This window comes from Pseudopipra pipra, chromosome Z, assembly GCF_036250125.1.
Source record: "Pseudopipra pipra isolate bDixPip1 chromosome Z, bDixPip1.hap1, whole genome shotgun sequence".
NCBI classification, from domain to species: Eukaryota; Metazoa; Chordata; class Aves; order Passeriformes; family Pipridae; genus Pseudopipra; species Pseudopipra pipra.
The window spans coordinates 66,949,552-67,021,286 of record NC_087581.1 but is presented as its reverse complement, the minus strand read 5'-3'; the positions used below and the strand labels follow the sequence as shown (position 1 = coordinate 67,021,286).

General features: G+C 42.7%; 2 protein-coding genes and 1 long non-coding RNA gene across 11 annotated transcripts in view; 1 reads left to right on the top strand and 2 right to left on the bottom strand.

Annotated features, from left to right (window-relative positions):
* Positions 1–33,880: 33,880 nt before the first annotated feature.
* Positions 33,881–66,850, top strand: GNE (glucosamine (UDP-N-acetyl)-2-epimerase/N-acetylmannosamine kinase). Of its 4 annotated transcripts, none has more exons than XM_064641174.1 (12): positions 33,881–34,022; positions 48,065–48,273; positions 51,167–51,618; positions 52,644–52,796; positions 53,101–53,313; positions 53,986–54,073; positions 57,291–57,501; positions 59,560–59,689; positions 61,512–61,733; positions 62,703–62,885; positions 63,471–63,587; positions 64,320–66,850. In XM_064641174.1, exons 1-12 carry the CDS (start codon positions 33,972–33,974, stop codon positions 64,553–64,555), a joined length of 2,265 nt encoding a protein of 754 aa, XP_064497244.1. In that variant the 5' UTR covers positions 33,881–33,971; the 3' UTR covers positions 64,556–66,850. The 4 variants fall into 4 exon arrangements, with proteins under 4 accessions (XP_064497244.1, XP_064497248.1, XP_064497247.1 ...); XM_064641178.1 differs by lacking the exon at positions 33,881–34,022 and adding an exon at positions 43,107–43,150; XM_064641177.1 differs by lacking the exon at positions 33,881–34,022 and adding an exon at positions 43,348–45,773.
* On the bottom strand, positions 51,499–52,645 carry LOC135406763 (uncharacterized). The gene is made up of 2 exons (XR_010426464.1): positions 52,514–52,645; positions 51,499–51,881 (listed from the first exon to the last, which is right to left on the bottom strand). It is a non-coding gene; the product is annotated as an uncharacterized LOC135406763 (long non-coding RNA).
* A 4,258-nt stretch (positions 66,851–71,108) lies between the features above and the next one.
* The window catches only part of CLTA (clathrin light chain A), a 14,381-nt gene continuing 13,754 nt past the window's right edge, over positions 71,109–71,735 (bottom strand). For all 6 annotated transcript variants that reach the window (XM_064641183.1, XM_064641179.1, XM_064641180.1 and 3 more), the window contains one exon: positions 71,109–71,552. In XM_064641183.1, the coding sequence (XP_064497253.1) occupies positions 71,381–71,552 (172 nt within the window). In that variant the 3' untranslated portion in view covers positions 71,109–71,380. The remainder of the gene's footprint in view (positions 71,553–71,735) is intronic.

The following is a 71,735-nucleotide window of genomic DNA, read 5'->3' as shown; positions in this document are numbered from 1 at the left end:
TGCATTTCACACTGGGATGGCTGTCTGATGAAACCTTAGTATCTGTCAGCTCTTCCTGTGTGTACACACACACACAGGCTGAGTGCTTTCACAGCATTCCAGTCTAGGCAATAATGCTCTGACACAGCCTCATCTTGTGGCACTACACAGCTTGATTTGCAGGGCCAGCATCAAGCCAGATAATCCCAGGCTTCCCTCCGCAGTGCTTGCCTTACCACTGCAACCTCCAGTATGGAACTCAGGGGCAGAGAATGCAGTTGTGCCATCTGATGACCCTGTGCCCTGTCTCTTATCTTCCCATGCTCATAGTCCTCTTCACAACATCCTCTGTCTTCATTTCTCAAGGTTTCTACCGTCACACCAAATCTGTTTTCTCTACACCACACCATTATGTTAGTGATAAAACCATACAAAGCTAAGCAAAAGTAAGAAAAATACCACCTGCTAAATTAGAAAAATCCCCGTTCAAGCTGAATTAGGTGAAACAAGCTGCAGGCACATCTCTTTAAATTCAGATAAAGTAAGCCCGGCAGAAACTTACTACAAAAGGCTGGTAGCAATGGCAGTACCAGATTGCAGGGCTACACACTAACAGAGTACAACATAATACCCCAATACACCTCTTTATCAGAAGGTCATCTGGCCCAGGGTGTCATCTCATATTATGGCCAGAGGTAGATATCTGCAGGACAGTTCAAAAACAGGGGAAGTAAGGAGCAATCCTTCCTCAGAACATTCTTTCAGTCGCTTAAAATGTGTGTGTTCAGGCTTCCAGACAAGTTTAATAAAATCTACACGTTCTAAGGCTACTGACATGAACATTAAGCTTCCCCTTTCAAGAAGATAGCTAAGGATGGATCTGAAATTTGTTGCTTACAATCCTTTCAGAGGTAGAAAATAAGGGAAGGTGTGTGTCACTTCCCTGTGTCAAGAAGGTCATCAATAGGGGACCTACTTGGAGCTCTTCTATCTTTTTGGGGGTTTTTAAGTATAAATATATATATATATATATATACCTAGGCAGTGTCAGGAGCTGCACATAGGCTTTTTGATGGATTTATCCCATGTGCAGTTTAAGGACAGAGTGCTCCCAACAGGGAACAACAGCTCAGCAGAGAAGACAAGCAGAAATAGCCAAGATCTATATTTTACTGCTAATCTGCAGGCAGGATAACCAAAGTCTCCAACAAAGACCTGAGTTTCATGCAGGTGCATTACACAGACTCACCACAGCATCTGAATTTGACTTAAGGTTCAGGCCCTATCTTTCACACACATTCTGCTCTTTGTTTCATTAAACCATCCCTCTGCCTCTGTCACCAATTGCTATTTGCATTTTTCTACTGAATACATAAAGCATAGGCTTTAGAACCCAAGTTGCTGAAGTCCCAGTCTCCTCTTGGCATTTTTAGACAAAGTACATTCAATGTTCCAAAATTTGCTTTCAGAAGGAATCTCTCTGTGGGACTGAAATCACAAATGACCTCAATGTCTTTTGGTTAGTATCTTTGTTCTCAGGCAGCAAATGGTGTCCTGTGAGGGACACAACTTTTAATTCTTACACAAGCAGCTTGATACAGTCCATGAATGAGGTGGTTTATATCTAAAGGAGTTTCACATATCAACCCAAGTATCAAAAATCACAACTATAGCAGGATGTTAATGCCCTTGATACAAAAATACAATAAGGTGTGGTGGTTGTCATGGTGACTTTCCATCACACTGGGCACTTGCAGCAACTTGAGAATAATGATTCAGAAGTTGAAATGCAAGGTGCTGTTTCTGAGCGAGATATTTTTAAAAATCACTTTTTCTTTGTGTTAAATAAATTCCTTTTTTTCAGTTTGTCTCTTTTGATTTACCATTGCAGCTTAAAAATAATAGACTGAATGTACTTGAATTCCCCTTTTGTAAAGAAGAAAATCCCCTCTTTATACTTTCTGCCAACAGATCTCATCTTCCCAAGTCTATGAGTTTTCAGGAAGTTTACTCGCCAAAAGACTTCAAGTATCTCTAATATTTTTTGGGCACAACATAAAAATTTAATGCATAGTTCACTTGAAGTATATTAAAGCATAACAAATAACAGCCCCTTTTGAAAGAACTTTCAAGATTTTTGAAGTTGGAAAAGTGAGAGGGGCCCTGAGGACAAACTATTGAAGAGAATTATTCAGAGAAAAGATGGGATTCATGTACAGTGGCATTAGGAATCAATAATAACAGTGTCAACCGTACTAGAAGGGTGACCTTTACACTCATGCGCTCATGTTGGTGATGATGCATATCCTTGAAAAATTCACAAAGCGAATTTTTTCTAAACAATTTTTTTCTAAACAGTTTCACTGTAGATGTATGTCCTTCAGTGCTACCAGAACTTTCCAACGTGTGATTTTGTTTCCTGACTGGCCACTGAAGGACGACAAGAGCTAGTGTTGCAGACAAGAAGAGGCCCCTGCAAAATGCAAGTCTGCACAGCCAGGGACACAACAGCTGCACGTTTCTCTGACATTTGCCAGCATGAGTTAGGACATGATCTATCCACATAAGCAGACTACTGCTTTTGCCTTGTACTGTGTCAGGGTGCAGCTACCAAGAACACAGATACAGCATAGAAGTCTCTCAACAAATAGAGGAGTTAGGGTCACTATTTACAAGCTGTTGAGGAATGCATCTAGTGCAGGTAGCCAGTGTGCAGCTGCAGTGCTGGCATTGGTTGAGCCAGATTGAGCTCTGGGTGGGAGCCTGAGGCAAGAGGTCAGGAACTGGTGTCGACCCTTTGCATAAAAACAGGCACAGAGACCTGTGGCCCAGCCAGGTGACCAGACACTGAGAGACAGAGCAGGAGCCAAGGACTGCAGGAAGACCTCAGACTTTCGTGCACAGACTGTGAGGGTATAAAAGCCCAGGGTTTCCTCTGTTCAGGATCCCTCTTCAGAGGCACCAGCTTGCGCTGTTATTCTGATGCTGCACCACGATTATGGTATTTTGAGAATCCAGACGTCTGAGACTCTGCTGTGGGAAACCTGGGGTCAATCCAGTAAGGAAACTTGGTCTGACTGTGAGGGTGGGGTGTGTAGGGAGTCGAGTAGGGCACCCATGGGCTCACTGGAGCCGCCCACTGTGAACAGACCTCGGTCCCGGCTCACGTTGTGCAAGTGTGACTGCCAGAGTGGCTTCTGAACAGTCAGACAGGAAAGTTTCCTCAACAAAGTCAGTGGTAAGTTGATGCTCTGTGTCCCAAGAGTTCTGCATAAACAGGTAACTCTCCTGTGCTCTGATGTGATGAGTGGGAAAATGAGAGCCTCCCCTTGTTGTGCTGTTTCACCCAGTGCTGGATGACCAGTGCAGAAACGAAAGTTGAGCTGAGTCCTTCGCAGAGTTGTTATTCTGATCCTGAAGACATCTTCAATATCCATGTCCTTTCCTGGCAGAGATGAACTCAGGGATATACAACAGGTTGTCAGCATGTGTGGGAGCAGCTGTTTCCCAAAATATCCCCAAATTGAAACATTCACGCTTGAGTTGCTTTGGCACTTGACTTGTCAAGATGCAAGCAATCATCCAGGGAGATTTTCCAGGCTCCTCTTAGGAAAGTAGAATAAACATATCCCATTGCAAAGTGGAAGCTAAAGGAATCACCCTCCCATAAACAAATATCTCCCACCAGCAACAGAGTCTGATGGAAGGAAATGAGGTCACCCTACAGTTTCCATATTGGAATACCATTCTGAGCTCTGTCTCAAAGCACTGACCATTTCACCAATAGCTAAGTCACAATTTAGTGCGAGGATTACACTTTCTTGAGAAGTGATTTGACAGGTCCAGCACTTTGCTCTGGCTACTGTCTGGAGAAGTAAGAGGCTGTGGGGACACAAGCCTGCCAGGAAAGTCTCAATCAGAGATCACAGGGCCACCACTGCAGAAAACAGGTTCCAATTCAGTAGGAAATAAGCAGTGACCAGTATTACAGAATCACAGAATCATCAAGGTTGGAAGAAACCTTCAAGATCATCTGTCCAACCATCAACTTAGCACCATCATAATCACCCCAAACCATATCCCCAAGTGCCATATCCAGATGCCTCTTGAACACTTGCAGAGACAGTGACACCATCCCCTCCCTGGGCAATCTATTCCAATACCTAACCACTCTTTCAATGAAAAAAAATTCTTGTATCTAATCTGAACCTCCTTTGGTGCAACTTAAGACCATTTCCTCTTGTCCTTTCACTTCAGACAGAGCAGTAAAGGCCAACACCCCCCTGGTTACAACCTCCTTTCAGATAGTTGTAGACAGCAATAAGGTCCCCCCTCAGCCTCTTTTTCTCGAGGCCAAATAACCCCAGCTCCCTCAGCCACACCTCTTGAGTTGGTTTCTAGACCCTTCACCATCTTTGTTGTCCTTCTTTGGACACACTCCAGCATGCCCAATGTTCTTCTTGCAGTGATGGGTCCAGGCCTGGACACAGAACTCAAGGTGAGGCCTCACCAGTGCCAAGTACAGGGGGACAATCACTTCCCTGGTCCTGCTGATACCATTGATTTCCTTGGCCACCTGGGCACACAGCTGGCTCATCTTCCCCAGCCTGCAGCACTGCACAGGGTTATTGCAACCCAAGTGCAGTACCCAGCAGTCCACCTTGTTGAATCTCATACCATTGGCCTCAGCCCATCAATCCAGCCTGTTCAGATGCCTCTACAGAGCCTTCCCATCCTGCTGCAGATCCACACTCCTGCCCAGTCTGGTGTCATCTGCGAATTCACTAAGAGTGCACTCAATTCTCTCATACAGGTCATTCTTAAAGATGTTAAACAGAACTGGCCCCAGTTCTGAGCACTAGTGAACAGACACCAACTGGATTTAGTTCCATTCTCCACCACTTTCTGGGCCCAGCCATCTGGACAGTTTTTTGCCTAGACAAGAGTACACCCATCAAAGCTATGAGCAGCCAGTTTCTCCAGGAGAATGCTGTGGGAGATGGTGTCAAATGCTTTGCTGAAGTCTAGATAGACTGTGTCTACAGCCTTTCTTTATTAAGTAGGTCACTTTGTCATAGAAAGAAATGGGGTTGGTCAAGCAGGACCTTCCTTTTGTAAATCCATGTTGACTGGGCCCAATCCTCTGTTTTTCCTGCACATGCCAAGTGATGATACTCAGGATGATCTGCTCCATAACCTTCCCCAGTATCAGAGAATCATAGAATGCCTAGGTTTGAAAGGGACTTTAGATGATATCAGGTTGCTCAAAGCATTATCCAACCTGGCCTTGAACACTCCCAGGGTTGGGGCATTCACAGCTTCTCTGGGAAACCTGTGCCAGTGCCTCCCTATTCCCATAGTAAAGAATTTCTTCCTAATATTTAATCTGAATCTGCTGTCTTTCACTTTGAAGCCATTCTGCTTTGTCCTGTCACTACAGGCTCTTATAAATAGTCTCTCTCCATCTTTCATCTTTAAGGCACTGGAAGGCCACAGTTGGGTCACCCCAAAGCCTTCTCTTTTCCAGGCTGAACAGTCCCAGTTCTCTCAGCCTTTGCTCATGAGAGAGGTGGTCTATCCCTCTAATCAACCTGGTGGCCCTCCTCTGGACGCACACATGTTAATGTCCTTCCTGTGCTGAGGAACCCAGAGCTGGACCCCAGAGTGTTGCAGGTGGGGTCTCACCAGAGCAGAGCAGAGGAGCAGAACCACCTCCCTTGACCTGCTGGCCACGTTGCTTTTGATGCAGCCCAGGATACAGCTGGCTTTCTGCAAGCACAGCCAAGTCCAGCCTCTCACCCCGCAGCACCCCCGGATCCTTCTCAGCAGGGCTGCTCTCAGTCTGTTCATCCCCAGCCTGTGCTGATACCGGGGGTTGCCCTGACCAAAGTGCAGCACCTTGAACTTGGTCTTGTTAAACCTCGTGAGGTTCCCATGGGCCCACTTCTCAAACTTGTCCAGGTCCCTCTGCACAGCATCTCATCCTTCAGGTGTGTCAACTGCACCACTCAGCTTGGTGTTATCTGTGAACTGCTGAGAATGCACTTGATCTCTTCATCTGATGAGTCACTGTTGAAGATATTAAATAACACTAATCCCAGTACGGACCTCTGAGGGACACTACTTGTCATTGATGTCCACTGAGACTCTCAGCTGTTGAGCACGACCCTCTGGATGTGACCATCCAACCACTTTCTTATCCATCAAACAGTCCACTCAGCAAATCCATCTCTCTTCAATTTAGAGAGAAGGATATTGTGGGGGAATGTGTCAAAGACTTTACAGAAGTCCAGCCAAACAACATTTGTAGCTCTTCCCTTGTCCACTGATGCAGTCACTCCATTATAGAAGGCCACCAGGTTGGCCAGGCAGGACTTGCCCAAAGCACTTCCCTGTCCTCCCTGTGCCTCAGCACAGCTTCTAGGAGGATCTGTTCCATGATCTTCTCAGGCATAGAGGTGAGGCTGACAGGCCAGCGGTTCCCAAGGTCCTCCTTGATACACTTTTTAAAGATGTTTACAATGCTTCCCTTTTTCCGCTCACCTGATGCTTCCCCTGACCAGCACTGGGTCAGGCCTGGTTCCCTTGATCATCCTTCTGACACTTCTTGTCAGCAGATTCCAGTTCTACAAACCTGTAACCTGAGGGCACACCTCTGCAGGTGTACTTTTCAAGGCTACAGAAACAAGAGACACAAGCGGACTTCTCCAGTTATCAAAATCAATCCAGCTACCATAGGAAAACATACCACTGAATACTTTTTAATTCTACAGAAAAGAAATGAGTCTTATATTGTCTTTCACCATTTTCTCAGCCATGATCACAGTATCTAAGAACTGGCAAGTTCTTAGAGCGTGCTGTACCCACTCCAGCAGTTCCTTGTCTCCCTTGTTCTGAGGAGCTAACTGTCACAAGATATTCCAGAGAGAACAAAGCTTGGCTCAAGGTCTTCATCACAGTCAAAATACGATCAGAGGCTGGGATTAAATCTAATTATGAGACCACGTATCAAAATCAGGATTTCAAAAGAAACTGCCCATTTTCTTCTTCCTTCTATCATCACCAAAACCAGGTCCTTTGTTGTACCAGCAAAAAACATGCTTTCAAACACATGGAGAACTAGAATTTGGAGGGTCACCTGAATTAGTATCTTTGACAATCTCTTCAGCTTAGAGTCCCAGTCTGTACTAGCTTAATGTGTTTATGAAATTACAGCCTAAATCTCATGCATTTGTATCTCTAATACAAGAAAAGTCTGTACAAGAAAGACAGGGGGAAAAGGCAAAATTGAAGTCTTTATAATAGGTAGATTTAAAAAAATCACTTCAACAAATTTAAGTGCCAGTTTCATACAAGTCCTGGCTCAAGGCTGTGTGATGAAGCAAACATGAGAACAAGGCCATCACAAAGGCAAGGAACATCCTTTAAACAAGGACTTTGATCTGCAGCAAGGTTCCTGATCTGCTGTGTTTAGCTTATTTAAATTCTACCTTTACATGGAAAGTGAAAAAAAATTATCATACAACAAAGGTTTTGATAAGTCCCTTCTTGGTTTACCTTGGACCTCTTCAGTCATGTAAACTATGTGCAGCAGTTCCAGGCACGCACCCTATGTTGTCCAAATGAGTTGGCCTTAGGTCATAGGTGAGTTATTAAATCACTTTTCAGTGCACTGCTTTTTAGTTTTATCACATAGTCTATACTAAAAGAAAGAGTTCTTTTCCTTCTCAAAGTCCCTTTTGACCTTGTCAATTTTCATCAAACAATTTAATTCAGCTGCAGCATCTTGCTCCTGAGTATCCCTTGCTTTCTGGGGATTTTCTCTTTAATGCAGGTAGTTTGACTGAAATAGTTGGTTTTTGCTTTCCTGTAGGTTTAAAACATCGATGACTGGTGGTTTCATTGCACTGCATTTAGCCAGGCAGAATGTGTAAGGAGAAAAAAGTATCTTTAATTAGATCACGTAATACTGCAGGAAAGAACAGTGAAGTTTTTGGAACAAGTCCTTCTTCATATTAAGACGGTCATTTCAAGAGACAGAGAAAATGACAGAGACAGGAATAGGAGAAGGGGCAGAGGGGTGCGGGGAAGGGGCGTGAGGGGGGTGAGAGAAGAATGAGAGGGGAAAGATGGGGGACCAAAGAGTCTGAGAGAGGCTGACAGAGGAAGACAGAAACATGGGTTAGGAAGAGCGAAGAGAGAAAGACAAAACAAGACAGGCTGTGGGTGGGAGAGAAAGGCAGCAGACAGAGAGATCCACAGTGACAGAAAGTGAGACAGAAAATTAATACGCCACAGCGAATATTTTGGTGTTTCCTTTTTATCAAGTGATACCATCTCTACAGTTTGCCCACATTTCATCATAAATGCCTGAGACTTTTTTATTCTAAATGTTTCTCTATATTTCAGCATTCTTCCAGAACACATTTAGTGTAAACCTATTAAACTTCAACCTCTTTTTCCATAAATACTCCTGACCAACCTTCAAATTCCATTATGGAGTTTACTTTTAGATGTAGAGATCTATATTTAGTTCCCTTCCCTTTCAGAAATCAAGCATGCATATCATCTAAATTCTCACAAACTATTCATTATTTAAGTCAGCTGGGAAAGAAACTCAAATATTCCTATAGGGCCTTCAGGACTGTGAATATCTACAGTGAATAAAGATCACCTACCCACCTATGTGCCAAAATAATGAGGTTTTCATTATCACTTCACAGACAACTCATGAACTAGAGCAGGGGGAAATGAATTTACCCTGTTATATAGATTTTACACTGTAAATCATAATTTACTCATATCTGGAAGATGCAGCTCTGGCAGGGAGAAACAACAGGCAGATATTAAAGAGCTTTAGAAGGAATATCAGCTCCCTCTATGGAGCACAGCAAATAATTCAAAATAAAAATTGTAGTTGATACAATAAAGTTGATAATTTTTTTTTCTGTTTGCAAATTGCTTTCAACAGTTTATAGTCCCTGTGCATCAGCTTCTGTCCGTTCTCTCTTGTCCCATTGCTTGGCACCACTAAGAAGAGCCTGGCTCTTGACACCCTCCCTGCAGATACTTGTATCCCTCTCAGTCTGTTCTTCTCGAGGCTGAACAGGCCCAATTCCCTCAACCCTTCCTCATAAAAGAGATGCTCCAGTTCCTTCATCATCCTCATAGACTTGTGGTGCCCCCACTCCAGTAGTTCCTTGTCTCTCTTGTGCTGAGGAGCTCAGAACTGGACACAGCACTTCAGATGTGGCCTCACCAGGGCTGAATAGAGAGGTAGGATCATCTCCCTCGACCTGCTGGCAATGCTTTTCCCAATGCAGCCCAGAACCCCATTGGTCTTCTTTGTGACAAGGGCACACTGCTGGTTCATGAACAGCTTGTTGTCCACCAGGACATTCGCTGTACCTAAGACCTGTCTGATGACTCTGTGGCTCTATGGTCCAAACACAGTTCTACAAATACCACTTTCCTTATGACTCAAGTGAAAACATGAACAAAGGAGCAAGTTTGTCTGTTGTTTCTCTACACTAGTAAGTGAAAAACTATTTGCTGCTGCTTGTAATACAAAACCAGAAAAAATTGTCATCCCAGGCCTAAAGAGCTCAACATTTAAGCCTGAGGCAGGAAACCGCCTGGGAGGCAGCAACAAAATATTTTTAGATAGTCAGTTTCAACAACTGTGGTCTAGTACACCACTAGCTTCATCAGTGTTAAATGTATTCATTTCAGCTTCTTCCCAAAGATGGAGAAAGCTCCTCTGTGAGGATGACTACAAGGAATCCTCACAGGATTCCTGAGGAAGAAGATACAAGTGTCATATGATCATGCAAGGATGTAATTAGAAAGGTCAAAGACCATCTGGAGTTGAATCTGATGAAGGATGTGAAGGGCAACAAGAAGATATTATATAAGTACATAAATGAAAGACAAAGAAAAGCAGGCTAGCCACTAAATGAAGCAGAGACCACAGTGCCAAAGGAAAAGGCCAAGATAACCAATGCCTCTCTTGCCTCAGCCTTTCCTGGGAAATCGAACATTCAGGAGTCCTAGACTTCTGAGACCAGAGAGAAAATTTAAGCAGAGAAGTCCTAACTCTTGGTGGGAAAGGGTTGGGATAGGAAACTCTTAGACAAACAGGACAAGCAGAAATTGGTGGGACCTGACAGCTTGCACTCACAAGTGCTGAGGGAAGCTAGAAGATATCATTGGGAAATCACTCTTGATTGTCTTTGGAAAGCAGCTGGGAGAGGTTCTGAGGATTGGAAAACAACAAATGTCAGCCTGTCTTCAAGAAGGGCAAGAAGGATGAGTAAGAGAAGCACAGGTCAGATCAGTTGTCCTCAGTCCCTGAAAGGTAATGTAACAACTAATACTGGAAACCATCTCTAGACACATGAAGGACAAGAAGATGATCAGCAGTAGTCAGCATGGATTAACAAAGTGAAAGTCATGTTTAACTAATTTGATACCCTTCTCCAACAGGTTGAACAACTTGCTAGATGACAGGAGCACAGTGAATATTTTTTACTTTTACTTATGTTGATTTTTTGACACTGTCTTCCATAACATCTCAAAAAAAAACTAAAAAAGAAATCAGGTTATGTAAGTGGGTACTGAGGTAGATTAAAATCTGACCAAACAGCTGACCTAGACCATTGGGGACAGTGGGACAAAGTCCATCTGGATGCTCATCATGAGTCACGTACCCTTGGGGGGGTACAATTCCTGGGGCAAATACTGTTTAATATCTTCATTAATGCTGTAGACAATTAGGTAGACTGCACCTGCATGAAGTTTGCAGAACACACAAAAGTGTCAGAAGTAGTTGCTACACCAGATGGCTATGCTGCCATACAGAAGGGCATCAACAGACTGAAGAAATGGGACAGCAAGAATCTCACGAAGTTCAACAGAGGGAAATGTGTAGTTCTGCATCTGATGTAGAGTAACCCCGGGGACCTGAGCACGTGGGGGGAGCTGGTTCTTCCCCCTTACTCAGCACTAGTGATGCCATTCATCGAGTACTGTATCCTGTTCTGGGCTACACAGTACAAGAGAGACACAGGCACACTGGAAAGAACCCAATAAAGGGTCACTGAGGTGATTAAGGGACTGGGTTATCTGCCATGTGACAAAAGGCTGAGCAAGCTGGGACTATTCAGTCCGGAGAAGAGACAGTTTGGGGATCTTATCAGCGTAAATAAATACCTTGTGAGGGGACTAGAGAAGATAGAATCAAGCTCTTTCCAGTGATGCTGGCAGGACAAAAGGCAATGGACACAAATTAAAACACATGACATTCTACCTGTACCCAAGAGCACACTTTTTTGCTGTGAGGGTGCTCAACAAATGGGAAAGGTTGTCCAGGGAAGTTTGGAAATTCAACCCCTGAGAGTCAAAATCTGACTGTACACAATCCTGGGCAACCTGCATCAACTGACCCTGCTTAGGCAGAGAGGTTGGAGTGGATGATCTCAGGTGGTATCCACCAGCCTCAACACTTCTGTGGACAGCTGTAGTCTAGGGAAGTTGCACAGAATCTGCCAGCTTTGGCTGTAATTTTGCAGAAAGGTGTTCTCCTGCTCGCATGTATCTCACAATTTTCTCAAAGTGCAAGGGAAAAGGAGTAAAATCTACTGATGATCAGACCATCTGTGGTTAAATACTTACTGGCTACTGCAAGGATAAGCTGGCCTGTGTACAGCACAGTCTAACTCCTGTCCTGCTCCAGGTTTGCCAAGATGTTCTGGGCAGCATGTGCTAATTACAAATGTGATGGTTACAAATCAACATCATTTCAATCTTCTGCTACTTGTCAGGGATTATAAACTGGGTACAGCTTATCTAGGGGAGTCATTTCCCTGTTCCTAAGATCTGATCTTTCATCTCCCAGAGATGTTTTATTCCTATGTAGTGTAACAAACACAGCTGGCGCTTGATTCCACAGTTCTCGGGTGACCAAAGAAATCTGTTGCTCGCGGTTTGTCCTCGACAGCTGACAGGGGTGAAAAGGAGCTGAAGGAGTCTGTCTGCGAAGCTTGTAAGTGTCATGCTGCCGCACCCTGTATTTAACGTACCTGCAAATGCACCAAGGGCAGGAAAGGAGAGGATGAAAGTGGAACTCACTAAATCAGTGATTTTATTTAATGGCCACCGGGTGTCACTGCTACTCCGCCAGAGATGATCGCCTGCACAGTAACAAGGGCCGTCAATTCCAGTCCGGTAATTCAATTGCCCTCCTGTTGTCATCGGCAAAGAGAACAAGGAACAGGTAATTGAGGGACTTCTGCACTTGCTCAAAGCAGATATCTTTTTTTAAAAGGACTGTGAGAGCTTGATGAGGGGTGATGGTGAGTTGGAAAGGAATAAAACCTTGCAAAGAAGGAGAGCTCCTTGTAAAGTAAGAATGGGCTAGGGAGACTCCCAGAGAGCACTGGAGTTCAAGGTGGGGTAAATGGTAACCTTACCTTAGAGAATGGGGGTTTCAAGCAGATAAGCAGTGGAAAGATGGACGGTCTGGAGAGACACACAGTTTAGGAAACTGTAGCCTCGCTGTTAGCATTGTGCAGTGTGGTGTATGTGCTTGCATTTCCCAGGACAGCAAAGGCTGTGCAAGCTCTGAGATGTACAGACTGCAGCCATGCTATTGCTCAGGTTGGCCTCTTCAGCACAGGGAAACAGCCTGGGTCTCCTCAAGACGAGCTTTGGCCACTGGACCAGCCTTTCTAAGCCATGGAGCAAACGGTCCAATTTGCTGCTAGAGTTCTGTCATTTCAAGTGACTGTTGCTGAAGGCCACAAGATGCTTCTGGCATCGTCAATTAGACATTCCTTGCCCATGACCTACCACCTTCTTTCAATACATCCTTCTTCAACTGCAAAACATCCCCTCCTTATGTCAAACATGATAGCAGGGATGCCCAGAACCCTGCTGTGTTTTTGGCAGTGAATGGGTTGCAACAGTCTGGAGATGCCCATCACTCAGATGAGAGTGCCACTCTGACAAATCAAGCGTACCACAGCAGATCTCAACATGGCATTCAGTTAGAGTGAGAGGATAGAATTTGCCTGGGTGGTGAATGAAGTCCAGGCTGAATGCTGTTTCTGGATTCTGTTATGTGAGAAGTTCAAAGTGGCTGACCACTGGCATGTATGGTGGAAGATCTTTTCCTGACAACAGTTTAGCTTCACAGCTCTAAAATGTTTTTTGGAGGCCAAAGGCTATGGGGCATCAGAGGTGAGAACTCTACTTAGTAACAGACCATAAAGAGGCAGAATAATACAAAATGTAAAACTGAAATTCTTGATGGAACACAGAGCCTGTCACTCAGTAGGAGCCAGCATAGCTTCAGTTTCACTAGTTTTGATCAGCTCAGCCTTTCACTCCAGGCTCTCTTGAGTTTTATTTACCTACAGCCTCTGGCAGTATATGTTTGTCTTCTCTAACTGAAATAGTTTGCTAAGACCTAAAGCCTTGACAAACACGTCCATTAGGAAAAGAAGGGACATGGAAAGGAAGGTAACTTCATTTTATTTCCATTTCCAAAGGAGACACAAAAAATACCTATCCTAGACCACAACAGGAGGTAAGAAATGGGAGTGTCAACCAAAATCACTCACCTCAGCCAGCACTTAAACCATAATATTTCATCTTCTTGCTTCACTATCCCCACCCTCACCTCCATTCCAAGCCAGGAGTCTGTGCACAGCTCTGCCTTTCCCAGAAATTGCTGCCTGGGCTGTGGGTCAAAATGTTCTCCTGTCCGTGTTGGATGCCACTTTTATTCCAGTTTTCTGACTGCATCAGTGAGTGTGCAGCTGTCAGACAAGGGTGGTGACCAGAACTGTCTTGAAGCCCAGTCTAGCCATTACGTGGTTTGTTAAAAGCCATCCTCCAAGTGATGTCCAGGCCAGGGGGCCCTCCAGGATGATTGGTGGATGAAGGTCTACTGTCCAGACTCTATCTTTACTCCACCTCTTCTACAACAGTTGGCAAACCAAGGAGAGGAAAGGGTTCTTACCAGCCTGAGCTGTCTGGCTTCTGTACCCACTTCATCTTGGTGCACTGTCTTGTTGCATTTCTCCAGCTTTGGTATAAGCTGAACCCTCCTGCTCCTCTTGGATGCAGAAATTAGTATTTCTTGCTTGTTCCTTCTGGCTGCAAGCCAAATGAGCCATCCCCAGGCTCAGTATGCCAAGGGAGGGTTCAAGCTGGCAGAAACAAAAGTGACTCGTACTCTCCTTGGCTATTTTAAGTGCCTGACACCTCTCCCAGTGTCTTGTTTGCTGCTCTGTCCCATCCAGGAGTCCCCTCCCTACGACTTAAGAGTTCCCTCCAGACTTTTCCCCTGGCTCCCCACCCTGGCTCTGTAATCCCTGTGTTGTTCATTGCACTCAGAGACAGCTAACACTTGAAGGGAACAGAACCACCCTTCCCAAGCGCAGAACTAAGGCACACAGAACCGCCACAGGACGGCCTGTCCTTTCTCTTCTCTCTGGACAGGCCATATTTGTGATGGGAAATTCTGAGCACACGTGGCTCCTCTGTTTTTCCACTTAAGGAGGATTTCACTATGCCACAAAAGCGACTGTCACTTTACCTCCAATAGTAGTCCTGCCTTTCCAGCCTAGGGCACAAAACTTTCTGTTTCCTGTCCTTTTAGTACTCCATCAGGTGTCTGCTGAAATCACACAGAGCAGACAAGACCCTGTTCTAGACAGTGCTGAGAGGTGTAAGTGCTACAGGGAATGCTTATTTCCTGAAGGCGAACATCGTGCTATTCTATGGGCTTCATCCTCCCCTTGACTTTGTGGACACAGGAGATGTGTGCCTTGGCCAGGCTGCAAGCAGACGGGACCAGCCACCCATCTGGTGCACAGGGTCCAGAAGCAGAAAACATTGCTGTACTGTGGAGCTGCAGAAATAAGAGGAGGTGGGTTGTGAAAGCCTTGTATTCCTTGCATTTGCCAGACATGGGAGTTTCTAAGCAGAAATCTGGTCCCGTGGGCTTGGCAGCAAGGGAGATGAATCAGAAAAGCAAAGTTCAGTCCTGAACTCAGCTCCTGCAAAACTGGCTAAGTTCCCTCCACTTTCTGCTATGGAAAATGTTACAGAAAGGCCTTTCAGTGCAAGTAGAGAGACTAGTCTGTGAGACTGTGGGACACATACTCATATCCTGCCTGGTCCTCTAAAGCAACATTCATCTGTCTGCAACTGGTATCAAAAATACTGTGAATTTTTAAGAAAATCTCAGGTCCAATTTGGAGAACTACTCTGCTTTCTTTAAAAAATAAAAAGACAGGATTTCTCACAGTTGGCAATGGAGAGTAAGTTTCTGAGGGATCAGAATTAGGTGGGATGAATGTCTTTTTTGAGCTCCCCTCATCGTCTTTTGAAAGGCTGGAGGTGGGAGGAAATTTATGTTGCCAGCTAGGCAGGAAGTCAGTTTTCCCAAAACAAATAAAAATTTTCAACTTCATCAAAAACAAACAATGTCTTGACTCATAGCAACAAACTGAAAAGGGCAAAAGCAAATTTGCAATTAGTCAAACTGTCTCATTTTCCTAGAATTACTCTTTAAAATTATTTTGAATTCAATTTATGCACATTTAAACAATCTTCCTAAAGAAAAGAGCAAAGAAATCTCCGAAAATGCTCTCTCATCCTCTAGTTTACAGCACATAGGTTTGCTGACTGCATTTCCCTCTAGGTCTAGCATTTCTCAGGTCAAAACCACAGCGAACTGATGAATTCCCACAACTTTCGGGGTCATTTGCACTGAACACAGCTGTTTGTATCCTTCACCTGTCCCCATCAGGAGGGATTTGTTTATGACCCCATGATGGTAACCTGGCAAAAAACGAGCACCACTCCCTCTAAACCACACCCCACCATCAGAAAACTAGAGCAGCAAGCGTTCAGGAGCTTATGCAATTTCCCCATACTTGCCAAACTGAAGTAGGCTAGATCTTCCCTCAACACCACACGCCCATTGCCCTGTGTCCATAGAGAATTTGTATTGCCACATGGGAAGTAATGGCCATCCCTGGTGGTACCTGCCAGGTTAACAAAGACTGACACTGGATTCAGAAACTCTCACAGTAAGAAACCATTTCGTGGGAAACATCACTGCTCTTTTCTCTCCCTTTGTGTTGGGACATTCAGATGTCATGCAGGTTTCCACTAGTCTACTTCCTTATGGTTCTTGTCTTATTTTGATTAGGTTAGGAGGGGGTTGATGGTATCAATAATGCCCAATATTTACACTAGGCTATCACAGACCAGTTGAGCCAGTTTAATTACAGTGACAGCACACTGCATGTGATACTGCCACATCCTCTGCACACACCTCATGCTTTTATCTTTGTTAAGGCATGCCAGCATTACTTAAAGCATTTTCTGCAATATTGAGTACAATTGCATGCTTTTTCTAGCCTTAAAAAACCCACCCCAATTTCACACACATTTCTCACACAAACCTGTCATAGCAGAGTAGTCTGCTGACTGAGTAGGAGAAATGAAGTGCAAGAACAGATGAAGACAGATGTGCCAATCTAGATAAAGGGCTCCAAGGAGGACCCAGGAAACTACAGGCCAGGACCTAAGTGCCTGGCAAGGTTATGGAGCAGATCGTCCTAAGTGCAATAGCTACAGGATGGAAAAGGGATCAGACCCAGCCAGCACGGGTTTAGGAGGGGCACGTCCTGTCTGACCAACCTGATCTCCTTTTATGATCAGGTGATTCCCCTGGTGGATGAGGGGAAGGCTGTGGATGTGTCCATCTGGACTTCAGCAAAGCCTTTAATACGTCTCCCACAGCACACTCCTGGAAAAGCTGCAGCCCATGGCTTGGACAGGGGCACTCTGTGCTGGGTTAGGAACTGGCTGGAGGGCCGGGCCCAGAGAGTGGTGGGGAACGGGGCTGCATCCAGTTGGGATCCAGTCACTAGTGGTGTCCCCCAGGGATCAGTGTCATGCCCAGTTCTGTTTAATATCTTTACTGATGATTTAGATGAAGGGATTGAGTGTACCAATAGCATATTTGCAGATGACACCAAGTTGAGGAGGGAGTGTTGATCAGCTGGAAGGCAGGAGGGCTCTGCAGAGGGACCTGGACAGGCTGGAGAGTTGGGCTGATTCCAATGGGATGAGGTTCAACAAGGCCAAGTGCCGGGTCCTGCACTTTGGCCACAACAACCCCCTGCAGTGCTACAGACTGGGACAGAGTGGCTGGAGAGCAGCCAGGCAGAGAGGGACCTGGGGGTTCTAATCAACAGGAAGCAGAAATGAGCCAGCAGTGTGCCCAGGTGGCCAAGAAGGCCAATGGCATCATGGCCTGGATCAGGAACAGTGTGGCCAACAGGTCCAGGGAAGTGATTCTTCCCCTGTACTCAGTGCTGGTGAGGCCACCCCTGGAGTGCTGTGTCCAGTTCTGGGCCCCTCAGTTCAGGAAGGACATTGAGGGGCTGGAGCAGGTCCAGAGAAGAGCAACAAGGCTGGTGAAGGGACTGGAGCACAAGTCCTGTGAGGAGAGGCTGAGGGAGCTGGGGTTGTTTAGCCTGGAGACGAGGAGGCTCAGGGGAGACCTCTTCACTCTCTATAACTCCCTGACAGGAGGTTGTAGCCAGGTGGGGATTGGTCTCTTCTCCCAGGCAACTATCAGTAGGACAAGAGGGCATGGTCTTAAGCAGTGCCTGGGGAGGTTTAGATTGGATATTAGGAAGAAATATTTTACGGAGAGAATAATCAGACTTTGGAATGGGCTGCCCAGGGAGGTGGTGGATTCACTGTTCCTGGAGTTTTTTAGGATGAGATTGGATGTGGCACTTAGTGCCATGGTCTGATAACCACAGCGGTGTTGGATCAAGGGTTGGACTGGATGAACTCAGAGGCCTTTTCCAACCCAGATGATTCTATGATTCTATGATTAAGAAGGAATGAAGTATCACTGAAAATAAGACAAAGAAAAATAAAACCATTACCTATCTTTAACAACATTTTCTTTTTAAAATGTCAGTATTTCACAGCAAAACCCAGTTCACAACAGAAATGTTTAGCCTGCCAATGTATTGAAAGAATCCCACTACTCCACTTAAAAAGACGAATGGGATAAAATCCAGTGAAAATTTAGATGTCTAGCTCTTTAGGACCCCTTGAAAGACTAGAGGCAGCACCTACTACATAGGCTGAAACTGTCAAGTGGCAAGATAATTGTCCATCAAAAGGTGAAATAAGCCTTGTCTGATTATATCTCAGGTCCATCTGGATAAAAGCTGGTGTCCTGCCTACAAAGGCTAGCTTTCCTCTGTCCCTACTACAGATAACCAAACATTACCCCTTGCAACTTCTGCCTTGATTAGACATTTGAGAAATATGGTGCGGAAAAAAAAAAAATTAGAGAAAAATAAACACTTTTTGGACCACAGAGGACCAGCTTATTTTGCATATCAAGAAATTATTTATTCATGAGAAGCTGTGGGCTATCTGCAGCAATTCCCTGCTGTTCACCAAAGAACACTAACAGCAGGTTATTAATAGGTCCCCTTGCACAGCAGGAGGTCTGCTGATCTTGCTGTGGTGTTACCTCTGCTGAGTTTAACTTAACCTTCAACCTTTGGATTTCTATAGTCACTTGAAGAAGCCTGCAAGCTCCAGCTTCAACACATAGGCGCCAAACATAAGAAAAAGCTCTTCTGGAGTAAAGTGATAAACCAGCCTTCCTGGACTCATAGCTGTCAGGATCATCCTAGAAAGATGACCCCAGAGTCACTTGAGAAATACTACCCGGGTTCTACCAGCATGGCAGACCCATCATGTTTGCAGCATCTTCATCACTGCTTTCAGTACAACAAGATAAGCAATGACAGCCTCATGTTTTACTTGCGTAGTTGGTTGGAAATTTCGTGCTGTGTGCTATTGCACAATACTGTGAATGGATTTTGACAACAAAGGAAATAATGCTGTGGACACAGCACAGAAAGCAGGGAAGAAAGAAACATCAAGCCTTGCTTGAGTGCTTCTCTCTTTATCTAAAGGACTTAGCCTTTCAGGGCTTAAAGCTTAATTCTGCATTAAGCATTTCTTGTAACAGTTGTTGCAAACTTGCCATTGTTCTACTTCTAGGTGCTGTATGATGAAATGTTCCACTGGACCTTCATTTCTAGGGAGGCAGATGGATTTTCAGGGTACACTGCTATAGTGAGTCAGACGTACAATGGTAAGAAAACTATAGGAAATGCTTTACATTTCATATTTCCTATTCACATATTCATCTCAATTTGACACAGAAAACCTATTTTAGGAATGCAATTTATTTTTTTAGTTTCTATGAATTCTAAGCACTCTTATACAACCCTGATCCACTTAGTATTATTTCTTCAACTGGATCTAGTCAAATAAACCAGATTCACGTGGAAGGTCACAGCTTTTAGGGTCTATTTTTATTTATATTTGGGTTTCTTCAAGTAAAGGTTCTTAAAACTATGACAACTTAGTGGATTACTTTAACTCCCTTAAACTTTTATTTCCCAGAGGGTATTACTCTGATGGAAATGTTCTATCAGGTTCTACTCAGTGGTCTAACAGCAGAAAAAAAAAATCCACAAGCAAAAGTATCTCTCTTCCTGCCTAGTCAACACACAGTAACATTCACCTGGTAACCTAAGCCACCAAACACACAGATTGGATTCAGCAACACAACTGATTTCTTAAGGTGTATGTGATTATAGTGGCTTCAGACACAATCTTAACACAAAATCATGGGGAAGCACAGTTCAGCAGAGACGGTGACAAGTGAAGTTTAGAAATCCAAGACATGCTTCTGGTGTGATCACTAAATTTTTCAGCAAAGGGTTTAATCTCTCTATGGCTTTATGTCTTTCCTGCTATTCTTCTCTCTTTTTATTAACTCTCTTCTGAAGTGAAGCATTTTCAGAAGGGTTGGTTATGCATATTTATAGCACGTAGTAGAATACTGACAGACTTCTGTTACAGGCTTTCATAAAAATATACTGCAGCACTGGAGATGTTCATAAAATCTCCTGTATGGTTTGCTGGACTTGGCTGCAAATTTCTCACATGCACATTAGGGAACACTTTGGAGGGAGTCCCACTTATCTTACCAGGAAAAGCCCCTTCTAACTGATACATGAATGAGGTTGTCAGTGAAGAATGCAGGAGGAATGGCGGGTAGAATTAAAAGGTCAGAGAGTCTAGTCCTTCCTCTCTAACCCCCCCCCAGCTTCTGCCTACCATCCCTACTATGTCTGCAACAACATAGTACCTGGGGGATGATAACAGTGGAATTACAGGAATGAGAGTCAACTAAGAGGAATATTGGAGGAGTGTTAGAGGAAAAGTTGGCACTATTCTCCAGTTCCCCTACAGACTAACCCTTCCACTGTCTCACTTGGTGGCTTAGTCTCCAGAACATCAAATCATACCAGATAACTGCATAGGCTTGGTTTGGTTAATCACACATAGTTCTTTGCATTGTTCAGAGGGAGCTTTTTATATTGCATCACCCTCTCTGAATTTACTAGAAGAGACTAGAATATGGTTCAACAAACCATATATGCCATGTTAGGCAGGATTTTAGCAGCTGTTCCCAGAAGGAGCTTTTGAATGTTTTCTTAAGCCCCAACTGAGAAGTGGAATGGAACAAAAATAGCCAACTGACTTTTTTCATTTTCTGAGAAGGGAAAAAAATTGTTTGCTCAAATGTAAATCTATATGGGCTGCAAGAAAGAAATGTTTTGTTTTTCTCCCAAAACATCATATACTTACAGTTAAAAAAAAATAAAATTCCATTTTCAATCTGTAGCAAGGATTCATTGTTTTAGTACAGCTGAATCTTCAATAAACAAAAAATGAGAGACATGTTGTGCTTTTGACCGAAACTTTTTGTCCCTGAGGAAAATTCTTAAGGGCACTGGGTGGTCAGCAAGTCAAAAATTTTTATTTGGTTTGTGAGATTTCAGTCAACATAAAATGAAAACATTTTACAGCTTGGCTGGTATGTCAAAATAAAAATCTCTGCTAATTTGCGAGGATGAGAAGTCATTTCACTATGAGACACTCAGTTACTAGTGAATCCCATGTCAACTATGGTTGGTCATACACAAGTCTGCAAGCAAGCTAAAAATAAAGTACTTGCTCTGGAATCTGGACTCCAATCTGCTAATTCAGAGCAATATTAAGGGGGCCTCAAAGGAGCTGTTGTGACTACAGTGAGGATCTAAGTGTGAACTGAAGACAGTTCAAATAAAAAAATCTCATCAAATGGCAAACCAGCCATATAGGAATAGATGCAATAGACGAAAAGGGAAAATATATGCCCTGATGCTTTAATGATGTAGCCTCAGCCAGCTCTGAACACCCCACCAAGATGGGACCCAGCCAACATGGCAAAAAAGCAACATCCACCATTTCTGACTTTAGCAAGCACATGCCAACCTGGGTGTTCCCCATGCCCAGCCAGCCAGCTGCTGCCTGTGGCCCTTATCTCTGCTCTGCTTGGCATGAGACAGGAGCTGTCACACTCCTGCCCTCCTAAGCCCAGCACAGGTGCAGGACGTGAGAGGGGACTGCTGCTTTTCAGCTGGCAGCTGAGGTTCTGTTGTCTGCCTAACATAGGCCTGACACCACCTCACCTCTCGGAACAGACAGGACACGGGTGACAAAGAGCCAGGTTCAGAGCCAGAAACCACATTTAAACTTTTAAACAAATATTTACCCAGATATAATGACCTTTAAAGACCAGTTAAGGCTGGCTTGCACAGAATATTTGCATGCATGACTGCCATCGGCTTGAGAAACACCTTTTAGTTGCCTTGTCTAAGAGAGAGAGTGTTCTCGGAACTACTGCAACTGTGTTTATTTTTAACTCGCACAGTTCAATAATCAGCTACTCAGAGCTGGTGGGTAGGAGAGCAACAGTCACAGCAGCCATCAGGACTATTTATTAAGCACTTTAGAGCCTGGACCAGCACGGGCTGGTAAATACATGAAGTACTGTAGCACCCACTCTTCAGATAGATGTGAGGCTGACCCAGATCATCTCTGTGACAGCTGAACACTACTCAGTGGCAGGAATGAACAGTACAAAATGCAGCATTTTGGGACACTTTTACACTTTCTAGACAGCTGATCATGCTCCCCATTGCCTCCTGCCAAGGTCTCTGTGTGTTATTTCATTCTCCTGCCCTCACCTCACCTCTGGCCTATCCACATGATGTCAGCACTAATAATGAGCATGATTTCTGTCTGAGGTAGGAGCTGTGCCCTGAATTTCCAGTCTGTACCTTGCACCACAGGACACCATCATCATCTTCAGAAATATGAGACTAGTAAAACCCAGAATGGAAAACAAATGGAGTTCTACATGTGCAAGTAGGACTGGCTAATCAATGCAAAAAATATAGAGCCAAAGAAACATCTAAAAAACAACAAGAAAAAGAAATTTTATGGAGGAGGAAACCATTTATTGCTTCAATGTATTACAGATTTTTGGACATGCTAAGCAAGCATATGTGTCCACAGGCTCACATGCAGCTTTTTGCAGGAAGCACTCTGCTTTGCTGGAAGATAAAGTGGCAGTTCCTGTTTGCAAGTCCAATTTACTTACGAGAGCTGAATTTATCACATAGTACTTAATGCAATATTTTCTGCAAAAGGCCATGGTAAGATGTTCATGTCCTTCCTAACTGTCCCTAAGCTTAGTCCATTAAGGAATCACTGAGGAACTCCCTTGTTTTTGCAACTGTAGGTATGCAGACTTTCAGGATACAGTACAGGTTTTCCCTGAGAGTCTGCTTAGATCATAAGGTACTTGCAGTCTCAGGAAATGTATTTCCCAAAAGGAAGCAAGGCACAAATGAACTGAAAGAGAGCAGTGGAAAGCAGAGAAAGCAGTGAGAATCCCAGATACTTTATTTTTACTCTCTTATTCCCCGAAAAGATAATGGAGGATTTTAATGCCATGTATTTTAGATTTGCTTAATTTGACCTGCTCACTCTGAATGTTTGAAACAGGTTCTGTGACCTATTTTTGACTTGTTCTCATCTGTGTTTTTCAAGAAGAGAAAGACTGGTCAGGTATTTCTAGGCTAGGTATTATATGCTGCAGATTTTAGCCCAACACTGGAAATCTTGAGTTGTTTGCATGCTAGGCATGCCATTCACACATATTTATTACAGCTTTCCCGCTCTGACTGCAGATTTTTGCCATACAGCTTATCCTTTGGCTGTTCCTTCATTGAGAGAACTGTGCACCCTTGAGTTCTGCACCATAAACAGAGCCCTAAGAAAAGCCAGTCATATGCAAGAAGTAAAAGCACACAAACACACACATCCTTTTTCTCTAAGCCATTAGGCTGGCTGGAGAACATACAGCAACAGTTTGCTAAGGAGAGTACTGTGCGACTACATACTCAAGAGGGTGGAGTTGTGGTTTGGTGTGAGAACTGTACCTCTTTGTTATGCGACCTAAAGGGGAACAAGGAAGCAAAAGACGTGCTGCTCACCATGCTCTGCCTCCCTCTGGGCCGTGATGTGGCACCCCTGGAACTCCTCTGACACAAAGGAAGCGGCAACAGCCCACACAAGTGGTGCCACGTCCCAAAGTCTGGCCAGCCCTCCTGCAGGTTTGATAATACTTTCCCTACCTTCAGCCAGGGATGAACTCAAGAATGACTGCACTCTCAGTTTCTTAAGAGCTTCAGAGCCCTCTGTTTCAGGACAAAACTGTACATCACACTGTCAGCTTCTCAAACACACTATGGATGGAGGAAGGTCTAGGCTGAGTTAGATCCCAGTTGACTAGGTACTAGAGGGAAAGGGAGTTCTGAATCTCAGTCCCTCCCAATGCATATTCAAAATTTCCCATGGTGTCTTTCTACATTTTAAGTGCCTTTCAAAAAGCTGGCCTCCCTCAGCTAAAATTCAGCAAAACATAGCTGTTAAAAATGGCTTCCAAACTAGGCTGAGAAGAATCCAGCTAGGCCTACTACAAGTTTCTGACTTTCTCCATTGTACATAACTTGTTCAAACAAAATCTCTTTCAGTCTGCTATGTTCCAGTCTACTCTCTCAGAGGTGATTTATTTTCCTTCTTTGTGAAGTATTTCAGTTTGCCCGTTTTGGGGTAATTGAAACAGAAAGAACAGAACATTTTCAAAAACATTTCAGATACCAGAGAGCCCACACATGAGTAACTGCCAAACATACGAAGCACTAAAATTTTTCAATAGGTTTAATGCCAGGAATTCTTTGAAACTTGTGCACCCTACACAAGCTTTCTAGAAGCATTCATGGCATTTATGAAGATGGACGCCCTGAGGCACTGAGAAAAGAGTCTGCTTTGAAGGCTTAGAAGGGAATTTACCTCAGGACTCTTGGTGCTCAGGTCTGTACTGCACTGAATGTTACTGTAAAATCTGTGAAAGAAATGTCACTTCTACACTACATTTCTGCTTCCTAAACTCCTCCTCTACGGCAGACTGCTGGCCTCACTTAAAGAAAGGAGCCTGCTAGGGTCCTCACTTGGAATAAAAATATAGTAAGAACAGAACATAAACTAGAACGTCCTTCAGAGCTTTCCTGTCTCTCTGTGGCCCGGACAGGTAAGATCTCATTCAGTTCAGTGGGGTAGTCACAGCTCTGAGGGCAGGAGTGTGCCAAAGAGCATTAATAAAAGAGAGCATTATTAACAAAGCAGTTAAATACCATGGGAGGGGTTCAGCTGTCTCACAGTTCTGGGTTTTTACTGGAATACCACATCTTGCTCTTGGAGCAAAAGGAATACAAGTGTATGGCATGTTCACAGAGCTCCACTGATACAAAAGGACTTTTCTGGTACAGCATCATGTGATTTTGGGTGAACAAAGTGCTGATGTAAGTAGGGATCTCACTTGTTCATCCGGTGAAGTAAAAAAACCTAGCTTCAGTATGTAAGCAAGCTTTGTCTTTTCTTTGCAGAAGAGTGTCAGCCACACAGTTGGCAAATATATTTGCCAAGAACAAAATGTCCCGCTCTGTCCCCTGTTCATCTCAAACATAAAGTATGAACACACCTTCAGAGCTGCTCTCACACAGTACAATCTGTGTTGTTCCTCTTGCATTTAATGCAAGAATAGTGACTTGCAAGAAGATGGCTCTGCCTTTTTGCCTTCAAAGGAAAACTTGCTTAATAAATACTCTTTTGAATTTGGCTCTGTATATTCCCTCCTGTGATGCCCACAAATATTTCTACTCTATCCACTATATATAGGAAATCTGCATAATTTACATCTTATTTTCGTACTCCTGGATTTTCAAAGATCTGTTGTAGGTGTAAATCCAGCATATTTCAGATCCAACACATTTCAGATCCTCACTTAGACTCTCATGACAGAATTAACCTTTTGGTTTTGGAGCAGTAAAAAATGGTCCTGAAAGCAAGGCTATCCTGTCAATCATAGTTTGCACCAGGAAAAAAATCAAACAACAATCTAAATTTCTCCACAGAGAAGAATCCAGTACAATGGGATACGAAGGGTATCTGTTCCAGTAGCTTTATGTTTTAGTCTAGCTTACAATCAGAAACAGGCAGGATGAGATTGCAGGTGATTTGGGATGTAAAGATAGAGTGCCTGTAGGCAACTGTAGTACAATCCTGAAAATTTTCTCTCATCAATAAAGGGGTTCTTTTCCTGCTATCCTAAATCCCAAATGGACTCCAAGCCTAGGTCTTCAGCTCAAAGACAGCAGTGCCCAACCCTGATTTCAAAACTTCTATCAAAGTCTCCTGATGCAGACCTCTCCAAAAACACCATGTCTCAAGCACTTGGCTCAGGACCACCAAGACTGTAATCTCCACCTCTGAAATATCAAGGAGCAAGGCCCAATTCTATAAAGGTACTTAAGCTCCCACACCCTTCCTACCTTAATACTTGAGGCCACATGTTTCAAAGTGTCCCTTGCCACCATAAAAGTTAAGCACACACCCAGTCCTACAAGTACACAAACCACCAAACAATAGAATCAAAACCTGACCAAGAAAAAGAAGTGGAAAAAAACCCTCTAAAAAGTTCATCCTTGAGAAAAAAAAAAAAAAAGGAAAGAATTTCTGTGATGTGTCATTTCACCAAACAAGTCAATACCACTAATACAAATATCTTCTTTCTGTTCAACAGGATCCACATCCTGATCCTGCCCCTCCACAGATACAACACTGAGTGGAACATGTTTGCCCTGTGGAGAAGTTACTGCCAAGACATACAAGAAGTAATTCAGGTATTTAAATATAGGCATCTGATATAATTTTAAAGACCTTTAAGCATGCCTCATGGCCTGCAGCTGCCAGTACATGACCAGTAGGATCTTTTACATGTCTTCAATATTTTACAACATCTATCATAGAATCTTAGAATGGCTGAGGTTGGAAGCAATCTCTGGAGGTATCCTGGTCCACCCATCCTGCTAAAACAAGGTCATCCAATTCTGGTTGCCAGGATCATGCCCAGATGACCTTTGTAGATCTCCAGAGTGGGAGATTCTATCACCTTGATCACCCTCACAGAAAAAAGTGTTCTCTGATGTTTGTAGAAAACCTCAAGTGTTTCAGTTTGTGCACATTGCTTGTCACTGGGCATCACTGAAAAGAGCCTGGCTACGTCTTCTTTATGCCCTCCCTTCAGATATATGTATCCATTGATGAGAGTTCCCACTGAGCCTTCTCTGATAGAGTACACTAGCTCTATTGGCCTTTCTTCATATGAAAGATAATCCAGGTCCTTAATCATCTTCATCGCCCTTCACTGGACTCTCTCCAGCAGCTCCGTATCACTCCTGTACTCGGGAGCTCAGAACTCCACACAGTACTCCAGATGTGACCACATTAGTGTTGAATAGAGGAGAAATATCACTCTCTCAGCCTGCTGTCAACACTCTTCCTAATATAGCTGAGGGTACAATTCAGCTACAGTGCCACAAGGGCACATTGATAGTTCATGTTCAACTTGCTGTCCACCAGGACTTCAGGTCCTTTTCTGCAAAGCTGCTTTTTCCAGCCTATTGGTCTGCAGCATATATGACTACATCAGGCTATTTCTCCCCAGATGGAGGACTTTGCACTTCCCTTGGCCAAACCTTATGAGGTCAAGGTCCCACTAAACAGCAGCACAACCCTCTGGAGTATCAGCCACTCCTCCCAGTTTAGTGTCATCAGTAAACTTGCTGTGGCTGCACTGTGTTCCATCAGGCAGATCAGTAATGAAGATGTTTAAAGAGTATTGGACACAGTATCGACTGGGGTGCACTACTAGTTACTGGCCTCAAACTTCATGCCACTGAACACTACCCTCTGGGCCCAGCCATTCAGCCAGTTTTCAGTCCACCACACCGTCTGCTCATAAGTCCCATATGTCAGCAGCTTAAAGGATCTTATGGGAGACAGTGTCAAAAGCCTTACCGAAGCCAAGGCAGGCAACATCTACTGCTCTCCCCTCATCTACCAAATGAGTGGTTTCATCATTGAAGGTTATCGACTTCATTAAGCAGCCCTTCCTCTTTGTATATGCATGCTGACTAATCCCAATCACCTTCTTTCCAGGAATGAATAGTTTCCTGAAAGTTGTTTCACCACCTGATCCAGCAGGTCAATGTCCTTCCTGTGCTGAGGAACCCAGAGCTGGACCCCAGAGTTTTCCAGGTGGGGTCTCACAAGAGAAGGGTAGAGGGGTAGAATCCCCTCTCTCACCCTGCCACCCACACTGCTTTTGATGCAGCCCAGTATACAATTGGCTTTCTGGGCTGCAAGTCCCCATTGCTGGGTCATGTCCAGCCTCTCACCCACCAGCATTCCCAGGTCCTTCTCATCAGGGCTGCTCTCGATCTGTTCATCCCAGCCTGTGCTGATACCGTAGGTTGCCCCAACTCAGGTGCAGCACCGTGCACTTATTAAATCTCTTGAGATTCCCATAGGCCCACTTCTTGGGCTTGTCCAGGTCCCTTTTGAAGGCATCCCATACTTCTGGTGTGTCAACCGCACCACTTAGGCTCATGTCATCAGCAAATTAGCTGAGGATGAACTCAGTCCATTTGTCTAATAAGTCAAGATGAGGCTGACTGACCTGCAGTTCCCCAGATACTCATTCTTGTCCTCCTTGAAAACAAGCAAGACAGGAATGACATTTTCTTTCCTTCAGATCTCAGGAACCTCTCCCAGTCACTATGACCATTCAAAGACAATTGAAAGTGGCCTCACAACGATATCTGCCAGCTCCCTCAGCACTCATGGGTGCATATCATCAGGGCCCATGGCCTCAGGTATGTCTAATTTAGTTAAGTATTCCCTAATCTGAATCTCTTCCAACAAGATGAGTACTAAATCCTCCTTCCTTCAGACTTTTGCCCAGTCTCACAGACATTTACACAAATTAATTTCTACCGTGCTTGACAAGCAAGCAGTCATACTGTGTCCATGGGGAAGACATCATTTACTGAACACAGATTAAGAAGAGGAAGGCACAGGCTTGCTTTCTGACTGTTGGCAATACATCAATGGCATTTTCAGTCTCCCATGTCCAACTCAGAACTCCTTGGTTTGTTACTCAGCACCCAAGCGAGATTGTTTTGATTGTTCCCAAGTGCTGGGAAAGTGCACAAATTCACTGGCATCAACAACTCAGTTAAGCAGCAAGAACAGGAGAATAGGAAGGGTTGTTTCTTATCCATGCCTGTGTTTGCTCAGCATGACACTTTCCAGATAGGGCTGGGAGGAGGCTCGCTGCTAACTGTGGAGTGACCACTGTTCTTCAAAGACAAGACCCATGCAAATTTGGATCACTGATGTTTTCTGATAGGAGCTTTTTTTTTTTTTTTTTGTCTACCTGCTATTAAGAAAAAAACCTGTGCACTTTGACCCTTAACTGTCCTCTGCTGCTCAGGTATTTTGAGCTGTGGAAGAAAATCTCATGTTTTCTCTGCTCTGACCAAGCACAGGAAGTGAGCAGTTGACAGGATTATACCAAAGCACCTGGCTAAATCTTCCCAGGGCAACTTTCAAACCAAGACTTATGCTGACACAAGGGTGAGCAGGCATCTCTCTGAGGCTTGGGACAGAAGCACTCTGTGCCTCTCACTGCTGTGTCAGAAAAGACATGACAGGGAGCTCTGAGAGAGAGTACCAGTCAGAACTCCCTCATGCTCAGATACCTGACCATGGTGCTCTGTTCATAAACAGCCAGCTCTGTGAAGAACCAGGGTTTATTGGGAAGTCTTGACTGGTCCCCCTGCTATATCCCGTCACAGCATGGTGGTAGAAGGCAGGTAAAGGTATTTTTCTCAAATTTGGTTAAGGGCAGAGGTTGTCTGAGGACCATTTCTAACAGAGATGTTCTGTCCAAAACAACCAAGGGCTCTTTTCTGCCAAAAAATCAAATCTGAGCTGGCCTAACAGTCACATGGATCTGTTTCCTGAAAGATTAATTAGATCCCATGACTCCTGCATATGGTCATAGGCTACCTTAGAGAACTTTGAGATCCACACGACTTTCCTGGAGCTAATCACTCATCTTCCTCAAAATATCTGTTGCTCTCATTTCTCTTCTCTAGCACCAAAGCAAGTGTCAATCTAAGTCACCAAGGGATCTGCAATCTCCCCAGATAAAAACCTGTAAGCCAAATGTGATCTTTTTTAAATACAGAACACCAGATGGGCCTTTCTTGTTTTCTAGCTAAACATCTCATGCCATATCCAATGAATCCCACCTCCACTCTGCTTCCATACATACTTATCTGCATAAACCTAGTGCTTCCAGACTCCTGATTCACAAGAATGTAGCAGGGATTGCAGTTAATTTCTGTCTGAACAGTCAGAAGATGATCAGCTTACAAATACTTCATTGAATTCCATCTGTGCAGGATCCCTCAGGTACTGCAGAGGGATTAGAAAATTAGAAGATTAGAAATTAGAAAAGCAGGAGTAAACATGCTTTCCTCTGGCATCACATAGCTTGTGCACTAAACCGTTACCCAAGAACCTGGTTACATACAGCCACATCACTGGGATTACAACAGAGGAGTTAGCCAAAACATGACTCAGGAGTAAGATCTGACTTCACTGAGTGTTTTTGGAACAGGTTGTGAACACGTAAAGAAATGTGATGTTGCTCCTACTAGCAGAGAAATGCTATTATTTTTAATGAGTTGTGGTTAACTAAATATATTACACATTCACCACATTGTATGCCACTAGCTATAGAAATTCAAGGGCCTTTACCGTGCCTGGACTTTTAGATGAAGCACTGATCTTTTTTTAAATATCAATAAGACTTTTGAATCATCATCTGTTTCAATCTGATCAAAACACTGGGTCTTACTAAGCCTACAAGCCTAGTGTTTTTTCATACAGGGCTTTCTCATTCACCTCCCTCTTGACCTGGAGTCCCCGCTGTTCTGGGTCCAGGATCCATTTTCCACTTCTGTCAGTCTGGTCAGGCACTTACATAGTGTACGAAAAGGACCAGGGGAAGGCCCCAGCTGGCCTGAGTCGTCCACAGTCCCTCACTGCAGTGGTTGGTAGAAACTACCTCTATTCACGTCATTCTGGAAGTTCAGACCCTTCCTTTCTCCTTCAGCAACTCTACTGTCCTAACCATTATACTGAATTCCTCCAGTGTTTGTGGTGACATTTTTTAAGTGAGGCCACATGAACTACATGAGTGTCTGCTCTTTTCTGAGTGGATTTCCTTCACGTGCTTTTTTACAGGAACAGCCTGGAGGCAAATAAAGGAGGGTAGAACAAGAAAATCTAGTATACCAAGGTTAATTGTTTATTCAGAGATTGCTTGAAAAGTGCCTTCTATCCCTCCTTGCCCCAAAGCAGAGGGATGTAAATATATCCTAGAAGGGGTCGGAGGACTTAACATTTACTCTCAGCTTCCTGTAACACTGGCTCAGGGCTCTGAATCCCCACACAGGAGCAGAAAAAAATATCCTGCAAACCTTCCACATCCACATTTCAGCTTCCTCCACACCTAATGCCTCCTCACTTGGGCAGGGCAGAAAACTCCAGGCTGTATAAACTGCCAAAAGGAGATCAAGTGAACCTGTAAGATGCTGTTGAAAGCCCAGGCAATACTAGTAGGAAAAGGGTGGTGCTACCTCCCTTCCAACAGGAAAGGTCAATGAAGGTGTGTGGAGATCAGGCATGGATGTCTGAAGTCATCAGTGTATATCCTATATATCACTATACTCATTTTAGTATCACATACAACTGTACAGAGGCAAAGCCTTTTTTATTCCCCCTTCATTACCAAGCAGCTATGCTGCTGTCAGCTGTGTCAGCTGCCCTACCTAGCCAGCAACACAGGCAGTTCAGTCTGAGTGCAATCTCTTCCTCAGAACATCCCACTGACTGGGGTTATTGCCATTCCCAAGTTTCTGGTCTCATCAAAGGAAAGGCAGAGGGGGACAAACTGAAACTTCTGCCAAATTGATAAAGATTGATCAATATTTTACTTAAAATTCAATAATTTTCTTAGACTGTAGACTGAGTTGACATTTAGCAACAATGTTTTGCCAAGACTTGTACCCTAAAGGAGAGGCCAGAAGGCAAGGCCAGATATGACACCTGAAGGTCTGGTTTTGTGTGAGAAGATAGGCATCCAGGTCCCAAATAACTTGTACAACTTCAGGTGACTCACGAGCCTACTGAAGATTAAGGAGAACACAACCCTCTCCATTTGTCATTTGTGCAGAGAAGGAGTGCCTATATTCCTGCGCTTTGGGTAGAACAACAGTACAACTCATATAGCACAAGGGACCAGGACAAGAACACTTGACTGTGTGCTCATTTGTGTGAAGGAGTTGGTTAGTTTTCAGAGCAGACTCAATTATGTCTCATGTTGACATCTCGTACTCTGGGGCTCCTGCTTTTGCTAAGTTTCAGGAAGAGAAAAAGACAGAGTCCTGTAGCCCAACAGACACAGTTCCAGGAAGATGTAAATTTTCCACAAAGGCCCATCTGGCAAGTGTATTAATCATCACTGGAGTAGGAAGTGAAGGGCCGGAATCAGACAAAACATCAGTGAGACTTCTAGAAGAAAGATAACAAATGTCTTCAAAAGTGGAAAAGTACAGTAAGAAGGAAATCGATTTTAGAGAAGCCCAAGGGAATTTGGGCTTTTCTTTCTAGTAATGTTGTCCCACGGGAAAAAATAGAGGCTCAAGCTCCAAATGTAATGTCCTTTTTTGTCATAATGGAGCCATTTTAGAAACCAAGTACCTGATACAGGGAAATTTGAATACAGCTTGTTTTCTCCCACAACTGACAGACATTTAAAAACCATATACCTACATATATATTTATGTGTTGCATACACATATACACACGCATAACGCAGCTCTGGGAGAAGAAAACCTGTTAATTGAATGTATCAATGCTGAGAAGCAGTAAGAGCCGCAAATATGTGAGTGCAGGAGGTGACTTCAGCAGAACAGAGTGTAACGCAGGTGAGTTTCAGATCAGATTGCAGACAGAAAAATTTAGGTATTTTTCTGAGACAAAGAAAGCAGAAAACAGCAAAAGAACTCACAATATACTGAAAGAAGAATCACACAGATCTGCAAGATGTGTGTAAAATGGAGGAAAAAATACAGTATACAGTTCACAGCAAACTAACAAAATGCCTTCTTGTTCTCCAATTCTACAAGTGCCCACCCTTTTGAAGTCCTTTGTTGCTGCTTTATAGTCATTGCTTTTGTTCTGATGCTTTATTTAGCAACTTGCCTTACAGATACATAAGGATTTGTAGGATAAAATGAGCAGATAGAAATACACTATGCTAACAAAACGCAAAAAATTATAAGCCACCGTGGCTATAAAGGGATGACTCAAAACGGATACCAGCACAGTACATTGACCTCAGGTTAAAAAAAAAATATCACAGCAATAGTCGTGGCCACTGCTCTTGAATTGTTTGCGTATAGGCATAAGCCTGGTCACAGAGGAAATGCCAGTCAGTAAAACTCACAGGTGCTCTATACTGACCTGCTTATTGGAGTAGAGTTCTGCTATAAATTTATGTGACACGTTGAACATCTGCGTTCCAGGAAAAACAAGCAGGAAAGGAGAGAATGGCTGGAGACAAATAATTTCCCTGCAAACACGAAGGCCCATATGTCAGAATTCAAACAGCAGTCAGGAAAGAACTGCAAGTACTCCAAGAGGACCCAGAAGGTCAGGGGTCACACAAGTGTCTAGAGCAGCTTGGGCCTCTGCATGAAAAGGGTGACTGCAGGGCTCCCTTGGGACAGGGCACACATGGAGGCCCCAGGACCTGAAAGGGGTCAGAGGTACAGCTACAAGTAAGACACAGTCTTGTCTTGAAGACAAGAAGAAGCTGGGACCACACTTGTAAAGTTCTCACTGCTGCTGTCTTCCAGACCTTTGGAAGACTCACGTGCTCGGTGCATTACACACTTCCCAAGTTCCTTGCCTTGAGACAGCCTCAGGTTCCTGTTGTTCTGACCAGATCCTGGTAGTCTTGGTGATGTAAAACTCGCAAGATGTCATGGCTATTAGAGGGTAAAGTTCACAGAGGCCTCTCCTCTCCTCTCCTCTGTGCGTGCTCTGGGGGTACCCATCAGGAGAACGGCTCCCTGAGACACAGGAGGCCACCAGAAGGCAATACCGGGGGGACGCGGAGCACAGACCCCGCTCCCCACGCCGCCCTGCAGGGATGCCGGCACGGCCTTAGCGCACGCAGTGCCAAAGCCTCCGGCCCCAGCACGGCCGGACCACCCCGGCACACCCGGGCGGTCCCCTCACAGCCCGACATCCCCGGGCCCTTCCACGGCCGCGCGCGGACCCCTCCCGGCGGAGGGCGGCGCTGGAGGCGGTCCCGGCGTGTTCCCAGCCCCGAGTGCCTCTCCCGCGGCGTGGCCCCGGCTCGGCAGCGGCAGAGCCGCCTGGGGAAGGGTCTGGGCGGCGGGGGCTCTCCGGCCGCCATGGGGACCAACGCGCCGCTGCGCCGGGAGCCGCTGGCCCGCGGCCCCCACGTAAGTGAGCGGTGCCCGCAGGGCCCGGCGGGGCGGGCGGGGCGGCGGCCGGGGCAGGCAGGGGGCAGCTCTGCCGGGAGGGCGAGGTGGGAATTCAGCCCGGGAGGGAGCTGCCCTGCCCGCTCGGAGAGAGGATGTCACGGCAGGCGCCGTCTCCAGGGCCAACGCGGTACCCGCCTCCGTTCCTCCATCAGGCGCACGGGATTTGGGGCCGTGCCGGCTGATGTGGTGGGCATTCAGAAGTTCTCGGGAGACCGGTGCTAAATGGTTGCCCATTTGTGCCCATTCTTTCTGGATTCCCTTGTCATTATCCAGTCCATAGCAAGCTGTGGGAAGCCAGTGACCTTCCCAGAGCTAGCACTCTGTTCCTTGTCACGGTGACTGTCTTGACCATTATTTGGGAGATGAAAAATTAGACTTACTCACATTGTGGCACTACCTGGAGGGTGGTCTTGGCAGGGTTCTGGCATTGTTAATCAGTTTTATTTTGCTGATGTACCTGTGTCAATGAGGAATGCCCCCACCATGCCAGATGCTATACAGGCACAGTGGGAAGAAAGGCATGCACCCTCCAAGGATTCACTTTCAAGCAGAATGTGGACAGGTTTTGGGAGAAGAGACGTGAATGCAGGCAGGATAACAAGGCAAGTTAAGCTCTGTGGGGTAATTTTTCAGGTAGGTTTCTTCAGAAGGCATTCAGCTAACACATGAAGTCAATGCAACAGTGAGGGGAAGGCAGAGGAGAGGCATACAGCAAGGAGAAGGACAGCAAGTCCCGAAAGGCTGAGAAGATGGCTCTGGAGAGAGAACCAAAGGGCAATCCAAGACCCACGGAGGTAGTCTTGATGCCTTGCCCCTTGGCCAGCGCTCCCACTGGAGGAAGTAGTTCTGCTGATGCTGTTGCCCCAGGCTGTTCACTTTGCCACCTGTAGAGCAGGTTTTGTGGCTGCCTGTTGGCTCTTTTAAGCTACCAGGGGCTATAGCTCTGTGCATGCATGAAGGGTGTGAAAACACGTAAGAAGTGATGTCTGCCAAAGTACAAAGCAAAAGATGTGTGCCTATTATGCAAAGAAGGCCCGTTCCATTTGAGTCTGAATGTCTCACCATGCAGTTCTTTCTCTGAAGCGTTTCTTTAGGCATCCTCCCTTTCCTCTTGTGTCCCAGCCAGCTTTGAGTTCAAATTTGGCACCAGGTCTCCCTGAAATCTGGAGGTGTTGAGAAATACCAGCTTGGATATTCACCAGTGAAGGCAACCATCTAGGATTCAGATTTAGGCTGTAAAGAAATGGATTTACCAGAAGCACTGAAAACATATCTGTTGTACTTACTTTTAAGTAAGAAATTAATTGACAGTTTTTGCCCTGTTGTAGCAGTGTTTTCCTCTGATGCTCTGAGTCCAAATCTGACACCACCATGTCAGTACCTCAGATGCTAAAAAGTAAACTAACTCAGGGACAAAAGTGAAAATTACCAAAGCTTCCCATTCATATTAAGGAAATCAAAGGTGCTGATGAAAACTGCAGAATGTTTGCCTCTCCCTCAAGACTTTAAATTAGAATGTTAGTACACAAGAACTAAGTGGACTTTTTGACTTTGGAGCAGTCTCATACCAGAAGATTTCTCACATCTACTGCATTGCTCCTTAAGTGCATCACACTTAACAAGTCTACCTGCAACCTGGAGAATTTTAGCTGGTAAGAAGGTTGGTGGCCCACACTAAGGGAAATAATTAAGGAAAGTTGATTCCCATCGACACTGTGCTGCTTGCGGGAGGGGGATTTCTGTGGGCTGTGTAAAATTGACACTAGGGCAGAGTCAAGGACCTCCATAATCTTTTCCATAAACTAGCATGATTTCATGTGGTAGAAGCCAATCATAGTGATTTTTCCACTAATTTCTTAGCTTTGAAAATATGAAAACGTCCTTATCAAAATCCTGGTCAAATTGTATGCTTTTTCCTACAATTTCATTGTAAAAGATTGAGATGGATCACAGAACATTGTATGAGAAAATACAGGCATGAGAGCATGCTAAAATGTTAGTATTTCATAACTGCCTTTCAGAGACAAGAGGGTTTCAAAACATACAGGAAAAGTAAGAGGGAGAGCCTCTCACAACGTGGATTCTCATTAGCCAGATGTCAGGGACATTCAGGCTGAGTTTCTTATAAATACTGCCTCAGCAGCCAGGCCAGTCAGAAAGTGATCTCTATCCATACGATTTTGAGTAACCTCCTACATATGATTTTGAGTAACCTCTACTCTGGCACATGGAAGGCCTTGGGAAAATGGGCTGCTACTCTCTTAATAGTGTGTGGTCTTTCCTGGAGGGACTCAGCAGAGCCTATGGAGATGTATGTTAAGTTAGAACATGCATCGGAACAATTGCCCTTCCTGCAAAATCAGGGAACATTTTAGCAGTTACTTATATTTCTCTGTAATTCTGAACTATCTTTCATTAAAACATCCAGTACTAAATCAAAGCTTTAATAAAATAACATAGATAGCAAATCCAGCTGAGACTATCCCAGAATAACAGCTGACTCAGATGCTCTTCATGTGACTTTTTTCCCAGATAAGTATCAAAAAGAAGGAAGGAAAGAAGCAAATGGCAATTTATTATGTGGGTTGTTTTGTGGTTTTTTTTTTTCCTATATGTCATCCTGCATTCCAAAGATTTGCTCTTCATCATCAAAATCCTGATTTACTGTCCAAGTAAAGCATATTTACAGAAGGTTTGCTGGTTAAAGGCTTTCTATGCACTCTTTGGAGTTAGCACCTCTTTTAAAATTGTGTCCTTGTTTTTACTTTTCCTTTGCTTTTGTTTCTCCTTTGGAAAAACAAAACTGTTTCTGGACGTGCTCATAATGAAAATAAGGGCTATAGATACTCCAAAAAAAAAAATCTGAGTCTAGATACTCAAAACAAAAAATTTTAATTTTGACCCAAAATTAAAGATGTACTTCTGTGTAATGCCTGATACCACTGTACTTTTGACTGGTGCTTGAGCCTTCCGTTACCTCTCTCCAAGCTTCTTCACATGGAAAACCTGAAATTGTTTCAGGAAATTACAGTAGCCATGTAATAGTTTAGGATTTATGATTGCTCTGAAAGTCAGATGATTAAAGAAGACATTTTAATAACTCATCTAATAATACCTAGTGTGTTACAAGCTTCCAAGACAGGAAGATTTAAACTTAGTGAAGGGTAGCTACACTTCTTTGCCCATTTTATGTTCTCTGTCTCTCAGAATTTCCCCATCTCTCTTCAAAACTGTAAACTGACTATATGTTTTGTACTGTGACTGTAACTTTGCGATCACATTTTCTTCTTTTATCACATTTTTTGTCTTAATGCAGTTAATACCCAAAGTCCACAAACTACACACAAAAGTAATTATTTTAATATTGAAAAAAAGATGTAAATACAGGTTTAGTCCTGACATTAGATCTTTGCTAAGCAGATTTTTTTTTAAAATTTTCTAGTAGCATTAGTAGCCCTTAAAATTAGAAATTAGCAATTATCAATGAAGGCACAATATTTCAAGTATTTGTCATCTGATGGTCACATTGAAAACGCAGCTGCGTGCAGATAGGATGCCATAGAACCTCAGAAGGGATAAGAGAGATGAAAAACAAAACCACTGGTTGGACAAGAAGAGCAAAGAGGAATCTCTAGACCTGTTCACAACACTGGAGGTATTTATTAATAGTGACAAGCGGACGGAGTTTTGTGCAATATTCCTCCTTCCTGCCAGACATTTAACTTTCTTTTCAACCTTTCATATCAACTGGAAGTAGAAAAATTAGGCAGTCTTAATCACCAGAACTGAGAAAGCTTAACAGAACTTCCTTTCTGGACTTCCACATATGAGAGGCATTTGCATGCTTGGTTGTTGCAAACTTGGCTGTTTCTTTGCGTGGTTTCCCCAACCAGGTTTGCCTAACAAATAATTCTCCCACCACTAGCTGAGCTGGAACCTGGGATCTGGTATTTGGCAAACCTACCCCACTGTCTTACCTAGTGATGACAGCTTCCAATCAAGTTGGTTCCCTGCTGGCTTATGTCCAAATACTCTGAATATGTACAGCAGCTCTACTCATTCCTTTTGGAACATCCCCCAAGTCAAACCACGTTGTCTGCTGATCACAGGTTTTAGATGCACAGCACACTAAGAGGAAGAATTACACCACGAGAGTCACCATAGCCTTGGCTGCCATCACTGTTCAAGACCAAGCTGGTTTGAAGCCAGCTTGAGTGTGTTGAACTGAGTTAGATTTCCCAGAGGATGTCTGATGTGTGTCAACATTCAGCAGCACCAATCATGGTTATTCCAGCAGGACTGAACAAGGACTGGAGCTTCAGAAGAAACAGACAAACCATAACCTCAACAGTTTTTATTACAAATAAAGAAAACAGACCCTTTTGAGGGATTAAACCAATCACACAAGCAGAGTGAGTCACACAATGACAGCAAAAAGTGGGCCAGTTTCGTTATTTTTAGAGAGGGAGTGGGAAAGAAAAATTTTGTGGGTGTTTTTTTTTCAGCTGAAATTAAGATAAAGGCTCAAGTTGTTAGGGATTGAATGAAATGAAAAAAAACCACTCTCTTGAGGTTTCCAGCACTTTTTGCAGTGCTTTGTTTCCAGCCTCAGATGGATATTATCCCACCCCACACACACCCCTGAGCAAGGAATCCCATAGAATGGAAGTTGCTTTTCTATGCCGTGCATCTACCCCATCCTACAACTCTGGCTACTTATGACACACTTGACTCAAATTTTATATGATATAGGCAAGTGAAATTATATTGTAACACAGACATCAGATTTATTATATTTATTTTTATTATTATATTCATTATTACATAATTCCTGCTTATGTCAATGAGATTCACAACTCTACTTGTTACCCGGGTTTTGATGCACCTTATCGTAACATAGAATCATAGAATTATTTAGATTGGAAAAGAACTTTTAAGATCATCGAGTCCAGCCACCAACACAGCACTGCAAAGTCCAACTAAATCATGTCCCTAAGTGCCACATCTACACGTCTTTTAAATACCTCTAGGGATGGGGACTCCAGGACTTCCTTGGGCAGCCAGTTACAATGCTTGATAACCCTTTCAGTGAATAAATATTTCTGAATATTCAATAATAAACCTCCACTGGCGCACACCTTGAGGCCATTTCCTCTTGTGCTATCCTTGTTACTTGGGAGAAGAGACTGATCCCCACCTCACTACAACCTTTCAGGTATATGTAGAGAGGTATAAGCTCCCTCAGCCACTCCTCAGAAGAAAGCTCCTTTCATTGCTTTTCTTTGGACAGTACCTTCTGAAAGACAGGGAACAAATTTTCACATAGTTTTTTATTTCCTCTCCCTTGGCTGGGAATTCTGTGCCTAACAGTCTTACCTACATGTAGATCCCCATTTGGTGTTGGTGTAAGACGGTGAGCAAAGATGTGAGAGATCTGTGCTGTGACTGGGGAGGGAATAAACCCCCATACTTCCCTTGGCATAGCATCTGTGTCATTGTCATCTCTTCCGCTTCTCTGGAACATCAGATATAAGCTGTGATGTGGTTGCTTACAGTTATTATTAACTGCATAGCATATGGAAGAACAACCAGGAAAATGCAGGAAGGGAAAACTTGTTGTGCATTCCCTACTGTGTGTATCTGTTTATATTCTCCTTATCTCATGTAGTACGTGTTACTTGGTCTTCTCCTATAAGGGATATTTATACTGGATTGCCTTCACAGCACGGAGCACTACTGTGCCAGAATCTTTAGAGGTTGTTGGTTTGGCTGTGCCAGAGGGACCTGCTCTTCTGAAAGCACTGTGATCCTTACCTTTAAAACTGAAGTTGCTTTCAGGTGCTTTAGGCTGGACAGTATAGAATTGACATGGACAGCTGCTTTTGAAAATCTTAGTGTAAGTTTTCACTTTCTTACACTCAGCAGCTGTTTTGACATAAATAAAATGGACATAAACGAAGAGTTAGGGAGAGAAGTAATTGAAGATCTGCGTCATGTAGATATTGATTTAAAAAGTCGTATTCCTTTGCTTTCAGGAGGGAAGAAGTAACACAGTGCTTAGCACTAGTGCAGAAGATCAGAGTGCTACTGACTGTGTCCACACTGTCCATCTCCTGGACACAGTCGTGCACAGACAGTTCCAGTTCAGCACCTTTCACCTCTTTCAGGATGGCTTTCCAATGAGTCCAAGCCAGCTGCAAACCAAAACAGTTGATCTTGGTTCTTCTGTTCAAACCTTAAGCAATATGACTTCTCTTTAAAAAAGTAAGCTCCTCATCTCCAGCATTTCCCTCACTTTTTGCACTACTGTCTATTTAGTCTCTGCAGAGCCTTTACCATTTCTGCATAGCTTTTTTAATAAGGAGAGGGCCAATGAATTATCTGGATACTGAGACCCTAGTCCTCTGATGAAGTCCACTACTGCCACAAGGAGGAACCCCACTACTGCCCCAAGGGCAAGAGGCCCTCTTTATTAGAAATTTTGAGCAGCAAAGCATAGGGCTGATCAGGGCTGAGGCTTTTCCCATCTTACCTTTCTGCATAGCATTTATCTGTCTGCTGGAAGGACTTGAGGCAGGGCTCACTTAGGAGCAAGATCAATTTCATCTTGTTTATGTAGTATGTGAGGTCAGCGGGGGAGAAATAACCTAACAGAGCATAAACTTTCTCCTATCTTCTGCACCTTATGCTGCAACATGCTGAAACACCATTAGAACATTTCCAGAAAAATCACATCAAGAGATGCACTGACGCTCTTGTAAGAATAATTAACTCTCAATGCAGTTGCTCATAGCTGTGATAGTACAAATATAAAGTATAAATTAGAATCTGTCCATGTGTTCACACTTCCATACACTCGTGCTCAAATATGATTCAGGCCCTTCCTCAGCATTTTGTTTCAGTGAAACCAGCTGTAGATAATGCTGGTGAGCTTACCACAACTTGAAAGCATTTACAGGAGACAATTCAAATTAACTTATAATGACATTTCCAGAATGCACGTAGGTTTTAAAGCAATGTGCAATATGCATAAAGGAAATCTAGTGATGCAGAGAACAATTAAGACAGTTTAAATGGGACATGAATTGTACCTAAGGTGCCTCCCAGTTGCTATTACTACCTTTGGTCAGTATTTCAAGTGAAGATCTCTGGTAATTTAAGAAGTGGGCGTGCTGCAATATTCTCAATGAGTGTTTGAGGAGTTATGACTCACTGAACCATAGCTGTCTGAGGACTTTCTGAACATCACAACAAGATGTTCTTTCTAGCTCTCTGGGAAACAGTCACTTCATAATTTTAAATTCCTAAGAGCAAGTTTTAAAGGGTTTTTGCTTTAATAATCCCTTTTTAAGATTTTTTTTTTTTTTAGTTGAAGACTTCAGTATTTGTTTCTCAAAGCCTTTCTAAACAAGTATTTGTAACTGATGGAAAAGTCAACTTCTTCTCCCTGGTAAAGGCCAGGAATTCAACTATCCTATTCCTTGCATCTACTTTCCTTTAGATATGTCAGACACAGGAGTCACTCTTATGGCTAATTTTTTCTACGAATTAAAGGGCAAAAGAGAAGGGATTTAAGGCCCTCAGATGTTATATGGATGAAAAAAGATAAAATCTGGACTAAAAAACTGTGTCAAAGTGCAGGTACCAAATAGCTGATTGTTGCACAGGCTTGTTCAGATATAAGGCTCACATTAGACTGTCAGCCACACAAATGTGAGATCGATCAGAGGGATAAAAATGGGTGAAGAATTCTCATTGTACTAGGATGGTGTGACACCAGCTACCAAAATGTTTTAGTTAGGTGTTTCCATAGCAGAATATAGGGGGCACAAGTTGTCATTGTTAACACATGGTGCCTAGGATATTGAAGTAGGATCCAAGTCACAGTCATCTCACTAATGGGAGAGCACTTTGACCCCAAAACACACCCAGCTTGAAAAAACAAACCACATCACTTTTATAGTCAACTGGAACACAGAGATGACCAGCTCATACATGACAGCTCATTTAACAGCTTTCTTGATTGTGCCATGTGCCAGCAAAGTCATCATTAAAGAAATGCAGGCATTCTTGGCTGAATTAACACCGAAGTCACAGAATCCTGCATCTCACCCAGAGACTCGTCGTGAGCTACAAGGCAGGTGCTCTGACTGTGGAGGGCTGCGGTTCCTCACAGCCTGCAGCTGCATCCTGCCTTGCTGTTCCATGCACTGCTGTGGGCTGGGTCTGTCCTGGCTGTGCATCTCCTGCGGCAACCCCGCAGTTCTCTGACAGCCCTCACTGTAAAAGCTCTGAACATGACAGCGGTCCCCACTGAAGCTGTGAGATCATCCAGCAGGTTTTTTTACTAGATTGCTCAGATATGTATTGCGGGGTCATCATCATCATGGCTGGGCTTCGCGAACGAAGATTTGGGAAGGCTCTATCCACATTTGTTGCAGGCACACTGGTGGCTTATGAGGCCAATACGTGACAGACATATCCGATTGCAAAAGGCACAGCAGAAAGACTCCTTAGATGGTATATTCTGCGAGACACAATTCTTTCTGCGTTGCCTTTTCTCCTCAAGGGTGATCCTGCGTGTGTTCTCAAAGGAGACAGCTGCGTTATAGATGGTGTGTCTCCAGACCTCCTGATTGGTATTGCGGGGTATTCCATATATAAACCGACAGGATGAGGCTGTCCTGACTGAAGGATAGGAAGGATTTCTTCACAATAGGAAGAATTTCGTGACAGAAGAGGGCGTTTAGATACTGGAACGGATTGCCCGGGGTGGTGGTGGAGTCACCGTCCTTGTGGAGGTGTTTAAGGAAAGAGTGGACGTGGCACTCAGTGCCATGGTCTGGTCGACATCACGTCTTTCAGTCTCAGGCTGGGCTGGGTGACCTCGGAGATGTTTTCCAACCTAACTGGTTCTGTGATTCTGCGGAGGCAAACCTTCATGCGGCCCTACGGACACCTCCGGGGGTCGGGCCCGCCCGGGCCGCTCTCGGCTCCCGCCCCGCAGGCCCAGCCCGCCGCAGGGGGCAAGCCGCTCCTCACTTCCTGCCGAGGCGGGTCTTCCTGCGGGCTCGGCGCGGGGAAAGGTGACCGGGAAGCGCAGCCTCTGCGACAGTCGGAGGGGCCGGGGTCGCGCAGACCGCGGCGCCGATGCGGGCCGGGGCAGGGCGGGCCGCGCCGGAGGGCGAGCGGGGGGCGGGAGGGAGCGGCGGGGCAGAGATCGGGATGGAAGTGCCCCGCCGGCAGCGCCTGCACCAGGAGCCGGCACGGAGCGGGCGGGGGGCGGGAGTGTGTCCCAGGAGTGCGGGATTCCGCAGCCCCTGCAGTGGGAAGGTGCGCGTCCCAGGGGTGCGGGATTCCGCAGCCCCTGCAGTGGGAAGGTGCGCGTCCCAGGGGTGCGGGATTAGGCATTCCCTGCAGTGGGGAGGTGCGCGTCCCAGGGGTGCGGGATTAGGCATTCCCTGCCGTGGGAAGGTGCGTGTCCCGGGGGTGCGGGATTCCGCAGCCCCCGCAGTGGGAGGGTGCGCACGGGCGGTGTCCGGGGGGTGCAGGCGTGGGTTTTCCCGGGCTGTGAGGGATGCGGAAGGGAGGGAGTACCAGCGCAGCCCCTGCACGTGGGTAGCAGGGGAGTGTCCTTAAGGTGTGGCAGGGGAGGTTTAGATTTGATGTTAGTAAAATGGTCTTCATGCAGGCGGTGGTTGGGCGCTGGAACGTGCTCCCCAGGGAAGTGGTCAGGGCACCAAGCCTGACAGAGTTCAAGGAGTGTTTGGACAACGCTCTCGGGCACATGGTGTGACTCTTGGGGATGGGCCTGAGCGGGGCTAAGGGTTGGACTCAGTGATCCTTGTGGGTCCCTTCCAGCTCAGAATATTCTATGATTCTAAGCATATTGATATGCTGGAGAGGCACAGGGGGTTGATCCCTCACACTAGGAAGGGACCCAGTGAAGAGGTCAATCCCATCCGTGAGGGAAAATGGTGGGAAGGGTTTCTTGCCCTAGCACGCACACAGGGTGATAAGTGCTTTCCCACCCACACAGAGGTGTTAGAGGGTGTCTGAAGGGTGTGTAGTCACCTGCACTGGGATGCAGGAGCAGGCCTGGAGTGTGTGTGCAGGCAGGCAGTGTAGAACTGATGGCTCCATGGGTAAAGAAGGGTGGCGGGAACACACCTACTGGTGCATGGAGTTTGGGGCAGGATATCCTGCGTGCTTGCCACACAGCAAAGCGAGTGGGAAGATGAAATGACCCCAAACGCACAGGCATATGCAGAGTGTAGAGACTGTGGGAGTGTTGCAGGCTCTTTGATTTTGAAAAACATCACTTCAGAGGTGCAGATGTAGAATATACACTAGTGTGATTTTTTTATGAAACACTGATGGAGACATATCTAGTGCACCTCAGACCACTAACAGAAACAGTAGCTTCCTTGGTCGCTTCAAAGGCTGGCCCAGAATTTCCCAGTCTCAGAAAGTCCTCGAACCTCCAATAGTCTAAAAGCCTTAGGATGGAATATGGAAGAGCAGTAAACCAAAGGTGTAGAGATTAATTATTTCAAGTAGTCCTTCATGGAGCACTGTTTTATTTCTTTTCCTTTCTGCTAAAGATTGTTAGTCCCTGCAAGGTGGAAGAGGTAGATCTTGGAAAAGGAAGATCCCCAGGCTAGAGAATGCTGTGTAGATAAACTCAGTATATCATCAAACACCTGGAAACTCAGAGGCAGCTGTAGTGATTAATTATTTCAAGTAATTTTGGTGAACAGTTCTGAAAATAGATGATTTGCCTGCAGAAGCTGTTAATAAATTCTAAAATATAGTGGCAACAAAATTATGTAGCTAGGACATTACAGCTCTGCTTGAAGGAATTTACTGTTAGTGGCTGAAGGGACTTTGCCATTACTTGTTGGCAGTGAATGCTATCTGAAAATACAGAATTATTTTTGCTTTGGGTTCAGGATAGGTCAGAGCCAGCATAGAATTATATGTGTTATTGAACTGTGATGTAGCCATACATCGCATGTTCCTTTAGAAAACGTCCAGCTTAACCTGAAAAGCAGTAGACTAGTTTAATTAGTGGTAAATTTCCACATAGAGTTACCACTTATATTGCATTATTACCTCTCTTTTGCTAGGATAAATATTGTGGTTCTTCAGGTGTTTAAAATGAACAGCAATAGAAAAACTGCACCAAGGGCAGTGCATGGCTTACTTGGCAGCTTTTTGAAACTATTGTGGTACAGAGTTATAAGGCTGTACTAAAAATAATTCTGCTTTGGGGCGTACTGAAACTGTAATTTAGCAGAAGTTGAAATGCACAAATACCAGGAATTGCTTTTGATTCTAGTCAATTCATATGTATTTGAAGTGTCTCCACATCTACCTCCAAAATTATTTCAAGAGACCGTTACTGCAGCCAGTACCAGCTGTAGTTGAACGTGATCTGCGTGGTTGGAAAGATATGTGGTCTAGTGATTCAGTTCTGTTGGATGTCTAGGTATGATGCAACGTGAGATATACTTTTTTTTACAACTTAACAGACTCACTGTTTTAGGAGATGGTATTTTCTGGGTTTAGATTCAAGGATTCTAGAACTTTAAGCAGTGCTTGAAGATAAAGGAGGACAGAAATTTTTCTGCTTCTTAAAAGCCTTCGTTGCATAAATGAAAAAGTAACTGCTTTGTCAGAGGGACATGATGGTCCTAGCTCAGGCAGGTAACTTGGAATAAGCAAACTCTGGGTAAATTTGCTTTGTCACTTCCTTACTCTGTGCCCTTCTAGTTTAGCTTCTCAGTTCATACAGTATAGGATATGTATGCAGCAGTGGCTGACTTGAAGGGTCTTGTGAGAGATTTGCTTCTAATATTGTTCGTGCAGTTTCAGAGACAAGCTTATAGATGTGTCAGAAGTGGTCTTCACATCTTGAACGTGGTTTTATTTTAATTAGTGTCTGCTTTTACATTTATAATGACTGGATGTCCTGCTCAAAACCAGCTCCAGAAAGAGGTTGTTTTAGAAATGAGGAAAAGCAGTGGTTCAGTTATACCTGAGTCTGTCTGGCTAATGTGATTTGAGGTTTCACTCAATGATACAGGATAACACACTCTCTGACTCATGTTTATACAGCATATAAAATCCTGAAAACTACTCTCCCTCCATTTTCAACGTGAGTTACTGAATTTCTTACGTACATTAAAGTATTTCAAGCATGCTGGACAAAAAGAAGGGCAAGATTAAATTGAAACAGCTATCATGTATCCACATAGGTGCAGATATTTTCAGCATGAATAAATAATTAATTTTCCTGAAGGATTATTATCTGATCCTTTGGAAGTGTAAAACAGTAATTAATTAACATATTACTGTTTATGTAACATTCAAATGTAAATCCAAATGAAGGGGCTTGATATAAACAAAATAATGTTTATTACTTTATGGCTGAATCCATAAAACCAAGCTTAAGTAGTCATCATGGTAATCAAAAGCTGAAATTCCAGGCTGTATCTGTTCCACTGAAGTTGTATGGAGTAGCCATGTCTGCTTTGTTTAAGTAAATGCCATTTCTTATGAGCTTAGTCATGGGAGCCATCCTTGCTTTTTGTCACCTCAGTTTTATTCTGAAAGCTAGAGTAAACCACTCTTTCAGGAGTCACAGTTTTTGGAGTTTAACTAGAGAAAACATGACTAGCAGTCAATAGTTTTGTTGAGCCATAGTGAATTGCAAGTGGAGATCAGAAATATCTTTGACAATCTGGCATAGTTTCCTGACCACCTTAACATTACTATTATACCAAAGCATCACTTCTCGTCTTGTGTGATAAAACCTGAACTAATCTGGCTTAAAAATAGGGAAATCTTGAAAAATTGCTGAATTTTCTAAGTTTCTTAAGAGAGAGATGTCACAGTAGCCTTTCTTTTGGAACTTTACTGAAAAAAATCTAAGTGTAGTCTAAAAGGAGTATGAAATGACAATACACACATGACAATACTAAAAGGAGCAATTTCGTGCTTCTTTTACTATTGTCATGCTTGTGTAGCAACTGCTCGGAAAGAGCTTCCCTAGCTGACAAAACCAGTAGAGATTGATGCTGCTCTGAGTCAGAGATGAGCAGCCCTTGTGCGTTAATCTGGAAGAAGTTTATTTGCCATTTTAAATGGAGCGAAAATCCGACATAACATTAGATTTCATACCAAAAGGATGATACTTACTTAAAGTACTGTTATGTTTGAAAGGAGGGGAAAAAAAAAAAAAAACCCAACAAAAAAAACCAAACACCACCTTATAAATGGTGGGTCTGATAAACTCTTGCTAACACTTTCTTAATTTCTGTTTGCGGGGAGAGGAAATTTGGGTTATTTGGGGATATTTTATGTATATATATATATTTATATATATTTATATGTATATTTTTGAACAGGCTTATTGTAACCCAGTACTGTATTAGTGAATATCTTAATGTACTTTGGCCTACAAAGCAGTATGTAAGGGTTTAGAAGTCAATGTTTAACTTGCCTTACCTGACCAAAATATGTTTAACAAAGACATGTAAACCAACTCAGTCAAAAACTTTCTCTTTTTCATTCATGGAGTCTCTCAGTGGATGCATCTGAGCAATTTGTTCCATTCTGTGGTTTTGGAATATGAGATTTTCTTTCTTTCATGCTAAGGCACAGTAATTTTTCTACTTATTCAGAGGTTTCCATCTGAACAGGGAACAGCTGTTTAATTACAGCTGAACTTCATAATAGTTAAATATGGTTTACACAGAGTTTTTATATATTATTTCTAGAAATAGGGATATTGAGTTTTAACTAAAAAAAAAGTCTTATTTTCTAAAATTTTCTGATGATACATACTTTAAGGTATTAATTGTCTGTTATCAATGGATTGGTTACTGTGTGTCCACAGTTCTGGACTACTTGTGTGTACTGTTCATGAAGTGTACCCTTTACTGCAAGTAAATGACTATTACTAATGATACACTTTTTTTTCTCTGTTATGCCAGGAAGTGTACTTCAAGAATCTTTCAAAACAGAAACAAAAGGAAGTCATGGAGAAGAATGGAAACAACCACAAACTTCGTGTTTGTGTTGCTACTTGCAACCGTGCTGATTATTCAAAATTAGCTCCCATTATGTTTGGTATTAAGGCAGAACCACAGTTTTTTGAGCTTGATGTCGTAGTGCTTGGTTCCCACCTGATTGATGATTATGGGTAAGGTGAATTTTTATCTTTCTACTGATCTGTTTCTGGGGTGTTAGCAATGATACCATGAATGTTAGGTAAAAAAGAGTCTTGGGATTGTCAGTGTAAGCAACAAAGTTCTAAGATTTTTTTTCAGATTCCGTTTTATTTTGTGGCTCCTTCTGAGATTGCATATTTCTAGGATTTTTTCAGCCAGTCTTGGAATTTTAGAAAGTTTTCTTTAAGTGCTGTAATTGAGCTCTTCAGCAGGATCACAGACTGTATGAAGTGAGAAACTCAGTTCCTTCATTTTTCTGTAAGAATCTGGTGATTATCAAATGAAAATGTGCTACAGTTTTTTAATTTTCACAGAAAAAAGATACTCCTCAGTCATTTTAAGTTGCAGCTCTTCCACTTTGCATAGTTATTGGACAAAGTACTTACATATTACATATCCCAGGGGAAAACTGTTAGTTCTCACTTCCAGGACCTTGGAGGTAGGAAAGGGTGGTTGTCTCTTTCTGACAAAATAAATAAGTGATAGATATATTAGGTATGGTCAGGCAGGGAAGATTAGGGTCCCCCTCCATAACACTTCACCAGTAAGCAGTCAGATCACCTTCCTGGGAGAATGAAATGTCTTGGTCTAAATTCCTTCCTTTGGAAGGGCTTCCCACATGCCAGGTGAAAAGGACAGAAGGAACAGCATGCATATTCTTGCTGGGATTGTGGTTGGTTTTCCTCTGGCTGCATTTGCCAGATTGGGCTCAGTAAGTGGAGTAGATAGGAAAACACTTACTTTGCAAGACAAAATCAGACTTTAGCTTAAAGTCTGCAGCATATCAGCATTTCTGAACTTTTAGAAATGTATAAGCGTATCTTCAAGTAAAGACACTTTTTGGTCTTTGGAATGAGAAATTTTGGCATTTTGTAAGTTAGGATGGGAGGAAGTTATATTATGTCAATCTGCTAAAACAGGAATTTCCACTGGTGACCGTTCTCTTTCTGCAAACATGCTCTGTTGCTTGCTTTGTGCTGGACATTGTTTCCATCCAACAACATGGCAAGGTGAATTCAAGGCCACAAAACTAACCTGATCCGAAACAAAACCAGACAAGAAAGAAAAAAACAAACTTCCTGACAGGTTAGCATGTTGGATTGCATCCTGTCTGATTGGAGAAATACAATAATCCCTTTCATTTGCTAATGAGGAGAAACATCGCCCTGATTTTTCTATATTCCATAATCCTTTGCTGTCTGCAAGACTTGTGCAAAATAATATGAAATACTTCTTTCCCAGTTCCAAGGTGTTTAGCATTTGTTTCTATTATAAATGAGTTGTAACGCACAAAGCAATCAATAGAGATTTTGATCTGACAAATAATGTTGCTGTTAGTTGCTTTGTGATAAGCATCCTAAAACCAAGGTACTGCTTGGTTGGTTTTTTTTTTCAGGGCCTAGCCCTGCAATCCTTAATCTGGGGAATCCTAGGGATATGTGTTCTAGGGATGTGAGGAGGGTAGTCAACAGCAGCAGAAATCAAATGACAGTGATCCTGTGAAATGTTTGTTACTGAAATATGTGGAGGATAGTAAAAGAAACAAAACCATCAGAAATGCACAGACATTTGTTCCTTAGATTTTGACCTTTAAAAAGGCAAAAAAATATAGAAGCAAAGAGAAGGAAGTTTTTTTGAGGTAAATGCACATAATAGAGAAAAAGGCAGGTATATGAAGGGTATTTTTAAGTGGAGTTGGAAATATAATGCAGCTTTATGCTATAAAAATCTGAGCCACTTCACTCAGTAAAACAAAAAGGATTTGCCTTTTAAAAAAAAAACAAAACAAAACAAAACAAAAAAAAGAAATACAAATTACCTTACAAGTTACTTGTAGGCAATATATCCTGTGTTACAGCAGTGAGCAGAATCAAATAGATAAATAGATAAGAGTTTTCTTTAGTTATGCAGAATGGGGATCACTTCTTTACTTGAGTTGGAGCACTTTATAGTCTTTGCCATCTCGGCTCAGCTTGCAGATTGTGAGATACTAAGTTGCAGAATATGAGTAGAAGAGTAAATTTAATGAAAATTAAATCCAGTTTAAATCAGTTTAAAAATGTAATCCTTTTACTAAGACAGTGAATGTCGGATGGATTGAAAACAAAATTGGAAAACTTCTGTGTTTTTTCTCTCACGGTCCAGACAGGAATTCCGGTAGTGTGCAGACTGCTAAGGTCACTTTTTGTGACTGTTGTAAACAGGTAATTTTATGCAGATGTGTGATCTCTTCTATTTCACATACATTACTGTAAACAATAATAATTCTCAGTATTCAAGGAATGTTTTAACTTTCTTATTGTGGACTAAAGCTGGTAGTATGTTTGGAAAAACTTTTTTTCTTTGGTGTGAAAGCCTGTTTTCTGTTGAACTTAAGGCTTTGTGCAGAGTCTTGATACAGCTCAAATATAGAATGTGAATAATATACCCTAGCTGCAGGATGTTTTCCTTGAGCATACAGGCCTCAGCTTTGCATTGTATCTGTTGTATTTACACAGTTGTCCAGTGAAGTCGATAAACATACCTTTTCTGAAAGGAAATTGTGCCATATCTATTCTCTGAAAGGCTCTGCAAACACATGAACAAAGAGTTTGATTTTTGAGGATTTCCAGAACATGTTCAGCCAATCTCCTCATTAAAGATGTCTAGAAAAACTTGTTGCTTGCAATATGAGGCAGAATCTTCACGTGGATGAGAATATTCTGTTAAAATCTTAAAAGCCAATTTTTCTTAAAGAAGGAGATGTGATAAGCAAGCCTTTGTTCAAACCCCAGTGCAGCTGTTCCAATTTGCATTTATTTTGTCAGGCTGTGTTGCTGTAAAACCGAGTTGTGTTTACTCTCACCCTTCTTCTGTTACCTTCAGTAATACCTATCGTATGATTGAACAAGATGACTTCGACATCCATACAAGATTACACACCATTGTGAGAGGGGAGGATGAGGCAGCTATGGTGGAGTCAGTGGGCCTTGCATTAGTCAAGTTACCAGATGTCCTCAACCGCCTGAAACCTGACATAATGATAGTTCACGGGGACAGATTCGACGCTCTGGCCCTGGCCACATCTGCAGCCCTGATGAACATTCGCATCCTGCACATCGAGGGTGGGGAGGTCAGTGGGACCATCGATGACTCCATCAGACATGCCATAACCAAGCTGGCCCATTACCACGTGTGCTGCACGAGGAGTGCAGAGCAGCATTTGATAGCCATGTGTGAAGACCACGACCGCATCCTTTTGGCGGGCTGTCCCTCGTATGACAAGCTTCTCTCTGCCAAAAACAAGGACTACATGAGTATTATACGCGTGTGGCTAGGTAAGCAGTCCGCTTTTTGTGTTTTTCCTGTGACTTTCAACACTAGACAGACTCAGTAACTAGGTTAGCAGTCCAAAAAAACAATATATTTGATAATAGTACGGGGTATTTCTTTCTTTCTACGTTTCCTTTCTTTTTGTTTTGTTGTGTAGCCTGCCTTGTATAGCCAAAAAGCTCCAAATCTGTCCTAGTGAACACTTCTGGTCCTTTTGCCAAGTCGAAAAAGTAACTCCTTAAATGGGTAATTTCTCTGGGCTGAACAACTGAAAAACAGAACAGTCTTACATGAACAGTTATTTTCGTGTAGAGGATGTGTTTAAATAGAGTCAAAGCTGTTCAGGCCTAATATAAAAAGAAAATCTAACAGAATTTGTATTACGAACTTTTTTTTGAGGAATGCACTGCAACAAGGCAACATGCACCAAAGGCTTTTGGTGTTTCACTTTCATTAACTTACAAATCCTGTAAACAATGGGGAGTTGTGCTTTCTTTTTATCTTTAACAAAGCAGTCTCCTGTAGGGCACGCTAACCTGTGTCGTTGGAAGCTGGAGTCTTTTTTGATCAGTATGTTTTGCAGATCAGTTTCTATCAAATGTACTAAAACAAGTATGACTGACTGTTTTAAAGAAATGGAAATGAAGTTTTGTTTGAGGAGGTACAAGTGACGGAAAACCAGAGCAGCTTCAGGATTTATTGCAGGTTTACACTGTTGTGAGAACAGTTCCTTGATCCTGGTATAGTCTTGCAAAGCTTTAGAGGTAGGCTTGCAAGTTAACAGTTTGTTGAGGTTTAGGTAGTGGTCTCTACAAAGTTATGTGATGTGCTTAGAGAGGCAAATAACAGGGTAGATCACCCTGTAACTCCCTTCAGGTTTATTGTAGCATTGATACTTACGTGTTAGGTATCCCATTCAGTGCCTTAACTCTTCGGGCTTTCACATCAGTATTTTCAAAAGTATGACCTTCCTTCCTCTTGGTATTCCATGCCAATTAAAAAAGTTCTTTCTTTGCCTCCATTTGGACAGGTGAAGATGTCAAAACTAGAGATTATATAGTTGCTCTGCAACATCCTGTAACCACAGATATTAAACATTCCATAAAGATGTTTGAGCTGACACTAGATGCACTCATCTCCTTCAACAAGAGAACACTTGTTCTGTTCCCTAATGTGGATGCAGGTGAGTAGAATACCTTTGTGACAGAGGGACACATAAAAGGGTGCTTTAGAAGGGAAGTCATGTGACATATAGGAGCAATATTAGTGCCTCATAAATTAACTTCATACTATGAAGAGGCTTTTGCAGTGGATTTTTGGGTCAAACGTGGGCTCATGTGCCTAGCTATGCAACTTAAATAATAAGAGAACAAAACTTATTCAGAGCTGGCAACTGAGTGAATGGCTAGCTGCTGTCTCCTTTACTTGTCTGGACTTCCATTTTAAAACAGAACTCGAATAATTTATTCTACCTTGTTCTTCTGCAGGAAGCAAAGAGATGGTTCGCGTGATGAGGAAGAAGGGCATCGAACATCATCCCAATTTTCGGGCAGTAAAGCATGTCCCCTTTGACCAGTTCATTCAGCTGGTTGCTCATGCTGGTTGTATGATTGGTAACAGCAGCTGTGGTGTCAGAGAGGTGGGAGCGTTTGGTACACCTGTCATTAACCTGGGGACACGTCAGACAGGAAGAGAAACAGGTACGTGTTTGCTTGACTGTTTTCCTTCTGGTTCTGAGGGTTTTTTTTTTCCTTCCCAGGATAAAGTCAAATGAACACTTAATAGAGCCCATCTTGCAGTATCAGCGCAACGTGATTTTTCACCCATTTTAAAGCTTCACTTGCTATACCTCATGTTAGTCCTGCTTATGTGTGATGCATAAGATAATGGGGCTTTTATCTATAGACAAGTGAAAATATATCTCCATTTGCAGTGAATTCCATTTAGCAGAATAGGTAACTAATTGTTTTACTTCATAGCTAATTTGATGTTTGATAAGTATAAAAATTTCACTTCCAAAATATGAACTGTTCACCACTTCAGGAAGTAGTTGTATTGTGGGATTTCAGGTATACAGACAAGGCCCAAATAGCCATTTATCCCGTTTTCATTTGTGCCTTGTTAATAATAGAGTTCTGTGGAACACAAACACTTGCTAGTGTTCTGTAGTACAGGATATTGTATCATAGGTGTCACCATTGCTTTATTGGGAGCAAGGGGGGGCACATAATTGATACAGAGCAATCTGGTGGGCATCTTTCCTCCTCAGAGGAAAAAAAAGTAATAATTTTTTTCATTTCTAAAGCAGTTCTTATACTCTAATGTAATTTGAGGAACTGATCTGTCCTATTTTGTTGACTTTTGTCATCTAGGTGAAAATGTTCTTCACGTTCGTGATGCTGATACACAGGATAAGATTCTGCATGCTCTACAGCTTCAGTTTGGTAAGCAATATCCATGGTGAGTACAGTTGTCTTAATTCATCTGAAGGGATGTTAAAGCAGTGGAGTAAAAAACATTTGGTCCTGAGGTGGTTCACTGTATTTGATGGGAGTGCTTTTAACGCGCTAATCTGAGGTTACAAATTATTTTCGTTTCCGAATCATAGTGCAATGTCTGGTATGCACATTCATATTTGTAGAGCAAAATGTCACTCGTAATGTTTTGATATAACTAGTAATTTAACATTCAACAGAAAGTCAAGAGGACAAAATTCATATGTTAACTTAGATAGCGTGATTAAGAGAGCTTGTTCCACAGGAGCAGCATGGGGGGAGAACATCCCGTGTGCCTACGTCTGCCTTGTGCCTGAAGGACACTTCTTCATGTGGGTACAGATGATGCCACAAGCCAAAAAATGAGCAGGATCAAGGAAGACCATAAAGGCCTAGCAAGGCACATAAAAAGCATCACTGTCCCAGTCATCTTCTCGTCTGTCCTACTGGTTAGAGAAATGGGAACAGCCAGAAGCAGACACAATGCAGCTCAACATTTGGCATTGTGGCTGGTGCCATTGAGAAGGTTTTGGCTTTCAGGACAAGGGGTTGTACTTTAATGATGGTATCCTATTAGGAAGTGATGGGATCCACCTGTCTAAAAAGGGCAAGAGAATCTTTGGCAGCAGGCTGGCCAGTTTTGGTGAAATGGGCTTTAAACTGAAGGACTCAGGTTGGGGTCCAAAGTGGCAATGCTTGTGCCATTGCTTCCTCCTGGGGAGTAAGTCATACCAACCAGTGCATAGAATAAGATAAGAATCATAGGGCTAAACACATCAAGGGTGTTTATGGCAGTGGTGAATCCTCTTATACCCCTTCAAGCAACCCCATTGCCTGATCCTCTCTGAAGTGCCTGTATGCAAATGTGTGCAGCATGGACAATAAGCAAGAACAGTCATAGGCCATGATCTCATTGCAGTTACTGAGACATGGTGGGATAGCTCACAACTGGAATGTTGTCATGGATGGGTATGTACTTTTTAGAAAGAACAGGTCAGCGAAGTTGCTCTTTGTGTGAGAGAGCAACTGGGATGTATCGAGCTCTACCCAGGGGCAGGTGAACAAGTTGAGAGTTTATGGGTAAGAATTAAGGGACAAGCTAATAAGGGTGACACTGTTGTGAGTGTTTACTACAGGCCACCTGATCAGGAGGAGGAAGTTGATGAGGCTTTCTCTGGGCAGCTGGAAAAAGCCTTGCAGTCACAGGCCCTGGTTCTCCCAGGGGACTTTGACCAGCCTGGTGTTTTTGGAGGGATGACGCAGTTCGGCACACACAGTCCACGAAGTTCCTGCAGATCACTGAAGATAACTTTTTAATGCAAGTGGTGGAGGAGCCAATGACGAAAGGTTAGACCTTGTACTAGCCAGCCAGGAAGGACTGGTTGAAGATGTGGAGGTTGGAGGCAGCCTTGGGTGCAGTGAGCATGAGATGGTGGAACTCGGCATCTTGCATGGGGGAAGCAAAACAGTAAGCAGGACCAGAGCCCTAAACTTCCAGAGAGCTAACTTTGACCTCTTCAAAGACCTGGTTGGAGGAATCCCATGGATTAGGGCTCTAGAACAGAAAGGATTCCCAGAGAGCTGGTCATTGTTTAAGCACCACTACTGCCAAACTCAAGAAAAGTGTGTCCCCATGAGCAAGAAATCAGACAAATGGGGCAGAAGACATGTGTGGATGAGCAGGAGGCTTCTAGTAAATCTCCAAACAAAAAAAAAAAAATTATGGAATGGTGGAAAAAGGGACAGACCACATGGAAGGACTGTAAGAACCTACTAGAGAGCAGCTCTGCAGAGGAGCATCTGGGAGTCCTGGTGGATGTCAAGGTGACTATGAGCTGGCAGCATGTCCCTGCAGCCAAGAGGGCCAGTTGGATCCTGGGGTGCACTGGAAAGTGTGGTCAGCAGGTCAAGGAAAGTGATGCTCCCTCTCTATTCAGCCCTAGTAAGGCCACATCTGGAGTGCTGTCTCCAGTGCTGGGCTCCTTGGTTCAAGAAAGACAAGGAGTTACTGGAGAGGTTCCAGCAGAGGGCCACAAAGATGATTAGGGGACTGGAGAATCTCTCTTATGAGGAGAGACTGTGGAAGCTGGGCCTGTCTGAAGAACAGAAGCCTGAGAAGGGATCTCATCAATACATACAGATATCTCAAAGGAGGTGTCAAGAGGATGGTGCCAGACTCTTTTCAGTGGTGCCCAGCAACAGGATGAGGTGCAAAAGCCATAAACCAAAATACAGGTGTCACCTCAAAGTGAGGAAGAACTTCTTTACATTGAGGGTGGCAGAGCACTGGAACAGGCTGCCCAGGTAGGTCATGGAGTCTCCCTCTCTGGAGACATTAAAATCCCATCTAGATGTGTTACCTGCTCTAGGTCACCCTGCATTGGCATAGGGATTGGCCTAGATGATCTCCAGAGATCCCTTCCAGCCCTAACTGTTCTTTGATTCTGTGACACAGTGCTTCATAGCTGAATTGACTTCAGGCATGGTATGTAGAGAATCCTGATTGCAAGCTTCCAGGGAAGCTGCAGAATTATAGCAGTATGCTTTTCATTATCCTTCAGCCCTACAGTACTGACCCTCATTTCTTTAATGTATAAGTTCTTGTAAACTTCAGGAGAGTATATTTGTCCAAGTAAGGACAAGAATCAAAAGTATATTTCTTAAGAACCTAAATAGAGCAACAAAACTTAATTCTGTAATACCATATGTCTGACACCATGTATGATGATATTTTAGAAATGGATGTACGTGTTGGAAGCTGACATGAATGTAGTTATGTAGTTGTCATCTGTGTGATAAGTACATCTTGGTTTGGGCCTGTAGCACATACATAAACTGTCCATAATTTTTATGTTGTTATTTTGCTTTATGATGTGGGTTCCTTCATCAAACTCTTAATTTTACAGGGGTTTTTGGCATCATTAACTTCCAGTTTTCTACATTCCAGTTTTGTATTCCAAAATGGAGCTAGTGCCACACTTGCACAGTCTATTGTGTGATCTTCACTATCACACTCTGCCATATCTTGTGACAGCCTTGTATAGTGTGAGCTGCAGTACTGCCATAGTAGCCAGAGCATAATTTTGTAATTACACAGTGTTACAGTCTTCTGTCATATAAAGAATTTTACAGATTGCAACATTACTTCCAATTACATGGATTTTTTTTTATATGTATTACAGCTCAAAAATATATGGAGATGGTAATGCTGTTCCAAGGATCTTGAAGTTCCTTAAATCTATTGACCTCAAAGAACCGTTGCAAAAGAAATTCTGTTTTCCTCCTGTCAAAGATAATATCTCTCAGGATATTGACCATATTCTAGAGACACAGAGTGCTCTGGCTGTGGATCTAGGTGGAACAAATCTCCGAGTAGCAATTGTCAGTATGAAGGTAAATATTCTATTGTGTTTCTAGATATTCTGCAAACTCCATTGGCTTTTGTTGTTCTGTTCTTGCAGCGAGGATATGGGCTTATGATGCAAAAGAGCTCCAAAACAAAGTAGTCCTACTGACTTTTGTTGTTGAGGGATGAAGAAGATTTTTTTTTCCCTCATTTGTTGCACCTCTCCTAAAGTCTTAATGCAGTTTGCCTGCTCGTTTGCTCTTCTAAGACTGATGTTAACCTAGCAAAGCCTGTTTGCTGTTGTGAGGTCATAGCTGCTGACTACATCAGTTAGATATAGTTACCCAGAGAGCAAAGTAAGATGCCTGCAGAAAGATGAAGGGCTATGTTAAGTGAGCTGATACAGTCCAGAATTTTTAAAAGATGTCTGACAGATCTTCGAAGTCTTGAAGACAACTTTTAAAAGTGTAATTCTTTTAGAAGTAAAATTAACACATTTTCTGTCAACACAGCCTGGAAGAAAATTAATTTTAAAAAAAAATTCTGTCCACTTTGCAGGGTGTAGTTTGAGCTGGCATTTATGATAGTTGAAATGCTAGCAAATCAGAGTGAACAGGATCAGACTTTCATAATAAAATTTACATACCAGATGTAGACATTCAACAGCAAATGGCAGAATCTGAGATGTAATTCTCACAAATAACTGAGTTTTCAAAAATTCCTTTTAAAAGCTGTTTTGTCTTCTCATAATGTCTGCTGCAGCCTTGTCTTCCAAAACAACTTCCTCTCATTTCCCTCCCCTTCCAAAGTAAAAGTGAAGAGGAAACTAAACGTAGAAAATCCACAAAATCTCTTGCTCATGTGATGCTGAGATGGTGGGACCTAATACTCAAAACCATTGACAGTTCTTTTGGCAAAAGTGACTCAGCCATGTTTGTTACTCCTCTTTGCTTAGTTGCATTAATTTAGTGCAATTCACTCAGACACATTGTACATGGGATATAACAGGGAGAATAACATTATTAAGCTGTGTACCTTCTGCAGATCCCTGGCTTAGTCCTGCAAAATGAACATTTCTTTAAGATTAGTTTCTTATAGGCATGCATAATGAATACTTCTATTACCACTGCATGACTCCTAGGGTTAAAAATAACCCTTTCCTCCTGGATCCTCCCCACCCTGTCCAACAAATTTACAAGGGCATGTAGTGACAGGACAAAGGGTAATGGCTTCAGACTGAAAGAGAGTGGGTTTAGATCAGATATTAGGAAAAAATTCTTTACTGTGAGAGTGGTGAGGCACTGGAACACGTTGCCCAGAGAAGCTGTGGCTGCCCCATCCCTGGGAGTGTTCAAGGCCAGGATGGATGGGGCTTTGAGCAGCCTGCCCTAGTGGAAGGTGTCCCTGCCCACAGCATGGAGCTTGGAGCTAGGTGAACTTTGAGGTCTCTTCCAACCCAAAACCGTTCTGTGATTCTGTGATATATCACAGTAGAGGGTACTCCAGAAATATTACAAGTGACTCAGAAGTATAATTGCTTAGAAGAAAAGTTATTTCTGAAAGGACAGTAAATTTTGCCTTTAAATTCTTAGCGTTTCTCTTTGGCTGACTCTCCACAGCGGTGTCTGTGACACCACACAAACCTTTTATGTAGTCAAACTGGACATATTTTATTCTTAAAGCACTGCGTTTTTTCTCTTCTTTATAGCAATTGCTACTCTTTTTTTTTTCTTTAACACTTTAGTGTTGAGCTTAAGTGTGTTGCTATATCACGGTTTATGCCCAACAACAGTTCCAGTAGCTCTGGTGATATTTCCTTACACAAGCCATGTGTTCCTTAAAATGTGTATTTAATTTCAGACAGGGGAGGCTGATTACAGGAGTGGAATGTAATGCCTAATCCTGCAAACTTGTCCCCCAGAGTTGTCAGGAATCTTTCCTGTAGTCCCGAGATCTAAAGCATAGCATCTGTTTTGTTTTTTTTTAACGAGATAAGTAATAGCTCTCTATCTTCAAATTGACCTGTAATTTAAATTAAGGTGACATTTCATCATTAAGTACATTTCTCTAAAAACAACATTTCTTTTGTTGTTTTTAATTTCTAGGGTGAAATAGTTAAGAAGTATACCCAGCTGAACCCTAAAACCTATGAAGACAGAATGGAATTAATTCTAAAGATGTGTGTAGAGGCTGCATCAGAGGCAGTAAATGTAAACTGCAGGATTTTGGGAGTAGGTAAGTTAAAAAATACTAACTTTGTCTTTTCATCTAAGAATTAAATCACTAGTCATTAATTTAAAACATCTTTCTAAAATGGATCTCTTGTATTTTAAGCTCTTAAATCATAAATTATATTAAACAAGCTTTTTAAAACGACTGTGAAAATGAGAAGCTGACTATAAAGACCGAGGTTTCTCCAGTTTGTAACAGCCATGAAAATAATCAGCTAAGTAAACTATATGTAAAATGTGTGGTACATAGCTTTTATGGATTTTGAAGCTCCCTGTTGTCTTGGAGTTGTGAATCAGATGTATATCAAAACAGCTCTTGAAACAACTGCAGCTGAGTCAAGTTTCTTCTGCCATCTGTAAGCCTTTCTTTAGGGCTAGGATCAACTGTGCAGCAGAGTCCTCAGTTATGCTAGGGCAGACTAAAATGGCTAGAATGTTAAGGAATAAATTTGCAGCTGACAGAGACAAAAGCAGCCTTTTTGCTGACTTCCAGTTTACTTGCACCTGCAGCAGAGTTCCACATTAAGCTGTTTATACCAGACAGGACTTCTTCAGTTTAATGGTGACTGGGACGTTTGGCCTTACATGTTACAGTCATTTATGAGGGTGTTGATTAATGTGTCCTGAATTTTTAAGGAGGACATGGAATCTTCATTTTAGCTGAGAAATACTCTGTAGGAAAAGTAGTTTGTTCCAGACCAAAACTTATTTGAATCACACAAGAAAAGTTAATTTGAAGATGTTGTATTCTTTAAAAACCATGTTAAGAACACAAAGCCATAAGAAGAAATGTTAGACCTTCAATTTAGATCTCTCTTACAGCTTTAATGTTTGGTTCAGCTGCTTGTCTTACAAGTTTTGTGGCTGCTTTCCATTGTTAACCCTGGCACCATCTGTAAAGAAATAGCACTACAATAAAATGTTCAAACTTCATTTCTAGAGCTAAATACCTCCATAATAGTGCCCTGCTTTTCAAAGGTCCCAAGAGAGTCTATCAACTTTGGAAGCCTCTCTAGCTAGGGAAAACTGGTTTGGCTAATAGTGCCTGTTACTGGTTATTATTCTGTTCAGTAGACAAATCTCTGAACAGATTTGATTTTTCACAAAAACAGTGTATTTTTAAGTAGAAATCACTGGTCCAGTGATTCTTTTCCTAAATCTGTAGTCATCCTAGGATGACTAAATCCTGGTCTTCCTAAGCCTTGAGAGTTACAGCAGACTTCAGGACATCAGTAATTTTTCAGGATTTGAATAATTTATTTTGTACAGTTTGCTAACATCTGTTTTGTACATGATTAACAAGAAACACAACTATTAAGTGATTTGCTGCAATCTTGCCTGAAGTAGGAACATTAATTCTTTGATTTAACATTAACCAATACCTATCTAGTCGGTCTTAAGGACACTTGGTGCATTGTGATTAGAGCAGTGGCACCCTATGAATTACCTCCTTTGCTTTAAGGGTAACTGAGCACTGAAACACACTGCCTGGAGAGGTTGTGGAGTCTCCTTCTCTGGAGATACTCAAAACCCACCCAGACACAATCCTGTGCAACCTGCTTTAGGTGAACCTGCTTTTGCAGAGGGGTTGGAGTAGATGATCTCCAGAGGTCCCTTCCAACCCCCCCCTTTCCATGATTCTGTACCTTTACATGTCAAAAATTGCACTGCCAGTAATACTTAGGAAATTTTTACTCCATGCTCTGCTTCAAAGTCTAGTATTAGAAATGAAAATTCTTGTCATTACAAAAAGAAAAACAGGTCTTTTACTTAAGTATCACAGAGACTTTGTTTTGATTTTTCTCTCCTATGTTTCTGGGACTTAGGTATTTCCACAGGTGGACGTGTAAACCCCCGAGAAGGAATTGTGCTTCACTCTACAAAACTCATTCAGGAGTGGAGCTCTGTGGATCTCAGAACTCCAATATCTGATGCTCTTCACCTGCCAGTCTGGGTGGACAATGATGGAAACTGTGCTGCTCTAGCAGAGAGGAAATTTGGTCATGGAAAAGGAGTAGAAAATTTTGTAACGCTCATTACTGGTACAGGTGGGTGTGTTACAGTTCAATGAAACCCAAAGTCCAGTAGCATCACTTAGAGGCTCAGCTGATCTTAAAAATATAAACACTACCACTATGCCTAGAAAACCCTAATATTTTAGGTTCTTAAACCAAAAATCCTTTTGCTATTCTTATTTGTGTCTTTTAGGGTACTTTTTAATTTATTCAGGAAAATGAAACCTCTTCCATAGTTTAAGCTTCTTGATAAAAGAAATTCTGCCTGATACAGCTATGCAGGCAAGTAAGGAAAATCTAGGCAACTTTAGGTGGAATAATTTTGCATTTTTTCAGCTTTATAGCTTAATTCTCTTTCAGAAATACAAGTCAGATCAGGAAATGTATCTAGAATATAAGCACCTAATATGAGAGATGATGCTTAGTATATCTCAAATGCAAATGTGGGGTAACTTTTCTCATTTGTTAAGTATATAGTCCTTTAGATGGTGGCAGTAATAACTAGCTGATCAATCCACACCCAGAGTTTGAGAAGGGGCAGCAGAGACCTGCAGGTTTTAGTGTCCTGGCTCTTTAGCACACAGGTTTAACTGTCTCAATACAGCATTAAAACTTCTCTGAAGTGCAAAATTTTAAGGCCACCTGGAAGGACAGTTTTCTGCATAAAGAGCATGACTCACAAGCTTAAAAGATCTGGCACAGTTCAGTACCATCCATAGGCTTTTTAAGAAAAGATAAGCATTATATATAATTTTGATACATATATGAATAGGAGGGAGCTGTGAGCTTGCTTATTAGGTGTGTCAAATGGAGAAGAGTTCTTTTAGTAACCAGTAATTTTTGATTTCCACTGTAGATCATCACTGATGCAAATTACTTTATCTTGTCTGTATTAGAATAAGGAAATATCAGTCCTGCAGAACTGGGGCCTTTAAAAACTGTTGTGGGGTGGGGTGGTTGTTTGTCTTTTTCCTAACCATAGAAGTTTTCATACCTTTGCAGGAATCGGAGGTGGAATCATTCATCAGCATGAACTGATCCATGGCAGTTCTTTCTGTGCTGCTGAGCTTGGGCATATTGTCGTATCTTTAGATGGACCAGAGTGCCTGTGTGGTAGCCAAGGATGTATAGAAGCATATGCCTCAGGAATAGCATTACAGAGGGAAGCCAAGAAACTCCATGATGGTATCTGTTTAGTTTATTTTTGAAAACACAATTACTGAAATCCAGTATAGGAAGAAATTTTTAAAGGTAGACCTGCCTTCTTTTTCTGCGAGGAAACAAGAGTAGGTGTGCTGGTAACCTGTTGTAGTACAAATATTTTTCAATGGCAAAGAACATTTGGAATCACTGGTGTCAGAATTACGAGAAGCACACAGTAGAGTTTAGACTCTCCTTTTTAACCATGCTGTAAGGTAATCTGACAGACATTCTGTGGATGTTTGGTTTCACAGTGATTGTCTTTCAGAAATAGCTTCTCAGTCTTAAATAAGTTTGAGAACATTTATATTTTATTAACTTTTGGGCCTGGCAAGACTAGTGAATTACCACACTATAACTGTTCGAGTTTGATTCCCTGCTTCTGCAAGTAGTTTCCTGAATAATATGGGTATGATTACTTTGGCTAAACTCAGGGTTATGCAGATTGTTCAGGATTCATTATGCAAGTAAAAGAGCTGCAAAGACTTTAATTGCCTGGTTTTTCACCGTCTCTTTCTTGACTTGCCACATCACCATGTTTTGCTCTCGGCTTTCTCTCCTCCTTTTCAGATGATCTGCTTTTAGTAGAAGGAATGTCAATGAAGAAGGAGGAGATTGTTAGTGCTGCACATCTTATTCAAGCAGCTAAGCTTGGGAATACAAAAGCAGAGAGCATTCTCAGAACAGGTAAGAACGTAGCCTAAAGGGTGGAACACTCCCATGATTATGTTTTTGGGGATACAGAAATAGTAGTGCACTGCAACACTACAAACACATTCTACACATTGAGGAACACCCTATATTAAAATTACTAACAGTCATGAAACTTCAAGTATAAATGTTGGAGGAAATGTCAGCAGAAGTGTATATTCATGGTATCTGTTCCAATAAACAAGATTAAAAGCTTCTGCAAAGATCAGTTTAAAAAAAAAGGAAAGCATCAACATTCTCATATTGGAAAATTTGGGGACGCTTCATTGTAGGAAAGTGAATGGCTAGTCTGAGCTAGCAGAGACAATTTATGTATTACTTTACACAAGATATTTTACTGTTTTACTAGCTTTAAACAGACTCCTCTGCCTCATATGTAGTGATAACACTTAAGATGGTAGAGAGTAATGCTTTCCTGTTTTTGCTTTGCTTACAAGCGTGATTAATGTATCATTTTGTATTTCACGTCCATATAATTGATTAATGCATTACTGTGCAAAAAAAAAAAAAAAGGCCTTTTTTTTTTGTCCTTTTACTTAATTAATGGCAAACTGATATTATCTGATAATAATAAACCCAAAACCCTGCCCTGTGGAACAGAACACTTTCCTGACAAGTGTTATTTCCTGCTTACAGACCTATTTCAACTACAGATGCCAGAACTGCTTTGAGTATTATACTTAATTTCTTTTTACTTCATCTTTTCAGCTGGGACTGCATTAGGCCTTGGAGTTGTGAACGTTCTACACACCGTGAACCCCTCTCTTGTGATCCTCTCTGGAGTTCTAGCTAACCACTATGTTAATGCTGTCAAAGACGTGATAAATCGACAGGCTTTGTCCTCTGTTAAAACTGTAGATGTGGTGGTCTCAAATCTAGCAGATCCTGCTCTTCTTGGAGCTGCTAGCCTGGTACTGGATTATACTACACGTAGAATATACTAGGTACCTGGAATAATCATAGAAATGGACTGTTCAGATTCCTAATGGGTGGAGGGAATACTTTGCCCCAAATTTTTCTTTGATGAGAGCAGCTAATGAATCAGAGTAGTGTTCTGAGTAATTAGTGACCACTTCAGCATTTCCTAATAGAAGTATTATCTTTTTGTAGTTTTCCTAAACTTCATCTGACTTCATAGGAAGTGATGTGCAATTCTGGTTTTTTTAAGCACTTCTGTTGGTAAGCCTATACGTTACTTTTGAGTGTAGCTGAATTATTTGTAAGCATCTCTTGATGTATGGTGGGGATTATGTGTATGGTGTGTAAAATTATAGGTAACACTTGGGGATCCATATCTCATTTCCCACCTATGTGAAATGAGACGTTTATTAGCTTTTCAGGCTTCCACCCACAAAGTGAATGTGATGTAATCACCAATAGCAGGTAGTAATTTCAGTGGGTGGAAACAAGGGAAGCAGCCTATACAATAAAAAAAGGCTACACCTCGAAATTGTGGTTCATGATGGACTTGGTAGAGGCAACCAAGTTTTTTTTACATCATCTCTAAAGGGCAGCGTCCCATTTTAGAAGCTTTGCATATGAAGGAAAAAGACAACAGTCTAGTTAGCATACAGCCTGCAGAGCAGTGCAAACAAACTCATAAGTTAGCATCTTTGTCTTCTGGCTATGGCCAACAGTTAATTGTTTGAATTTTATTCTTTGGGGATTTCTCAAGGGACTTAATCTACTACTTGGTCTGCCAAATTAGCACAGAGGGGGGACTGCTTATTCTTTGGTAGCAAGTTAGCTGAAATTCAGCCACGTGGCACATCTGAAGATAAAGACTACCTTTCGGGAAAACTCTTCCACTGCAGAGTGACAGGGTGTATCCCTTCACCCATTCAGGTGGCTGCAGGTACACTGTTCTTGTCCTGCATTCACCATCAGCTTTTAGGATGAAAAGTCAAATCTGACCCTCATCCTCACCCTCAGGCCTGGGAAGAAAGTATGTCAAATACCAATGAAGACTTGCCTAAGTAAACTGTGTTTTATATTTCTTTAACTAGTCCTTTGTGATATATAGATCCAGCTAGTTTTTTAGCACACTTTCAAAATACTGGAGAAACTGAAAAACCAACCTGTCTCTCAGAAAGACAGCTGTGGAGGAACAGTCATAAGACTGCCCTCTGTCCTGCATTTAATGGCCTGTTTTGACACCTAACTCAACCACTGATATTCTCAGAAGTCCAATAATGTGTTAGTACATGGGAATATGCAACCGGTCATGCCTTTTGCAACCGGACATGCACATCTTGTATTGGCCTTTTTAGCCACCAACACGCTTGCAACAAACGTGGGTAGAGCCCTTCCCAAATCTTCATTCGCGAAGCCCAGCCGTGATGATGACATGGGAATAAAAGGGGCTATTTCCACACTTGAAATTCTTCTCCAGCCGAAATGAAACAACCTTCTGCAACCATTACCCGCTGCTATACAATTATCTTGGACTGAATAGCTCTTAGTATACTGGTTAATTCTGCAATGTTATCTGTACGGATTGTCTTCACTTCATCCTCTCTTCCACAAGGAATGCTTACTGAGAACTCGCATCTTCAGAGCAGATTGCAGAACCACCACCACCTTCCTGATGTCTAGGAACAATTGTGCAGCCTCTATACCATAGTTTTTCTCAAAATCAGCAAATATTGGTTCTTAACTATTTTCAATGTTTTAGTAGGCTTTATGTCACCAGGGATTTTTAGTTCCTTTTCTTACATGTCTTGGTTTACTTAGTGATTCTCACTAACTTCAATACCATTAAGTCTGTCAGCATTTCTCTACAGTGAGAGTAGCTCAGATCAGGAGTAACAGCACTGAGGTTCTGACAGTGAGGAGGCCTGTCATTTGATCTTTCCATCCTCTAGCATCACAAGGGATACCTGGGTGGACTGCCTTGCTACAAGTGGGACCAGGCTTTTGCTTTCCAGACCCTCTGAAGCTCTGTATTTTTGATATCTCAAACTCCAGATGTTTTTCCCTAGCAGCTGAAGGGAGGGTGCAGGCACAGAAAAAACACAAGAGAATAAAACTCATTGGAAAAGTTTTACTCTAAACACCTTTAACATCTATTCCTGTTAAAAAAACAGTTCTTAAAATGCTTTTGAAAATGTTTTTTCTGTCAACTGGCTGAGAACCTGCTGCATATGTACACACGGTGCAGAAGTCCTTGCAGTTTCTCCCTAAGAAGTTTGTGTGTTTATAAAATCAGAAAGAATAAAAAATCATATTTAATAGCATAATAGCGATTTTGTTTCTCCTTCCTTCCCTGTTCAGAAGCCTTCCTTGCTCTTCAGGTACTTTAATGGGGTCCAGAGTTTTCATGGACACTACCTCCCAGCTGTATCCAGTCCCAGAGGGAGCAAACACCAGATGTTCACAGAACATCTGCAGTACTGTGCTTACCTGATGCTGGCCCTAGAGCAGCTCCCTTAGAGCAGCCCATATCATGAAGATCATGAGTTCCAGTGAGGGCAAACCAGACTTTATATGCAATACTGGAAAAAAAGTGGGGGAGTGAAAGCCCTCTTTCCCCAGCTATTGTCAGTGTTTCAGAGCATAAAGCAGCAGTGCATTCTCATTATCTGCGCTGGCAGCATCTGCTTATACAACCTGTTGTGTAGAGGCTGGTTTTGCAGTGTCTCTGGTAAGTGCATGTGGTATTTTAACTGCTGAAGCCTAAGCAGGAATGCCACTGTCCAGCCCTCTAAAGAGAATTGCATATGACATCAACAGCTTGGGTAGAAGATCCCCCATGAACATGGATGTTTATAACCAGCATTACATAAGCAAGCAGCAGCAGCAGAGTGCCAAAAGGTTGGAAAGTGAATTAAAACTGGAGTTCTTAGTGTTGTAACATGTAATTCATGTAGCCAATATAAGACCTCGTTCCTGTCCCGCGTTGCTCCTTGTCCTTGCAGCTGGTGGAAAACAACTGGTTCGTCCACAACAGCTCTGCCTAACCACAGAAACCCATCCAGCCAGGACTTAGAATCATGAGGCCAGTTCAGCTGTCTTTTTAGAGATGATTGCTGATGGTTTGCAAACCATATAGCTAATCCATACAGCATGAAGGCTTGAATTTTTTTGTCTCCTGACCAGCAAGTTTAGTTATTCAGTATTTTTGAGTCTTTGATCTGTCACCCAGCCACTCGGAATCAACCAATGCCTCAGTTTTCCGGTGGTCCTGAAGCACTGTCCTTCCTCCATTTAATTGTAACAAAATTGTCAGGAACTCGTAAGTATTATCAACTGAGGCAATGGCAATTTTGTATCACCAAAACCCATCACAGAGAGTAAGATGCAGACACAATTTATACTCTGATTCAGAGAAATCTGATCACTGTGTCCCTTTCAAATGCCATGGAGAGGTTACAGGCAGTAAGTGTTAAACCCCTGGACTGTACACCCCTTGGACCATTCCAGATAATTGTGTTTGTATTAGAACAACTGTTCTGCAGAGGAACAAGCTTGCCCATGACAGCTACTACTGAAGGAATCCTCTTTGGCAAAGACAACAGACACCCATCTCGTCCATTCTGAAATACAAGCCAGTAATCTATATGTTTTCCTCTCACTGAGCTGCTCAGAAACAAACACAGCATCAAGAAACAGGCAAGCCACACCACATTGTTTTATGGCTACTTAAAACTTACCCACGTTCCACAGGCTCAGAAGATGAATGCACAGCGCTGTTGTTTTCAGGCTCCCTGCTTTCTAATGAACCCATGACCTCTCCATCCCCCTTCTTCACAAATGCTCATTGTAATTTCAGACTGCCTAGCTGCTGGCTGCCACCTGATCGCAAGCTAAACAAAGCAAGTTCTATACCAGGATGTTGCAGGAGTATGCAGCTTCTCTCTCAATGCTGCATGAGATCTTTGCAGATTTGAAGGATTGGAAGTGTCCAGCTTTTCTTCCAGTTTTCACAGACTGACTCAATTTTCTATGGAGATAAGCAGCAACTGTGGGAAACTAAAGCCAGTAAAAAGAGGGATGAGTATGCTCAGTTAGGCCAGAGTTAGCACAGAATTGTCACATGAAGTCACAAAACAAAGTGACAGATGCTGACCTCTGAAGAAAACAAGTCAGTGTTCAGAAAAACAGACAAGGGCTTTGATTTGCCCAAATAAACCCTGAGTATTCTTCTGCTCACTGTGACAAGGTCTAAGTATCCAAAATAACTCTCAGACACAGAAAACATCCAGACCCCAGGAGTGCCGAGTGTAGTTCTGAGCTCCCCCAAGAGAGACACACACTGAACAGTTCAACAAAAAGCAACTAGAGCATTTCTCCTGTGAGGAAAGGCTGAGAGAGGTGGGACTGTCCAGCCTGGAAACAAGAAGGCTCAGGGGGATCTTACCAATGTACATAAATATCTGAAGGGAGGGTGCAAAGAGCACAGAATCAGGCTCTTTTCAGTGGTGCCCAGTGACAGGACGAGAGGCAACAGGCACAGACTGAAATGCAAGTTCCTCCTGAACATCAGGAAACACTTTTTTGCTATAAGGGTGACCAAGCACTAGCACAGGTTGCCCAGAGAAATAATGGAGTTTTGCTTCTTGGAGATCTTCAGCAGCTGTCTGGACATGGTCCTGGGCAACAGGCTCTAGGTGGTTCTGCTTGAACAGAGGGGTTGAACCAGATGATCTCCAGAGGTCCCTTCCAACCACAGCCAGCCTGTGATTCTGTAACAGCACTGATAAAGGAGACAGTGAGCTAGCATACTTGAATGTAAAATTAAGGCAGAAAAGGTAATCTACAAAATCTCAGCACAAGAGCTAGAGGAAGTAACCCAAACCCACAGAGCTGCCTTTTAAGTGTTCCAGCTAGACGAAATACATAAAAAACCTGCAAAGATATTCTTAGCCTCTGGAAACCTGGCTTATAAAATACTCCTTTAATATTGCTGTAATATTGCTGTAATATTGCTTTGGCCTTGGATTTGAGTCTTTGCCTATTTTCTTGGATTGCAGCTCAAAGTCATGCCTATAGCCAGATAAAATGTCCTGTAAGACAGGGCATTGTGATGATCAATAAATTCCATAATTAAGTGTGCAGAAACCTCTCTAATATATTCATTTTTCAAATCCTACTAAATTCATATTAACACTTTTAAGACTCTGAATTTCACATAATGGAGTTTTCTTTATTAGATTATCAATTCATTTTGAAAGCCGTTGTTTTTAGAGCCTTGGAGTCAGCAGAAAAAAGGAAGTTTTCAGTCAAGGTGCCAGCATTAGTCAAGGCTAGCAGTGGACTTGCTCTGTGTTTCAGTCCTATTAGACTCACCTGTGATATCCGTGCGCAGTTCAGAAAATATCCTCCTGCTTTAATATATTCCATGGAATCATCAAGCTTCCAGACCTGTCGTCAGCAGCAGATTACAGCAGGTAGTTCCAGACTACCATTCTCATCACCACTCATCAGCGGCATGTGAACACACTTGCAAAGATGAAAGTAGCTCCAGTCACTACAAACAACAGTAAGGTACAGCTTAACTTCTGAAGCCCAACTGGAAACCATTTATTCTCTATCTTACCCACCAAAGGGGGAGGGGGACAGCTGCTAGTAAGACAGTTAGTACATTTTAGTCTGCATCTGCAACCCTTTTCAAGCTGCCTGGACCAACCTTCCAGCTTGTGTGTAAAAGGGATTAAGGCAATTATGCTACACAGTAGTTAAGATACTGTGTCTTTGATAAAAATGGTGGAATAATATATGAGACTGAACAAATTATTCTGACAGGAGAGACAACTAAGGTAAGCCTTAACAGAGCAAGGCTGGAATACAGTCCCTGTGAATGGAGGGTGACCCAAGGAAGCAGAACAGTGATTTTCTGGAACGGTTTTTTTCAGATTCAACCACCTTGGCAGACAGAGCTCCAACCTGCAGACGAACAGCAGTAAGAGCAAGCCTTCCCTTCTCTTGCTCTCCAGCTCTCCAGTTCACCACCCTGGTGGGAGAAAGTCTCTGCAAAAGTTAGTAAGGACAAAGACACAGCTCAAAAACATCCAAGCAGCCTCTGCACAACAGATCTTTTGCAATGAATACCTAGCAGAACAGAATATGTAGTAGAATATCAAAAGCTTTAAACTACTCAGTGCCCTGTACTGTATGTTGAGCCTAAGATGGGCAGCCAGAGTGACAGCAGAAAACTACACAGAACTGCTTACCTGCAGAAGTCAGTGTCCTCAGTTCCACTGGAACAGAGATAAGCTCCTTAACAAGCCTGCTGCTGCAGTTTCCTAGAGCTTTTATCTAGTGTGATAAATTGGATAGGGGAGCAGTTTTTAAACTAAAGCCCTCAAGAGCTTTAAGAAAGCTTAATGAAACAAGCAGGACAGCCTCGCAGAGACCAGGAGCACTGCTGTCTGGACTAGTCAGCAACAAGGTGAAATCACTAGCCATTATGAGAAATGTTTGCTCACACCCAATTCAAACACCATCTGTCAAAAGGGAGCAGGACACCACCTTAATTCATCCAAAGTCAACAACACATTTTGCTGTTTAACAGATCTTTAATATCAATAATGTGGGAAGTGACACCTCAGTGCACAACAGCACAGAGACTACAGTTTTGGAGGTTCTCCCATTTCAGACACAGAAAGGAAACATTGGGAAGAACATGCAATCAAACAATGATCAGATCTAGATACATCATGATGTTGTCCAAAAAAACACATTGAAACAATTAATCAAATTACTGCAAACATAGCTTCTCTGAGTAAGGTTAAGATATTGCATTTGTAGTGTTTCCATTGAGCTTTGCTTCAGCGAACCAGCGGAGCCTGCTTGAGTGAGATGAGGACTGAACGCATGCGGGACACATCTTTTGCCTGCTTACTAGACTTGGGATTAAAGTCACAGAGCTGAGCCACACGTTCCCACTCAGTGCCCGGAAAAACGTCTTCTGCATCATTCACAAAGGCTTCTTCAGCTGCCCTAAAAGCAATGCAATGCACTTTGTGTTAATGCCCAGCATATAAGACTCTCCTTCCCTTTTACAGGATGCAGTTTCTTTCATAAGAATGTGACCTGACAGCTGTTTGTGGACATTATGGCCACTTAAGATCCCACTGCCCCGATCCTGGAGATGAAAGTAGATTGCAATAGTATGCTATGCAC

What these genes read in the sequence shown, in the direction of transcription:
- GNE (XM_064641174.1), top strand. Translation starts at nt 33,972, where the DNA reads ATGGGGACCAACGCGCCGCTGCGCCGGGAGCCGCTGGCCCGCGGCCCC. An exon ending in GTTCCCTAATGTGGATGCAG is followed by an intron (nt 52,797 to 53,100) that starts GTGAGTAGAATA and finishes GTTCTTCTGCAG; the next exon opens with GAAGCAAAGAGATGGTTCGC. An exon ending in AGAGAGCATTCTCAGAACAG is followed by an intron (nt 63,588 to 64,319) that starts GTAAGAACGTAG and finishes TCATCTTTTCAG; the next exon opens with CTGGGACTGCATTAGGCCTT.